At 51.1% G+C, this 55,874-nt stretch overlaps 3 protein-coding genes across 3 annotated transcripts; 2 read left to right on the top strand and 1 right to left on the bottom strand.

Moving 5' to 3' along the window:
• On the top strand, positions 1-5,870 carry PPP1R13L (protein phosphatase 1 regulatory subunit 13 like; the record flags this gene model as incomplete). The annotated part of the gene is given in 8 exon segments (XM_036742839.1): positions 1-93; positions 297-726; positions 1,238-1,734; positions 3,501-3,632; positions 3,729-3,862; positions 4,157-4,323; positions 4,619-4,818; positions 5,328-5,870. Coding segments are annotated over 8 exon segments (1,692 nt in total), but the record flags the coding sequence as incomplete, so codon positions are not given.
• Positions 5,871-8,247: 2,377 nt separating this feature from the next.
• On the top strand, positions 8,248-21,447 carry ERCC2 (ERCC excision repair 2, TFIIH core complex helicase subunit). The gene is made up of 23 exons (XM_036745473.1): positions 8,248-8,362; positions 9,725-9,824; positions 10,572-10,649; positions 10,793-10,855; positions 11,099-11,212; positions 11,939-12,055; positions 12,151-12,267; positions 12,717-12,840; positions 12,928-13,024; positions 13,555-13,688; positions 14,118-14,286; positions 14,643-14,761; positions 15,570-15,639; positions 15,720-15,789; positions 17,288-17,389; positions 17,689-17,752; positions 18,112-18,233; positions 18,383-18,475; positions 18,684-18,756; positions 19,029-19,099; positions 19,669-19,812; positions 19,910-20,053; positions 20,727-21,447. The coding sequence occupies exons 1-23, from the start codon at positions 8,358-8,360 to the stop codon at positions 20,817-20,819; spliced, it is 2,283 nt and encodes a 760-aa protein (XP_036601368.1). The 5' UTR covers positions 8,248-8,357; the 3' UTR covers positions 20,820-21,447.
• An 820-nt stretch (positions 21,448-22,267) lies between these two features.
• On the bottom strand, positions 22,268-32,462 carry KLC3 (kinesin light chain 3). The gene is made up of 12 exons (XM_036745474.1): positions 32,202-32,462; positions 30,804-31,052; positions 29,873-29,933; positions 29,269-29,488; positions 28,798-28,885; positions 28,278-28,379; positions 27,496-27,669; positions 27,003-27,093; positions 26,878-26,918; positions 26,512-26,609; positions 22,884-22,947; positions 22,268-22,506 (listed from the first exon to the last, which is right to left on the bottom strand). The coding sequence occupies exons 1-12, from the start codon at positions 32,460-32,462 to the stop codon at positions 22,426-22,428; spliced, it is 1,530 nt and encodes a 509-aa protein (XP_036601369.1). The 3' UTR covers positions 22,268-22,425.
• Between the last annotated feature and the right edge of the window lie 23,412 nt (positions 32,463-55,874).

Here is a 55,874-nt window from a genome sequence, read left to right on the forward strand (position 1 = left end):
GATGTTTTTGGGGGCCTTCGTCCATCCTCCCCATCCTTGCAGCTGTTACCTTGGCGGGAGAGCAGTTTAGATGGCCTGGGTGGTCCAGGCAAGGTGAGGGGCTGAGTCTGGGTGCCAGGATTTCTAGGCCAGGGCCTCCCATACGTAAAGAGCCTAGGACCCAAACACATGGAGCTAGAAGGGATCTTGATGCTCAACCCTCATCAGTGTACAAGTGAGGAAACTGAGACCCAGAGGGGAAAATTGAGAGTAATAGGAAGTCATCACCTTGTCTCTGCCCTGCCCCACCCTTTCAGGATGGCCTCACCAGCTCCACTCTGCCCCGGAATTACAAAGTCTCTCCACTGGCCAGCGACCGGCGGACAGAGGTTGGGGGATATCGTCGCTCCTTGGGCCCAGGGGTCCCTGGCACCCTTCCTCGAAGCTGGCAGCCAGCCAGCCGCATCGCCATGCCACCAACCAGCCCCCAGGCCAGGGGGGCCCCCCGCCAGCGCCCTATCCCGCTCTCCATGATATTCAAGTTGCAAAATGCCTTCTGGGAGTATGGGGCAGGCAAGGCAGGGCCTCCGGGCTCACCCATTATCACACGGGCCCCCATACCTAAGTTGACCCCCCAGGTCCCAGCCCCAGCCCCAGCTCCTCAGAGCCCGGTCCCAGCCCCACAGAGCCCAGCCCAGCCTCCAGCCACCCAGCTTGTACCACCTGCGCGGCCTCCAGGAGGTGAAGGTGAGGACAAAATTCGGGTTCCCAGGGTTGGGGGGGAGGACATTGAATCAGCCTCCTACTCCAGGATAAAGTTGTGGGTGGAGGTCATCATCTCTGTCAAGTGTCTGAGCCAGGTCACCTCCTGCCCCCCCTTTCATGGAAAATGAAATCATGCCCCATTTCCTAGTCCCTTTGTACAGCCTTCAGCAGCAGCAGCAAGCTTTTCCATGTTCTCCATAGTCCCCATTTCTCGAGCTTCAAATTCAAAGTGCCTTATAGATGCAGAGGAGGTGGGGATGGGCATTGAAGGGTCTCTGGTTAGAGCACAGACTCCAGGATTTCAGGGCAGGTGGGTCTCAGCGTTAGGACAGGGGAGAAGGACAGAAGAGACTCGTGGAATGAGAGGCCTATGGGATATTAGCTTTATAAAGTCAGGATTGTTGAATGTTCAAACTAGGAATGAACTGGATAATGGGGGATTTTGAGGAAGGAGTCCCTGCGTCATGCTTGGTGGCTTCTACCCTTTTCCTAGGTTCTGCAAAGCCCCCTGAAGAACCAGAGCCAGAACCAGAGCTGGAGGGGCTGTTGGCCCCAACGCTGGAGGTCGTGGAGACTGAGGAAGGGGCTGTACCTCGGCCCCTGAGCCCCACGCGGCTACAACCGGCGCTACCCCCAGAAGCCCAGACGGTGCCCGAGCTGGAGGAGGTGGCCCGGGTGCTGGCAGAGATACCACGGCCCCTGAAACGCCGAGGCTCGATGGAACAGAGCCCCGGCCCAGCCCTGCCCCCCACGCACAAGAAGCAGTACCAGCAAATCATTAACCGCCTGTTCCATCGGCATGGGGGCAGTGGTGGTGGTGGCGGCGGTGGTGGCCCTCCCCGTGATGGTGGTGGTGGACCTGGTGGGCCTGAACCTGAGCTGCCCCCCATTACTGAGGGCTCTGACACAAGGGCAGGGCCCCCTGCCCCAGCCCCCCCAGCTCCTACCCTAGCCCCCAGCCTGCCTGATCCACCGCCACCCCAGAGCACAGTGAGTAATGGGGGTTATCTGTCCCACTTCTTTCTTCCTTCTCCCAGGTCACTCCTCTGCTCTCAGTACCCTCCTTCTAACTGAACCATAGTCTTACAACCATCATGGAATCTAAAACCCCAGAATCTTAGAGACAGCATAGAATATAAGAACCATAGAACCACAGGACTTCCATAGCATCTACAAGCAAAGACTCTTAGAACCACAAAACTCTTAAATCATGATAGGATTTTAGAACTCCCATGGAATCTAGAACCACAGAATTCTAAATCTAGTAGATTCTTAGAACATAATAGCATTTTAAAAGAATGCTAGAATCTAGAACCATAGACTCTTAGAGCTTTCAGGATGCTTAGAATTGTCATTGAATCTTAGTGCTACCAAAACAACATAATATAGAACCAGTGAATTGTATGGCCATCATGGACTCTTAGAACTACCATAGAACCTTAGCATTACCATAGTGTCTAGAACCACAGATTTGGAAAGCTAACGTGTTCTTAGAATAATCATAGAATCTTAGAACTAACACAAAATCTAAAACCATAGAATTATAGAGCTATCAAAGATACCTTTTAGATTCATCACAGAATCTAGAACCATAGACTCCCAGATACCATAGATTTTTACAACCATAATACCATTTTAGAAGGATAATAGATTCTGGAACCATAAGGTCTTAGAATTAGCATAGAATACAACAACCATAAAACCATAGGATTTTCATAGTATCTAGAACTGAAGAATCTCAGAGCCACGAGACACTCTCAGACTCTTGATAGAATCTTAGAACTATCCTAGAATCTAGAACCATAGAACCACCAGTCTAGTAGCTTGTTAGAAGGAGAGTAGAATTTCAGAAAGCTGATAGAATCTAGAACCATACATCTTAAAGCCATCAAAGATTTTTAGAATCCTCATAGAATCTTAGCACTACCATAGCATCTAGACCATTAGAATCTAGAACCAATGAATATGAGAGTGGTCATGGACTCAGAACTAGCATGTTGTCTAGCACTTAGAACATAAACTCTTAGAACCAACATAATGTCTAGAACCACAGAATCCTGAACCATAGATTCTTTAAGCCAACACAGACTTTTAGAACCATCATAGAATCATATCATCTTCGAATTATCCTCAAATGTTGGAACCAAGATAGATTTTGGGAACCATCATAGAAACCTAGCCATATCTGAGACTTTTGGAAACATAAGATCTCGATGCTATATAATCTTAGAACCATCACTGAATCTAGGAGTCATGGAATCTTGAAATCACCATAGAATTTTGGTGCCCTAACTCTTTACAACCACAGATTCTTGGAATCATGTAAGACTCTTGGGACTGCCCTAGAATCTTGGAGTCTTAGAACTTTGAACCATTATACAGTTGGAGGACATTGCAACCATTGTTGAACCTTAGAACTGTAGACTCCTGGGATCTTAGGTTCTCAGAGCTAGGAGGACCCTCAGAAACAGCCTAGTTGTTTTACAAGTAGGGAAACTCTGGGAGGGGAAGGTCACATGGTGAGTTAAAATCCAGGCCTCTATTTCTGGGTCACTATACTCTTGCTCCCAAACCGAGGTAGGCCTTCTCCCTGGTCTTTTCTACTTTTGTCCTCTTGTTGAGGTTCTGCCTAATTACCCGTATCTGTCCATTGTCTTCTTTGGCACCTGAAGGGGGTGAGGGAGGGGATTTGTCCCAGAGGACAGAGAAGAGGGGGCAGCCAGCCTTCCTGATGCGGCCTTCCTCTCCCACCCCAGGAAATGCGCTCAGTGCTTCGGAAGGGGGGCTCCCCTCGCAAGGCCCGTCGGGCCCGCCTTAACCCCCTGGTGTTACTGCTGGATGCGGCACTGACTGGGGAGCTGGATGTGGTGCAGCAGGCAGTGAAGGAGGTGAGAGGCAGTGGGCTGGAGGGGAAGAGAGCATTCTGCCCCCTTCATCTTCTCCTCAAGGCTGACTGGACTCATCTCTCCCACCTTACCCTCCAGATAAATGACCCCAGCCAACCCAATGAGGAGGGCATCACGGCCCTGCACAATGCCATCTGTGGTGCTAACTACGCCATTGTGGACTTCCTCATTGGTACTGGTGCCAATGTTAACTCCCCGGACAGCCATGGCTGGTGAGACAGGGTGGGAAGATTGGTCAAGGAATCTCTAAGCCCCAACTCCATTCACTTTACTCCCAGTCATCTGCCTATAACTCCTCCTCACCACTCCTAGGGGGCCACAGAGCACTGAGGGGTATTTGCCCTGGCCCCCAGTCCACTGGGATGGGTTTTATATAAGACCCAGCGTAGGATGATGTGGTGGCCAGCCCTCAGTGGATGGGCTTGGGTGGCGGGGGAAGTGCTTCATGTTATCAATGGCACCTTAGTGGTCCTAATTGCCATGGTCACCTCTCTATTCTGCCCCAGGACGCCCTTACACTGTGCAGCCTCTTGCAATGACACAGCCATCTGTACAGCCCTGGTGCAGCATGGGGCCGCCATCTTTGCCACAACCCTGAGTGATGGGGCCATGGCCATCGAGAAGTGCGACCCTTACCGGGAGGGCTATGCAGACTGTGCCACTTACCTGGCAGGTGAGGCATGGGATATGACCAGAGGGAGGGGCAGGGGCAGTCGTGGTGGAAAAGGGCCTGAGGATCACACCTTTCATCTGATGATCTGACCCATGTATGTGAGCCCATGTCCTTGGTGCATACTGATGTGTAGTGAGTAAATAAACAGTTATTAGGGTCAGATTATGTGCCAGACCCTGGTACAGTGAGAACAGTGAATAGTTGTGTGGCTTTAGGCCTCAGCCTCCTCCTGGGAAAGACCAGGTGACTGCTGAGGTACTTTCCAGGCCAGACTCTCTGTGGTCCTGTGTCTTAGAGGCCGAGCAGAGCATGGGCCACTTGCATGGAGGGGCAGTCTATGCACTCTGGGACTACAGCGCCGAGTTTGGGGACGAGCTGTCCTTCCGTGAGGGCGAACCTGTGACTGTCCTGCGCCGAGATGGCCCCGAGGAGACTGACTGGTGGTGGGCAGCCCTGCGGGGCCAGGAGGGATATGTGCCCAGAAACTACTTTGGGGTGAGCACCCTACTGGGCGTGGTATCAGGTAGACATTAGCAGTTCCATTACATTGGGAGGGGGGATCAATGGTTCCACTAGGGGATGGCTTCATTGTTGGGTGGAGGAATGGGGGGGCTCCATTACACTGTGAGGGGGCAGACAAGGGAGGTTCTGGGTGGGGAGGAGAAAGGAAGAGCTGTCCCTGGGAGGTTTTTTTTTTTAATTTTTTTTGGAGGGGGGAAGGCAGGGCAATTGAGGTTAAATGACTTGCCCAAGGTCACACAGCTAGTAAGTGTGTCAAGTGTCTGAGGCCAGATTTGAACTCAGGTCCTCCTGATGCCAGGGCCAGTGCTCTACTCACTGCACCATCTAGCTGCCCTGGAGTTTTCATCATGCAGACAAGGGTAAAGAATGGGATGTTCCATTACAATCTGGCATGTGAGATAAAGAGGCAGAGAAGGAGCTCAAGGCTTATTAGGACTAGCCCCCCACCCATCCCAATCTCACAATGGCCTATGTCTTCTCAGCTGTTCCCCAGGGTGAAACCTCAGCGTGGCAAGGTGTAGGACCCCAGACCAAGTGCCAGGAGGAGCCAATGCCAAGATGAGGAACAAGGGGGCATTTCTCCCCCTCACTCCTGCTAATGGAGGTGGGGAGGGGGGATGAGCTTGGATCCTGTCTTTGAGAGGGGAAGGGGTGCGCTGAATCCAGTCCCTATTACAACTACCCCTCTCAGCCTCCAGCCACATGTCCAGAGCACCAGCACCAGAATGGAGTGGATAGGGCTGAGCCAGATCAATCAGCTCCACCCAAACACCCCCGCCCAAAAACCCAACCCCAACCAGCCCCCCACGATTCCAGAAAATATAAGGTTCCCCCACCCAACGCACACAGCACCAGCCTCAAATGAACTCTGACCTATGCTGTCCTCTGCTCTCCCCACCAGCAGCCTTGGGGGTTGGGGGCGTAGTAACCTCTCCCTTCTCCCCCCAAACCAAGTGCCTCAAGTCTTGTCTGGTCTCTGTTTGTAATTAAATAGGAAAAATAAAAATACTTTCTAATTAAAGCTATCCTTCAGCCCTGATTACTATTGACCATCTCCCATATCTCCCCTACTAGCTCCTGCAGAAATTCCTTCCACCGGTCCACCCCGATCTTTCCCCACTGGGCCATCCAGATCTGTCCCCACTGGTCTCCACCCAGATCTGTCCTCACTGGGCCATCCAGATCTTTCCCCGCTGGGCCACCTAGATCTTTCCCCACCAGGCCCCCCAGATCTCTCCTCACTGGGCCACCTAGATCTTTCCCCACTGGTCCACCCAGATCTTTCCCCACTGGGCCACCCAGATCTTTCCCCACTGGTCTCCACCCAGATCTTTCCCCACTGGTTTCCACCCAGATCTTTCCCCACTGGTCCACCTAGATCTTTCCCCACTGGTCTCCACTCAGATCTTTCCCCTTTGGGCCACCCAGATCTTTCCCCACTGGGCCACCCAGATCTTTCCCCACTGGGCCACCCAGATCTTTCCCCACTGGTCTACCCAGATCTGTCCCCACTGGTCTACCCAGATCTGTCCCCACTGGTCTCCACCCAGATCTTTCCCCTCTGGGCCACCCAGATCTTTCCCCACTGGTCCACCCAGATCTTTCCCCTCTGGGCCACCCAGATCTGTCCCCACTGTCTCCACCCAGATCTTTCCCCTCTGGGCCACCCAGATCTTTCCCCACTGGTCCACCTAGATCTTTCCCCACTGGTCCACCCAGATCTTTCCCCTCTGGTCCACCTAGATCTTTCCCCTCTGGGTCACCCAGATCTTTCTCTGCTGGTCCACCCAGTTCTCCATCAATCTCAGCAGTGGGAATGCCTTTGAGGAAATGGAACTGGAGGTGGGTATTGAAGGATTTCTCATGTGCCAGAGGAGATGTGTAGCAAAGAAGGAGCTTAAAGGAGCCAGGGCTGGCAGGCTCTTGCGACCAGGGAAGGGGAAGCCCAGAGATGGAAATGACTTTTCTAGAATTCAGCCAAGCAGCATTTACTGTGTTCTACCAATGTGCCTGCAAACACCAGTCCCTGCTTCAAGGAACTCATGGTTCAGTGGGAGAGACAAGCAACAACCTCTAAGAGCGTAGCCCTGGCCCGTGGGGCAGAGCTGGGGCTCAAAGCTGCCTGGTTTTGTTGTGAAGGGAGGCTTCACCGCCCTCCTGATGTTCTCTGTCTGAAATTCCTTCCTCACTCTGGCCTTTTATGCACTAAGGCTACTCTGAGGCTGAAAAGTCTGTGATCTAATGTCCCTAACTGGAGATGGAAGAGACCCTAGACCCCATCTAGTCGAACTCCTCTCCTTTTGGGACCCTGAGACATTAAGTGGCTTGCCCCAAGCCACACAGATCAGAGGTAGTGATTCGAATCCAGGTCCTGGGTTCCACAGCCAATGTTCTCTGCACTGTGCTGGCCTCAGAGCCAGGAAAACCTGGGTTCAAGGCCCAGCTCTGATACATGCCCTTCTCAGAAATTCTTTTCCTGTCCTAGAGAAACTTCCATCCTGGGGGGCCCTCACTGCCCTTTCCTTCTACCTTTTTCCTCCCCTTTCCTCCAGTTTTGGAACCACAGTGATCAGATGAATTCTGCCATTGTTCCTGGATGGGATGTATCAATCTGCTCCCCACTTGCTGTCCCAGGACCTCTCTGGGCCAAAGTGTCCTTCCCCCACCACCACTCCTCTTTGGGGTTTGGCTTCTCCATGGAATGTAAGCTTCTTGAGGGCAGGGACTGTCTTTGCCTTTTGTATTTGTATCCCGACCACTTGGCACATAGTAGTATCTAATAAATGCTTTTTCATTGATCGATTGATTGCATTGATTGATTGATACTACAAATTGCAGAGAAGATGCCTGCAGGCATTAATTGAGGGAGGTGGCTGGGAGCTTCTGACACTAATGAATTCATGGGTCCAGTCCCTACCTCTAAGGTGCTTGACATTACTGACATTCCCTGTTCTAAGGCCTCTCCCAGCCCTGACATTCCCTGTTCTAAGGGCCCTCCCAGCCCTGACATTCCCTGTTCTAAGGCTCCTCCCAGCCCTGACATTCCCGTTCTAATGGCTCTCCCACCTCTGACATTCTCTGTTCTGAGGGCTCTCTTAACTCTTCACATTCCAGGTTCTGCCATTCTCTGTCCTGAGGTTTCCCCCCACTCCCACCCCAGCTCAGACAATCCAGGATCCTTTAAGTTCTAGGATTCTATCTTTTGCAAGAATGAATGGCGATCGATTCACTCGGCTTTCTCCATTCCCGTCGCGCCTGCGCTGCTGCAGCCGGGGAGTGATTAAGAATGACTGTCGTCGGTCCAAACTAGTCCCCACTTCTCTCCTCCCCAACCCACCCCCATGCGCATGCGCGCTCTTCGCTCCTCCCCGGTCAGAGCCCCGCCTCCACAGAGTCCTCCGCGAGCTTAGCCAATGAGCTGAGAGAGTCCCCGATGATTCTTGGGCTTAGTTCCTTTTCTGCATATTCATGAGGGGGCGGGTTCGAGACTTCGGAACATTGTGGACCCCGCCATGAAGTAAGAGGGGGAGGCGCGCGTGGGGGCTCAGTGGAGGGTGCTGGGGGGGAGGGGTGAGCAGCAGGGAGGGGGCGCCGGACCTGCACTCAGGAAAGGCCTGGGTTCACGTGGGACTTCGCAAGCTGAGGGGCCGGTTGACCCTTCGCGGGTCGTGGTCGTCTGTTGGCCTCAGTTTCCTCCTCCGCACAATGGACCTATTGGTTTCCAGGGGCTCCGTGGCTCCTTCAGGCTGGAGCCCCGGGGGGCGGGGCGGAGGGACGGGCGAGAGAGTGGCTGGAGGAGTCACTGTGGCCTGTGAGCATTTATGGAGCACCTACTGTGTGCTCCAAAGAGAGGCAAAAGAGGGCGCTCCCAGCAGAGCAAGCTGTGCCAAGCCCCTCTAGACAGCGTCGGTGGGAAGTCATTATGGGGGAAGCAAGGAGGAGGGACAGCCGGCCCGCGCCCCTTCGGGTTCAGTTTCCTGTTTCTGACCTGGGGTCTGTGACCTTGCTTTTAAGGGGGGAGGCGGCAGGGCACGAAGGGCCTTGAACGCCAAGCCTAGAGAGGCGATGAGTCAGCGGGGTCCCTTTGGTGGCAGAATGAGGCTGGACAGGAGTGTGGGGGGGCCTGGGGCTGGCAGACAACCCCCCAGCAGCCACTGTGGTGGTCCAGGTGGGGGGGCAGGGTCCAGGAGAGGTGTGGCCAAGACCACATTGACAGGTGTAGGGGGGTGTAAGGGTGGGGGTCACGCTGCCCATTAAGCCCTCTGCAGCCATTGGGGAGGGGGCATCTATTGTGGACATGTTGGGTCCAAGACGTACACAGGACCCCCAGCAGTCATGGGGAGGGGGCATCCAGTGAGGATGCGTTGGGTCCCAGCAGTCATGGGGAGGGGGCATCCAGTGAGGATGCGTTGGGTCCCAGCAGTCATGGGGAGGGGGCGTCCAGTGTGGACGTGTTGGGTCCCAGACGCCCGCAGGACCCCAGCTCATGGTGTGTGGACTGGAGGTGAGCAGAGGCTGGGGCAGGAGAGGCGGGCTTGGGTGAGAATCAGACCCGGTGAAGTCTCACAGACTGAGAAGGAGCAGATGCTTGTAGAGACATAGTCTGTAGTCTCACAGAGAGGAGAAGAGGGCCAGCTCAGAGCCCTGGGGTTCCCAAGGGTCCAGGGCCAGCTCTAGAGGAGGATCCACCTAGACAGGAGAGACTATTGAGGAGCAGGAGTGACCCATGGCGTCCAAGCTGCAGAGAGGGCCGACTGTGGGACGGGAGGCCGGGCTGGTGGTGGTGGCCTGGAGCAGCTGCTTACGGGTGCGTAGATGCTGATTTAAGCCCCCAGGCGGAGGACCTTGGTCACTGATGCCCACCTTTCCCTGGCCCCAGGCTGAATGTCGATGGGCTCCTGGTCCACTTCCCCTATGACTACATCTACCCCGAGCAGTTCTCGTACATGTTGGAGCTCAAGCGCACCCTGGATGCCAAGGTATTGTCCCTCCTTTATGCCTTTAAACACATTGCTCTGAGAACGGGTCAGTAGGCTCCCTCAGCTGGCCCGGGAGTCCAGACACAAGCCAGAATAAGGACCCCTGGGTTAGATGCTCCCTTATGCACAGTGGTAAGAGTCAGGAAAGACCTGAGTTCAAATCCAGCCTCAGACACTTAACTAGCAGTGTGACTCTGGGCAAGTCACTTAGCCTGCCTCAGTTTCCTCACCTGTAAAATAGGAAGGGAAGGGGGTATAAGCAATTTATATGGTGCCTGCTATGTGCCAGTCACTGTATCATCTCATTTGATTACCACAAATGCTCTTCAAGGAAGGTGCTGTTATGAACCTGTTTATAGGTGGAGAAACTGAGGCCAGCAAAGGCCAAGTGACATGCCCAGAGTCATACTGCTAGTTAAGTGTCAGGCTGGATTTGAACCTGGGTCTTTCCTGACTCCAGGCCCAGCAGTGTGCCTGGCAGTGCTCCTTAGCCTCCTGGGGATTGTGACAGCATCGACCTCCCAGGTTGTAAATGCCAGAGGGAAAGCATATTTGTACAGTGCTTAGCCAAGCGTGGGGAACAGTAGGTGCTTAATAAATGCATTTTTCCTCCGAAGGGCCTTTCCAGCTGTAACATTCTGTGATTCTGAGGTTGTGATTCGTAAACTTGTGCTATTTCATCGTGCTCAGATTCAAACACTGTTTTTGTAAGATAATAATGTTTCTTGGTGGGGGGGCCACACACAGGGTCATGGGGTCCTCGAGATGCCCTCGGGCACTGGGAAGACCATCTCGCTCCTGGCTTTGATCGTGGCATACCAGCGGGTGAGGCGGTACTTGGGCCTGAGGTGGGGGGGGGGTAGGAACTGGGGGTGGGGGTGGGAATTGGAGTGGTAGGTCTACACGGGAGCGTGGTTCAATCCTGACCCTGGGGCTCGCCCTTCCCCCGCTCCCTGATATGTGAGCAGGTTCACCCCCTGGAAGTGACCAAGCTCATCTACTGCTCCAGGACCGTCCCTGAGATTGAGAAGGTGGGTCTCTGGCTGAAGGCAGGGGTCATGTCTTTAGTCTGGGGCCATTCCCTTGACCTTGAGCAGTTTCCTGGGCCCAGGGAGCGGGGATGATGTGGTGCGGCCCATCTCTGCTGCTGGGAGGCAGGCCAGGGACTGCTGGGCTGGGCAGTGGAGACAGAGAGGACCCAGTCCTGGCTGGGAGGGAGCCAGGAAGGGAAGACTTCAGCCGCTGTCTCCTCCCCTTCTCCTTCCCTGAGCCAGGTGATTGAGGAGCTCAGGAAGCTCATGGACTCCTTTGAGAAGCAGGAGGGTGAGAAGGTGCCATTCCTGGCCCTGGCCTTGAGCTCCCGGAAGAACCTGTGCATTCACCCAGAGGTGAGGGACCTTGAGCCCTGGGGTGGGAAGGGGAGGAGGGGCCAAGAGTGGGGGATTCCACTTCCACTGGAGCACCTTGTGGTCTCTGGCAAGTTGGCTCCCCACACTGGGCCTCAGTTACCCCATCTGTAAAATCGAAAGAAAGGATATAGACAATTTCTGAGGACTCCTCTGAGTCTGATCTGGCTTCTAGGGTTCTGTCCAATTGGAGCATTCCCTGTTCTAAGGTTACAGCTCTGGCCTTCTCTGTTCTAAGAGCCCAGCTCCTCCCAGCTCTGACATCCCTGTTCTAAGGCACCCCCCAACTCTGACATTCTCTGTTCTAAGGCCCACCCCCAGCTCTGACATTCTCTGTTCTAAGGGCCCTCCCAACTCTGACATCCCCTGTTCTAAGAGCCTTCCAAGTTCTGATGTTCCGTGTTCTAGGATCACTCCCAATTCTGGCCTTCTCTGTTCTAAGGTGTCTCCCAGCTCCTACATTCTCAGATCTAAGAACCGTTTCTTCTCTCTCTCCTCCTCCTTTTGTCTCTATCTCCGTACCCTGGTCACTGGAAGTTCAGGAAGGTCCCTGAGCAGGGGAGGGATGAGGTTCTAAGTCAGACTGTAGGAATATGAATCTGGAGACCAGAGTCCCTGGGGCTGTGGTGGAACAAACGAAGGGACTTCACGTCTAGAAGTGGGGTAAGCCCTGAGCCCTCGGGGCTCTCTCCCTGGGTCCCTTTGCAGGTTACCCCCTTGCGGTTTGGGAAGGATGTGGATGGGAAGTGTCACAGCCTGACAGCCTCTTATGTGCGGGCCCTGCACCAACAGGACGCCGGCGCTCCTCACTGTCACTTCTATGAGGTGCCTGGGGCCAGAGGGTGGGGGCAGCCCCCATCCCGGGGGTGGGGGGTTGGACGTCCAGCTCGGTACTCACAGAAGCCTTTCCCCACCCGCAGGAGTTTGATGCCCAAGGCCGCCAAGTGCCCATCCCCTGGGGCATCTACAACCTGGACGACCTGAAGGCCTTTGGACGACAGAAAGGCTGGTGCCCGTACTTCCTTGCTCGATACTCGGTGAGAGAGAGAGAGAGAGAGAGAGAGTGTGTGTGTGTGAGGTGGAAGTGTGAGAGAGAGAGTGTGTGTGTGTGTGAGGTGGAAGTAGGTGGGGTAGGGTTGAGGTATGAAGTGCTTGAATGTCAGGTAGGAGGGAGCCTGGTACATGGAATGTCAGTTGGAGGGGCTCTTACAATGTGGAATGTCAGAGATGGAAAGAACCTTAGAACACAGAATAGTGCTGGGAAGAACCTTAGAACAGGGAATGTCAGAGATGGAAAGAACCTTAGAACATCAGTGCTGGAAAGAACCTTAGAACAGGGAATGCCAGAGGTGGAAGGAACCTTAGAACATAGAACGTCAGTGCTGGGAAGGACCTTAGAACAGCGAACATCTGTGCTGGGAATGCCAGGGGAGAGAACCCTGCCTCTGTTGGATCTCCCCCCAAACTCCGCCTTCCGCTCCCCCAGATCCTTCATGCCAATGTGATCGTCTACAGCTACCACTACCTTCTAGACCCAAAGATCGCTGACCTTGTTTCCAAAGAGCTGGCTCGAAAGGCTGTTGTGGTTTTCGATGAGGCCCACAACATCGGTGAGCTGAGCAGGACAGTCAGGGACACTCCTCCCACCCCAAGCCCGTCTGAGCTGGGTACCCCCAATCGGCCCCTTTGTCTTTCAGACAACGTGTGCATCGACTCAATGAGTGTGAACCTGACCCGCCGGACCCTGGACCGATGTCAGACCAACCTGGAGACCCTGCAGCGCACGGTTCACAAGTGGGTGGGGGCCCATCCTAGACTCTGCCTCTGGCCCTGGCCAGGCACCGCATGTCCCACAATCCTGGCCCAGGAGCCAAGATCTGAGGGTCCCCTTGATTCAGAGAATGGAGATTGTCAGAGTGGTGGGAAGAGCCTTCGGAGTCAGAGACCCTGGGTTCAAATCCCACCTCAGCCCTTTACTGACTCAACCTTAAGCAAATCCCTTCACCTCTGTGGTCCTCAGTTTCTTCACCTGTTAAATGAAGGAGTCAGATTATAGCTAGGAGAGATCCCAGAACCCAGAATGTCAGAGGTGGGAGGGGCCTTAGAGGCCATTGACCTTCACCCTTCCATTTTACTGAGAGCGCTGGAGATACCAAGAGGGGGAATTGGGATATCCGGGGGGAAGGGCCTTGTCTGAGGTCTGACCAGAACCTCCTGGCTGGACAGCAGGAAGCTCACCCCAAACTGCTGGGTCCAAGGGCAGAGACTAGGCGTCAGCTCCTGCCCCAACCCCCCAATTCCTGTGGGCTCCCCCTCTCCCCCAGGATCAAGGAGACAGATGAGAAGCGCCTGCGGGAGGAATACCGCCGCCTGGTCGAGGGCCTTCGAGAGGCCAGCTTAGCCCGTGAGACTGACGCACACCTGGCCAATCCTGTCCTTCCTGATGAGGTGTTGCAGGGTGAGGAGGGGTTCTGGGGCGACCTGCCATCTCCATCCTGGACTCCGGACTCTCTCCTGGATGGAGAGAGGTGGGGAGGGGGCAAGAGGGAGGCCTGGCTCCCCCCACTCATGCATTGTGGGATGCACCTCAGTTTCCCTCTACCAAATGAGGTGGTTGACCTAGATGTCTCTAATGCCCTTTAAGCTCTGAGATTCTGTTCCTCTGCCCCCTAAATCGTTCCTAGTCCAGCAAACATGCAGTAATGAATCCACCCCTGGCCTAACCAGCAGTCCTCAAGTGGACCATGGTCCCCCGTGTAAAGGGAGGTTGGGTCTCTACGGTCCCTCTGGCTCTCCAGCTGTGGTCAGGAGCTGGCCTGGCCTGGGTCTGGGGCCTTCAGCAATGGGGATGTGCTGTCTCACGTCTCCCTCCCCCGCCAACCTGTAGAAGCAGTGCCCGGCTCCATCCGGACAGCAGAGCATTTCCTGGGCTTCCTTCGGCGCCTGCTGGAATATGTAAAGTGGCGCCTCCGGACACAGCACGTGGTCCAGGAGAGCCCACCAGCCTTCCTGGGGGGCCTGGCCCATCGTGTCTGCATCCAGCGCAAGCCCTTGCGGTGAGCCCTGTGGAGCCTGGCTCCAGACCTGGCCCCCCCCAGTGCCCCCTTGGTCCTTTGAGTCTCTTTGTAGAGGCACCCTGACCCCCCTCCCCTGGTCGCTTCCCTTCTCTGACCGTCAGTATCCTCCTCTGTGAAATGAGGGTTTTGGGCTAGCTGCCCTCTGACCGGTGGCCCTGGGGTCTGGGTCTTCCTTCCTCTGGCCCTCTGCCTGCCCTTGCCTCCACCTCCAGGCCAGTTTCATGCCACCCGCCTTCCCCTCTCCTATCTCCCCGCAAAGGTGACACGTCCAACATGGCTCCCAGTGACCCCGGCCTGATCTCCCCCCACCCCTGCCTCCCTCCTTCTCCCTGTAGGTTCTGCGCCGAGCGGCTGCGGTCCCTGCTCCACACCCTCGAGATTGCGGATCTGGCCGACTTTTCCCCCCTCACCCTCCTCTCCAACTTTGCCACGCTGGTCAGCACCTACTCCCGAGGTGAGCCTCCCTCTGCCAGCTCCGGCCTTCCCCTCCTCCCTCCTTGGAGGCCTACAGGCTTGATTGTCTCCCAGGCCCCTCCCAGCTCGGACATTTTGGGGATCAGAGTATGCCTCTGTCACACTCAAGGACCCCAGCTATTCTGAATCAGCAGGTGGGCAGCAGAGATTGTGGGGTGGATGACACATCCCCCTCCCCCAGTCCTGCTCCTGCTTGTCCGTCTCCTCCTCCCCCACCCTTCCAGGACATGGCTGCACATCACCCATCTGTTACCACTAATCCCTGGGGATTAACTCCAGGGAATCAGGGCAGGCCCGTGACAGTGTGCAAGGAGGGAAGGAAGGAGGGAGGGAGGGAAGGAAGGAAAAAGGGAGGGAAGGAGGAAGAGAAGGAAATAGGGAAGGAAGGAGGGAGGGGAGGGATGGAGAGAAGGAAGGAAGGATGGAGAGAAGGAAGGAGGGAGGGAAGGAAGGGAGGAGGGAGGGAAGGAGGGAGGAAGGGATGGAGAGAAGGAAGGAAGGGAGGGGTAGAGGGAAGGAAGGAAGGAGGGATAGAGGGATGGAAGGAGGGAGGGAGGGAAGGAGGGAGGGGAGGGATAGAGGGAAGGAGGGAGGGAAGGAAGGAAGGAAGGAGGGAGGGAGAGAAGGAAGGAAGGAAGTGGGGGAAGGATGAGTTTTGCCTTGTGCTGGGTGGGGCAGGGTGACCTCCCAGCCCCCTCCACTATGTTCCTCAGCTGGGTCCACCTTGGTTTGGGGGTGGGAGGGCTTCCTGGGCAAACTGGGGCCTCACACTTCCCTCTCTGGCCCAGGCTTCACCATTATCATTGAGCCCTTTGACGAGAGGACCCCAACCATTGCCAACCCAGTCCTGCATTTCAGGTGAGGCCCCTCACTCCCTGCCCCCTTTCCTCAGACCCCTGGCCGGCCCCCTGACCTCTCTCTTCCCAATTCCTCACCAGCTGCATGGACGCCTCCCTGGCCATCAAACCAGTGTTTGAGCGTTTTCAGTCTGTGATCATCACCTCAGGGGTAAGGCCCCCTGGCCCCTCTCCACCTACTGCAGGCTCGTCCTCATGTTGTCTTGTCACCCCATGTCCCTGTGAGAGCATCAGGACCCCAGGGGGCTCTCCTGGAACTGCTCTGGGTCTCAGTTCACATGTCACCGGTTGGTCATGAAGGTCAAAGGAGATAACAGACTTTTCTGAACAGGAAGCTCCTGCTCCCCTGTTCTTTCTGACTCTGGGTCCCTCCCTCTGTTCTGTGCTTGGTCACTCAGTCCCCTGGTCCTCTAGCTCTGCCTCAGTTTACCCTGTCTGAGCTCCCACATCTGACCCTTGCCCTTCTGTCCTCTGCTCACCTGCCAGCATTTCCCCACTGCCTTCAAGCCTTTTCTTTGGTCCTTTTCTGTTCTTCCTGGGACCTCCAAGACTCCTCCCTGGTCCTGAGGGTCCCTGCAGCCCCCAGTTCTGCCCTGTTTCTTCCTGACCTCCCTCAGCCATCTCCATTACACAAGCCTCCAAGTCCCCTGAGCACCCATCAGCCCCCAGGTCAGTGTCCTGTCTCCCCCCAGGCCTTTCCTGACATCCCCTTGTTGCCCCTAAGACCTGTGAGGGAATGAATATTCCTGGTGAGCCTCTCCATAGGCACTTGTGTCCCCTGGCCAAGTCAGGTGAACAGGCATTTATTAAGGGGGCCCATGATGTGCCAGGCACTGTGCCAAGCCATGGGGATATAAGAGGCAAAAATCATCCCTACCCCCTTCCCCTCAGTCCCGTGGTTGGTCTTCTGGTCCTCCCAGACCCCCTGCCCCAGCCCCTGACTCTCTTCCCTGCTCCCTTGTCTCTCTCTGTGCTCGTGTCCTTGTCCCACAAACCAGTTCCCCCTCCAAGCTTGTCCCCTGGACAGTTCCCCCCACTGCCAAATGTGCCCCGTCACCCTGCGGCCTGTGGGAGGAGATAGCCCTGCTCAGCCCATCTGCCCATCCCTGTAGTCCAGGACTATTGTAGTAGCCCCCGGCCCCAGGTTCCCCCAGATGCCAGTGACATTCCTGAAAGGCAGGTCTGACTATGTCCCTCCCCTGCTCCCTGTCCCCTCTGGGATCAGACCTTCCAGTCTTAGTGCACTTGATCCGCCTTCTGCATTGGGATTCAGCCTGGTGCCATTTACACTGGCCGTGCCCCATGCCTGGAATGCCTGCCCTCCCTCCCTCCTGTCACATCTGCCAGATATCCGGCCCTGGCCCCTCAGTGTCTCTGCCTGAGACGTTCATTCCCTGGTCCCCCACCCTGCTGTGGCAGCCCAGTACCAGACACCTGCTTGTGATTGATTCTGCAAACCCATCCCTAGTTCCAATCGAATCCCACAGCCTCCATGGCCCCAGGTTCTCCCCTGCCCCCCGATGTTCCTTCACTGTCTTCCTCAGTAGTCCCCTGGGTCTCCTTGTCTTCTGCAGTCCTTTGGCCTCCCCAGAGCCCCCTCCGCTTGTGCATCTCTGAAGCCCATCCCCTTCTGTCTCCTCTCAACCTAGACCCTGTCCCCTTTGGATATCTACCCCAAAATATTGGACTTCCACCCTGTCACCATGGCGACCTTTACCATGACCCTAGCCCGGGTCTGCCTCTGCCCCATGGTGAGTGTGGGGGCCGGGAGGTCCCTGAGGGGCAGGAGGAGGGGGAGGATCTGTTCTTCTCAGGGAAGCTGGTGGCTGCGGGATGGGGGGATGGGGAGACGCTACTTCCTCCTCCTTCTGTCTGCTTTCAGCCCAGGCTTGCGGCAAGCAGTCGGTCTCAAGGCCCAGCCCTGAGCCTGAGCGAGCCCTGCCTGCCCACTGGTCAGAGGGGCAGGGGAGGGTTGCTCTCAGAGGCAGGAAGACCCTTACTAGCTGGCCTCCATCTATGGTCTCATAATGCTCTCTCTTGGTCTTTCCAGATTGTTGGCCGAGGCAATGACCAGGTGGCCATCAGCTCCAAGTTTGAGACCCGGGAGGATATTGGTGAGTAGCCATAGAGAGAGGCCTGGGCAGGGAGGAGTGGGGAGGGGGCGGGAAACTCACTGGATGTCTTGGGTGGGAGGCTGGCTGTGGCTGGGAGCAGGCCCAGCTCTGACCCTCCACACTAGGGCTGATGCTTTGGATGGGTGGAGGAAGGACAATCAACCAGGGTAAAAAGGGGTTTGGGGGCTGGGTAGGGGTTCCCTGGCTCTCTGGGTGGGTGGGGCTGGTCAGGTCTCTTGGGATGGGAGAGAGATGGTCACTGAGCCCCGGGATCAGGAGAGGGGCCGTCCACAGGGCCAGGATGTGAGGGGAGGGAAGAGGGCTGTTTCTGACTCGCTGCATGGGCTGGCTCTCCACAGCTGTAATCCGGAATTATGGGAACTTACTCCTGGAGATGTCCGCTGTGGTCCCCGATGGTATTGTCGCCTTTTTTACCAGCTACCAGTACATGGAGAGCACCGTGGCTGCTTGGTATGAGCAGGTGAGCCCCCTTGCCCACCCCGGGCCCCCAGACCTTGGCCTGGGGCTCCTCAGGGGCCTCCCCTTGCCCCCTCTTCCTTCCCTCAAGTCCCAGCCTCCCCAGCTCTTAGGCCTTGAGCCTTCCCCCCACTGTCCCTTCCCACTGCCCAGGGCATCCTAGAAAACATTCAGAGGAACAAGCTCCTGTTCATTGAGACCCAGGATGGAGCAGAGACAAGCGTGGCCCTGGAGAAGTACCAGGAGGTAAGAGATGACGGCCTAGCCCCAGGCACTAGGGAGGGATGACCTTAGATAAGTCACTTCTCCCTGAACCTCGGTCTGTAAGAGAAGGGGGTTGGCCATGATGACCTCTAAGGTAACTCTGGCTTGAAACCACCACCAGTGGTTGGGGGTCCGTCATTGACCCATCTCCCAGAGCTGCCAGGGGGAGTCTGACCTCCATCCTCCACAGGCATGTGAGAACGGCCGAGGGGCCATCCTGCTCTCCGTGGCCAGGGGCAAGGTGTCCGAGGGCATTGACTTTGGTGAGTGCCCTTGTCCCCCCAGCTCCTGGGGTCAGGGTGGGGCCTGGGAACAGGGAATGATGTGCCCCACCCACCCCGCCCTCCTTGGGCACAGTCAGGGCAGGACCTGGGAGAGCCACACAGCTTCTCCTTCTTCTCTGCCTTACCCGAGTCATCCAGTTTGGCTGTGTGAGGCTGGGCCCAGGGCCCAGTTTCTCTACCTCATCCTGCCCTCCAACCACAAATACTCTTCTCTCCCTGGGCCTGTCACACCCCACCATCACCCCCCACAGTCCACCACTATGGCCGGGCCGTCATCATGTTTGGTGTCCCCTACGTCTACACTCAAAGCCGAATTCTCAAGGTGAGTAGGAGGCTGGAGGGAGGGGAAGGAATTTGAATCTTAAGCCACAGAATGTCCGAGCATATAGCAGAAATTGAATGTTAGGAGGATCCTTAGAATAGGGAATGTCCTCAAAACATGGAAGGTCATAGCTGGGAGAGGTCCTAGAACATGGAAGGTCAGCACTAGGAGAGGATCTAGAACATGGAATGTCAGAGCTGGGAGAGCCCTTAGAACATGGAAGGTCAGAGCTGGGGGGAGGACATAGAACATGGAATGTCAGAGCTGGTAGGGCCCTTAGAACATGGAAGGTCAGAGCTGGGGGAAGGACCTAGAACATGGAAGGTCAGAGCTGAGAAGCTCTTAGAACATGGAAGGTCAGAGCTGGGAGGGCCCTTCCCAGAGTTCTAGGCTGAGCCCCCTCGACCCAGGCCTCCTAATTCTGAGGCTATCTTTCTGATGATCAGATGTGTCCAGTTCAGCTGAGGGCAGGGAGTGTGGGGCCCAGGCCCGCGAGGTGGTCATTTTTAGGAGGTGCCCTGCGATGGGGGTAGTTCCTGACCAGATAGCCCCTGCCTCCCCATGCACAGGCCCGCCTGGAGTTCCTTCGTGATCAGTTCCAGATCCGAGAGAATGACTTCCTGACCTTCGATGCCATGCGACACGCAGCCCAGTGTGTGGGCCGCGCCATCCGGGGCAAGACTGACTATGGGCTCATGATCTTTGCTGACAAGGTGGGCAGCTGGCCGGGTCAAGCTGGGTGGGGACCAGGGTCCTGCGGGTGCACCCCACCATGAAGGCCAGGAACCTGAGCCCCATCCTCGCCCTCAGCGCTTCGCCCGGGCCGATAAGCGCGGGAAGCTCCCTCGCTGGATTCAGGAGCACCTGACGGACGCCAACCTCAACCTGACGGTGGACGAGGGCGTCCAGGTGGCCAAGTACTTCCTGAGGCAGATGGCCCAGCCCTTCCACAGGGTGAGCCATCCCCCACAGCGAGCCCCAGCTTGGAATCCCCTTCTTCCTTCTCAGGTTCTGCCTGGATCCTTTGCTCCACCCCTCCCTCACCTCCTCCAGGGAGTCCCTGGTGATTACTCCTCTTTCTGAACTCCCCCCAGAAGCTCTTTCCTTCCGACCCTAAACTTCTCCCCCCTCCCCAGATCACGAGGGGCTGGGTGGGGCTATCTGGTCCCTGGCTAAGGTGGGGATGACGTAGAGAGCCTCAGGAAGGCCCAGGCCGCCTGGCTTCCAGGAAGACCACAGCTCGGCCTCGGGCTCTTGCCCTTCCTGGTCTCCCTGTCCCGATTCTGTCTCTTTCCCGGCAGCCACCCTCGTTTCTGCTTCCTCCAGGACCCAAGCTCTTCTCCCCATTATTCTCTGTCCCCCAGCGCCAGGCCCATGGCCATGGGCTCAGGCTCGGGGTGACAAGGGTGAGGCAGGCCCCACTTGTCCACCAGGGCCCATTCTAGAAGGCAGCAGCTGGACCCATGCTGTACAGATGGGTAAACTGAGGCCCTGAGAGGGGTCGGTCCATGGATGGTCCAAGGGAACCTAGGTCACCGGGGTGCTCCATCACCCGTGGGAGGCAGGAGAAAGGAGTCCTGAAAGAGGCTGCCTCTGTCTGACCTTGCCCCTCAAATCTGCCCCCCAGGAGGACCAGCTGGGACTATCTCTACTCAGCTTGGAGCAGCTTCAGTCTGAGGAGACCCTTCGCAGGATAGAGCAGATCGCCCAGCAGCTGTGAATGGCCAGCCCTGAATGGGGGAGGGGAGCAACCTGGGGGCAGGGATAATAAAGACTTTGGGGTTTTTTTAAAGGCTTTCCTCTCTTCTTGGGAGAGACTATACACCTGGGCCCCTGGGGGCCGTAGTGGCCTAGCAAGGAATCAGCAAGGTCTGAATTCAAATGCTGTCCCAGATTCTTAACTATCTGTGTGACCCTGGGCAAGTCACTTGTCTTGGCCTCAATTTTCTTCATCTATAAAATGGAGGCAATACCAGCGCCTCCCCGAGGGTCAAGCGCTTTGTGTACCATGAAGCCTTATGTAAAACCTGGGAAGAAAGAATGTGAGCAGGCCAGGGGACGGCCTCGCCTTGCAGTAGAAGCGGCCACAGCGCGCTTTGAATGGATTGGCCCCAAATCCTCATTCACAACCAGCCAGGAGAAGGGAAAACAAGAGCGTTCCCCTACCAGGCTCGCTCAAGATGACGCGGGCACTTCATCTTGGAGGCCCACAGAGAGGAAGTCCTGCCCGGATCTTAGGCCAGAGATCTGGAGGGACGGGACGCAAGGGCTGACGGTCCAAACTGAGACAGGCCCAGGATCCCCCACCAGGAATCATCTGTGGCCATTAAAAGGGTTTGAGACACGGAGTTTCTGGGTAGTTTAATCATTTTATTAATAAAGCCAGCGGGTTATTAACAAAAGGATGGTCTTTTGGCCTCTGTCTTAGGCCAAAGACCCCTCGTGGCAGTGGGCTCAGAGCTTTGTGCCCTTGGAAGAGCGGGTGGCAATCTACTCTGATTGGTTAACACAATAGGGTGGGCTGTATTACAATGAGGCTTTCGGGGTATGGGACCTGTGTCACCCAAATCTCTTGTCAGAGACATCAATTCCTGGATCACCTGTCTGACAAAACGGAGGATCCACGTTTTCCCAGACCAGCACAAGGAGCAGGAATGGACCCCTGGGCCTAAAAGTAGAATTTCTTTTCCTATCTGATTAGGTCTTGGCCTGGGTAACTGGCTGATTCAGTGGTCAGTTATTAAATATGAGATATCATTAATTTCTCACACATCCAAGGCAGGATTTGAACTCAGGTCTTTTCCACATACAGTGTGGTAGGGTGGGAATTCACAGCCCAGGCCTTTCATTTACAGCCCCAAGCGCTCCATCTCCCTCCCACCCTTCCCTCCTCTGGCCTTTGCTTTCTGGATGAGTTCTAGAGTTCGTTCTTGGTGTAGATCTTGGGGTCCTAGAACTCTTCTCCTGACAGATGCAGTCATAGGGCCATTACAGAGGACTATAGATGTAGGAGTAAAGGGACCCTCCAGACCCCGAGGCCCTGGGGAGTGGTGATTTCTCCAAAGGTTTGTGTATTGTGGGGGAGGCTTTTGATACCTCCCAAGAATGTGCAAACAGCCAGGGAGGGGTGGGTTGGTTGGTTTTATCTCCAATGCTTCAGCCCTAGGGTGAGGATGCCTCTAGGTGCGTATAAACATAATAAATATAGACAGAGGAGGGGCCAGAAGAAACTGGAGCAGGGTGGAAGGGGAGAGGATGACGCCAGATCTGTGATGCCCCATCCCACTGCCATATTCCTGAGAAGCTTCTGTGGCCAGGCCTGGCCTCTAATGCTGGTCCAGAGGGAGGCCCAGTTCTTGGGTGCTGGTGCTCAGCGGTCGCATCAGGCTCAGCTGGCTGCCCGACACCTGGGTGCAAGACAGCTCTTGGATCATGACATTCCCCCACCATGCCCTGCACCCAACTCTTCGCCACCCTAGAGGTCCGTCCTCAGGTTAGAGCAGAAAGCTCAGTGACAGATTTAGGGTGGAAGAGGCCTTAGGCGTCACTGAGTCCAAGCTACTCACATCTGCAGATGAGGAAACTGAGACCCAGAGAAGCGAACCCCTGCTTGGGCCAACTCCCCCATCCCCCTGCCAGCCCTCTGACCTCCCCAGCAGGCAGCGACTGTCATCTCCAGAACCTCCCCTAAACCCCCACCCTTGCTCCTCCAGTGCATCATAGAACTAGCTGGGCCTTCTGTCTTAGCCATCCCCCTTCTCCTCGAGACCCACAGTCCCCTTACCTGCATCCTGCTGGCCCTGGGGTCCTCAGTGTTGAGCACGCTGAGGGACATAGCCCGCTTCATCCTGTAGGGAGAGGTCAGACATTCAGGGGTGGGGGGAGGGTGGTGAGTGTATCTCTCATCTCTCATCTTTCTGTCTGTCTCTGTCTGTCTCTCTCCCTCTGTCTCCCTCTGTTTCTCTCTTTGTTTCTCCTTTTTCTCTTCCTTTCTCTTTCCCTCTTGTCTCTCCCTGTCTCTCCTCTCTTTTTCTCTTCCTTTCACTCTCTTTTTCTCTGTCTCTGTTTCTCTCTCATCTCTCTCTTCCTCCTCTCCTCTCTCTGTCTCTTCCTCTCCTTCCTCCATCGCTCTTTCTCTCTCTCTCTCTCTCCCCCCATCTCTTCCTCCCTCTTTCCTCTCTGTTTTCCTCCCCTTCCTCCATCTCTCTGTCTCTCTCTCTGTCTCTGTCTGTCTCTCTCCCTCCATCTCTTCCTCCCTCTCTCCTCTCTCTGTCTCTTCCTTCCCTCCCTCCATCTCTCTGTCTCTGTCTCCTGGGATGGCTTCATCCTAACCCATCGTTCCTTTACTCCCACCAGGGCTCCTATGGGCATACGTGATCTGCATACAGTCCGCCCCACATGATTCCTGCTGCTCCAGAGATCTCATTCTCCTTAAATGACAAGCTCACAGCTGGAGGGAGGCTCGGAGGGGCCCTTGGTGCTTGTGGCCTTGCCCAAGCCCTGCCTGACCCATAAGCGCCTGGCACACAGTAGGTGCTTTTACTGGTTGACAGATGAGATGAGGTGAGTCAAGTGCTTGACAAACTTTAGGTGTTGTTGAAATGGGGGCTGGTATTTTAAATGTTGGTCCCAGCTCTGCTGAGAGATCACTACCTGCCTGGCGGCTCCAGCTTGTTTCTGAGCTCTTAGCTGTCTGTCACTCCCCTCCCCCAACGGAGTGTAAATCGAATCCTCTTTAAAGAGCCTGGGTCCCTGCAGCCCCCCAAACGTGGCCTCAGGACCCCTCTTCTCTCCCACCAACTGCCCTGAGGAGCTAGGTAAAGGGGAGGGGGAGCACCCCTACACCAAAGATCCACCCTCCTCCCTTTGGCTCCTCCCTGCTCCCTAAATCGGATTTTCCCAAAGGTTCAGAGGCACGGTACAGAAGTGGAGGGTCCTGAGGCAGTAGGTCTGGGTTCAAATTTCACCTTGGAGCCTTACATACACCTTCACCTGGGCTTTCAGTTTCTTTGTCTAGAATCGTCATCATCTTCTATGACTTGTGAGCCTAAGGGCCTTGACCAGGTCATTTAACCTTCTTTGGCCTCGGTCTCCCCCGTGGTAATATGAGAGTATTAGACCAGAAGGGCTCTGAGGTCCCCATCCCAGGGAGAGTGAATGTCTCCTTTCCTGTTACCCTAATCCTATCCTTCCCTCATTTAGGGTTCTCTCCTTTTACCTCCATCAAAGGACCCCAGCCCAGCACTAGGCACTCCCAATTCCATCAGCCCCCTCCCCTCTTACCCCTCTCCTTAGACACAGCAGCCTGTCACGGGATCATGTTCTTCACGCCGCCCCCCCTCCCCCGCCCAAGATGGGCAGTACATGGCTTATCTGCCCCTTTCCGGCTTGGGAGGTCCTGAGCGCTTCCCACTCAGCTCAGCCTGGGGGTGGCATCACTTATGTGACCGGGAGCTCCTTCTTCCCTCTGCTCCCAAGGCTGCCACCCTAAATGCACTGGCTCTGTCCTCTGGGCCAGGCCAGTCCTTCCGTCTTGACAAAGCCCTTCAGGAACTAGAAATGGGCTACCCTGCCTCCCCCCATGCTGTCTCTGTCCCCAGTGCCTTCACCGGCTTTTCCCTTCCCTGGAAGGACTTCTACTCTGCACACGCTTCTCATCCTCTAAAGTGTCTTATCAATGCCCAGGGCTGTGACATCCTCTGGCTCACCCTGGCTCGAAACCTTAGGGTCATTCTTGACTTCTCCCTCACTCGCACCCCTCCTTTTCAATCTGAGGCCGAATCTTGTCCAGACCCCTTCTACAATGCCTTATACATAGTGGGTGCTCAATAAATGCTCAAGGACTGATTTCACTCCCACGCCTGCCCCCATGGGGCATTCCTGGCCCAGTGTAGCAGCCTTCAAACTGGTGTCCTGGGCTCAAGGCTCTCCCAGCACCAACACATCCTCCACCCAAATACCAAAGCAATTCTCCAAAAGCACAGGCCTGATCACATCACCCCCTCACCCCCGGAGCAGGATGCCATGAGATCTAGTGGCTTCCTCTTACCTCTAGGATCCCAGAGGAACTCCTAAAGCTCCTTCTTTCCCAATGCATTATTAGGCATTACCACACCACTTCGCGCACTCCACAGTCCTATCAAACCAGCTTCTGTTCCTCGAACTCAATACATCATCTCCAGCCTCCAAGCTTTTGCTACAGACACCCTGAGGGACAGTGCCTGAAGTGCACATGCTCCTCACCTTCAGGCGTTCGAATCCTAGTAAAGTCGGCCTTCACCATGAAGCCTTCCTTGATTGCTGCTCCCCTCCCCTCTCCCCACCCGCATTACTTTGTATTAAGGTGTCCATATCTATGTGATGCTGCCTGGGGGCCGGGGTCTGTCTGACCCGAACAGAAGACAGCAGTCTCACAGCCTTTGCCACCTGAGATCTCATCCTTGTTTTTGACAACTACAGGGCCCTCTCACATCTCTGTCCAGAGCATCTAACCAATTGCAGATTGACGGCCCCAAGGGTCCAGCACCTTTACTTTACATGTGAAGAAACTGAGGCTCACAAAGTCACAAAGGAGTAAGTGGCAGGGACTGGATCTGAACCTAGACCTTCTGACTTCAGAGACAGTCTCTTTCCACTGTGGGATGATAACGACCATGACACCTTTTTTAAACCTTTTAAACCTGTAGAGACATTGTCTCTTATCATAATACCCCACCGTTGCCTTTTAGACTCTCAGAGGCCGGCCAGCTAGTCCAGCCTGTAGCTGGACAAGGATCCCCCCAAAACGAGCTGCCATCCAGCCAATGCTTGAATACTCCAGGGGTGGGGAACTCACTCCCTCCTTCCTGGGGCAGCCCTTTCCCCTAGGCCACGCCCAGCCCCAAGGAAATCCCATTCTGGTCGGAGAGGCAGGGCTCTTCTCAGGACATGACCCCCTTTCTTTGCCTCCCACTCCCTGACCATGAACACATTCAGGGTCCAGTGAAGGGGGCCCAGAGGGTCCAGGGAAGGAAGCTCAGGTGGGGTAGAGACACCAAGGAGGCCACATAAAGCGCTTTGGGGGATTGTTTCATAGAGAAGAGGGGACTCTGAGCTGGGCTATGAAGGAGCAGAGAGCCACTAGAGTGGGGGGGGGGTAGTCAGGGAGGGCTTCCTGTAGGAGTGTCCAGGAGGAACAGTAACCCAACCTGGGTTCTGAATCCAAAGGTCTCAGAGACAGGGGTGGAAGGTTTTCTACCACTGAAAAGGAAGAGTCTGAGAGTGTAATCTGGGACAAGGCAGGAAGGGGAGGCTAAGGCAGGAAGACAGAGGCCTTGAATGCCAGCTCAGGTCCCTCTTGACGGTGGTGGCAGGACCCCAATTAGGGGAGGCACAGAGTCCAGGTCTGGTGTCAGGATGCACTGGGGACTCACCCGGAGGATCCCTCGCCCCGCAGGCGGGATACCAGCTTCTCACTCCCTCGTCGGATTGACTCTCGGAGCTTGGAAAAGGAGGTACTCCGTCGCAGGACCTAAACACAGGGCAGAGGGTGACCTCGACAGCCCAAGCCTCCGTGCCCCGGAGCCTGTGGACTTCAGAGCTGACATGGACCTCAGAGGCCATGTCTTGCCCATCCCTGTCATTTTACAGAGGGGGAACCAGGCTCAGAGACTTGCCCAGGGTCACACAGGTTGTGAAGATCAGAGTCAGGATTTGAACCAAGGCCCTCTGACTCCTGATGTAGGAGTGTTACTACTGTACCACACAGCCTCCTATCTGACCCCAGGTGAGCTTCTTACCTGGTGTTCCTTGTCCCCTGAGGCTCCAATGACAGGGTTCCCTGGGGGAAAGAAAGCAGAGGCTCAGAAGGGAACTGGAGGGGCCCAGAACCAAAGCTTGGGGCTGACGGGGTTGGAAGGCTCACCCAGGGGGGCAGGGAGGTCCTGCCTGCTGAGAATCTCCTTGTACAATTCTTCAGCCTGTTCATACTTGTTCTGTTTCAGGTAAGCTGAGGCCTGAGGAGTATGAAGGAGGAAGGAGATGTGGATCAGGCCCAGCCCCCAAGAGCTCCCAGAGCCTGGGCTGCCTGGGGCCCCAGGAGTCGGGGAACAAGGAGGCAGAACCCAGAGGGGAGAGAGTCCTGGAATGTCTCTTCTAAAGGGAGGCCATTAGAATGTGGGATGTCAGAGCTGGGAGAGGCCTTAGAATGTGGGATGTCAGGGCTGGGAGGGGCCTTAGAATGTGGGATGTCAGGGCTGGGAGGGGCCTGAGAACAAGGGATGTCAGGGCTGGGAGGGACCTGAGAACAAGGGATGTCAGGGCTGGAAGGGGCCTTTGCGAAGAGAATAGCAGGGCTGGGGATTGGGACATGCATGGATGAAGCTCCCAAGCCCCAGGGCCTCTGACCAGACCCTCACCAGATTGTTCTTGGTCTTGGCCACGTTAGGGTCGTCGGGGCCCCCCAAGGCTTCGTAGATGGCCAGTGCCCGCCCATAATGCTTCTCCACCTCCTCAAACTTGCCCTGGTTCTGACACAACAAGGCCAGGTTGTTCAGCTGTTTGGCTACATCTGGGTGGTCAGCGCCCAAGACCTGTGAAGGGACCAGAGATCAGTCTGAAGAGTTGGGGGCCACAGTCAGAGTGTGCATGGGGCTCCCCAGGGATTAGGGAGCAAGGTGTCAGAGCAGGAGGCTGCCCAGAGGATGAGGGTTGTAGGGCCAGGACAGGAAGGTCCTGAGGCGTCCAGAATTGGGGGGGAGGTCAGAGGTCACAGTAATAGCAGGGGGTCCTGAGGAGTTGGAGGTCATAGGGTCAGAACAAAATGGTCTCTAGCAGTTAAAGGGTCAGAAGAGAAGCCCCCAAGCGGTTGACATCCTCAGGGTCAGCATAATGAATCCCTGGGGTGGGCGGCGGGGGGACGGGACCCAGAGGTCTAGGATCCCAGGGTCTGAACAAGGGCTTGGAGGTCACAGGTAATAGTGAGGCATTTAGGGGTCATGGGGGGTCCTGAAGCATTAGGTGTCATTGTGAACCTGTGGGTGAGGAGGTCCCCCAGGAGGTCCCCAGGGGTCCCACCATGGGATTGAGATATTCCCAGAGAGCAGAGATGGGGGGATCAGAGGAAAGGACCCCAAGAGGACAGAGTCAGGAGGCAGTGACAGAGAGTGACCCCTGAGGCAGGGCTGGGCACAAAACCCACCTTCTCACGGATCTCCAGGGCCCTCTGGCAAAGGGGCTCTGCCTCGCGATAGCGACCCCGTTTCCCATACAACACAGCTAGGTTGTTCAGGGTGGCCGCCACCTGTGGGGAGGAAGGGAAGGGAAGGCTTCAACAAAGTGTGGAGCTGGAATGACCTCAACCTGCTTATTTTACATCTGGGGAAGCCAAGGCCCAGAGAGTAAGGGAACTGACCAGGCCCAGAGGTGGCAAGCGGTAAGCCTGGGATTCCAATGTAGGTGTTTGAGGAAGCGGAATACAGTGGAGACACAAGTCAGAGGACTTCGGTTCTAATGCTGCCTACACTCATTGACTGTATGACTAGGGGACAAGTTATCTGACCTCTCTAAGCCTTGGTTTCCTCATCTGTAAATTGAAGGGTTTGCATTGGATGGTGTCTTGAGGTCCCTTCCAGCTTACGCTCTATGCTCCTCTATTTTCCACATCCAGAAGGGGAGGGGGCTGGGGTCAGGGGTCCTAGCCCAGCCCAGCCCCTACTCACTGCTGGGTGCTCGGGCCCCAGTGTCTGTTCCCGGATCTGCAGGGCATCCTGGAGAAGTTCTGTGGCCTCTTTGTACTTGTTCTGGTCCCTGGGAGGTCATGGGGGAAGGACAGGGGGGGCAGGGAAGAGCCTCAGTGGGGGTAACTTGCAGGAGGAGGGGCGGCATGGGAGGGGAGAGGGGGGACCTGAGATAGAAGGGGTCAGACCAAAGGTGCCTGGGTTGAATGGCCAGAGTGGAGGGATGAGGATGTCCAGAATAGGGGATGAAGGCACCTAGCGGGGGGGGGGGGGCAGGGACGTAGATGAGATGGGAGGAGGGTGAGGACATGTGGGGCATGCTTTGAGATTGGCTGGGGGACATCATGGAGCATGCCATGACATGATGGGCTGAGGACACACAGGGAATGCCGTGAGATCATCTGGGTGAGGCATGAACGTGAGTAGGGGGAGACTCAGGGTGGGGCCCCTCACCGGTACACCAGGGCCAGGATGTTCAGCATGGTGGCCACGTCCGGGTGGCAGTGACCAGAGGTGTGCTCCAGGTCCTCCAGAGCCTGGCGGCACAAGGGTACGGCCACTTCATAACGTCCCTGCCCTGCATACTGGATAACAAGGTTGTGTAATGTCCTCAGGCGGGCCGGGATCTCATAGCCACCTTGCTGGGCAGCTGCCGCACCAAATGCCTCGTGACCTGGGGTGGGGGAGCGAGGCAGACTCCTGTCATCTTCCATCTTTCCCCACACCCCTCACCTGAGGACTAGTCCCCTCCTTGGGCTTTGGCCTTGGCCTCTTGCCCTGGCTGCCCCTGCCCCGGAGTCCCCACAGATGAAGAGTCAGAAGGGACCCCAGAAGCCACTGAATCAACAGAAGAGGGAGCTGAGGCCAAGGCTAAGTGATCTGTCCAAGGTCACCCAGTCACCTGACTCCAAATTCCATGCCCTTCCCCTAGCACTACTCCTAAGACCCCCTTTCTCTCCTGTGCAGGAAACCCCTGTTTCCTTCCCCAAGATCTCATCCCTGCTGCAGCCCACCCCCACCCCCATTCCCTTGACCGGTCCAGGGCCCAGACACTGACTTTTCTTGTCTTCACTGGGGAACAGAGAGGTAAGGCTGTCTCGACGTTCTTCTGTCTTCTCCTGGCAAGGACAGAGAATGAGGGGAGATGAATGGCCTCGAATGACCTTTCGGGGAGAGGTTCTTCTCTGAGGATCTGAAGGCCCTGGGGGGCCACCTGAGGGTTGGGGAGGTGGTGGTGGTGTCCTATTTAAGCATCATGAAGGGTTAGGTGCTGAGTGTATGATCCTGGAATTATAGATTCAGAACTAGAAGGGCCCTAGAGGTCACTGAGCCCAAGGCCTTCATTTTACAGAAAAAGAAAACGAGGCCCAGAGAGATGAAGTGATTCGTTCAGTTTATTAAGGGCCTGAGGTAGGATTTGAATCCAGGTCCTCCTGTCTCCGAGTCTAGAGTTCCATCTATTATACCACATTGTCTCTAAATGAAGCAGGGGGCTGGGGTGGGGGGAAGGTGCATAGGAGAACCTCAGGACAAAGGTGGAATTAGGTAGTCTGGTACCTAGAGGAAATCTGGGAACGGGAGAAAGAATGTTCCCCCCCCAACAGAATACAGTTGACGGGGGTAGTCTGTCCCCTAGAGATATTGACCTAAACCTACCCCCCCCAATAAAACCACCCTGGAAGGAATCAAAGTGGAGGTGATGGCAGGCAGGGCACACAGTGCATGACTGCCTAGCAGTGGATGACGAAGGCGTGAGGATGTCAAACTGGAGGTAAAGAAACATGCCCCCCAATACTCTCAGGGCCCTGGAGCAATGCCCCTGTCTCCCTACCCTAGTTACAAGTCTGCCTAGGGATGAGGTTATATACGAGTGTCCCCAAAGTCGGGCTTGTAATTGAAGGTCTGAGAGACTCTTGATGAACAGCAGCATATGAGAATAGTGGGGGGAGAGATCTGCAGGTCCAGCAGACCCTAGATGAGGCTTCTACCTTGGTGCCTTCCTGGTGGCTCTCATCGTCCAAGGTATCATAGCGCCTCAGCTGGCCCAAGAACTCGAGGTGACTCTTCTCCTCCTCGAGCTGGGCCACAGTCTCTTCACTGGCCTGCAGCCTCTTCCTTGTCTCCTCCAGCTCTTCCTGAAGCCAGGCATTCTCCTGGGCCAGGCGCCGAGCTTGGGCTCGAAGCCGCTGCTTCTCAGCCTCCAGAGCCCCGACATGTGTGGACAGTGCTAGCAGCACCTGCCAGGATACAGGTCAGGATGGGGAGTAGGGACTGATTGCCAGCCAAGACTTCAGGGAGCCTTGGGCACATGAGCACATGCAAATACACATGGGTCCTCATTTGCATGGTGCCCCTCCTTTCTCTTTTCTGTCTCCCTCCTCTTTGTCTCTCTTCTCCTTCCTTTCTGTCTCTCCTCCCTCATATCCTCTCCTCTCCCCTCCCTTCCCCTCTTCTTCCCTTCCTTCTCTGATCTCCCCACTCTTCTCTTCTCTTCTCTTCTCTTCTCTTCTATTCTCTTCTCTTCTCTTCTCTTCTCTTCTCTTCTCTTCTCTTCTCTTCTCTTCTCTGTCTCTCTGTCTCTGTCTCTCTCTCTCTCCTTCTCTCTCTGTCTCACCGCCCCCATCTCTGATCTCCCACCTCCTCTTTCTGTCTCTTTCCCAGTATTCCCTTAAAGCTCATTATAACTCAAACCCCTCCACATCTATAGTCCCATAACCACCCTTCGCATTCCCTATGACCTCATATCCCTCAGTGTCTTTGGCATCTCTAAGGACCCTCCCACACTGAACAAACCTTTCCTGTCCCTCTGAGGCCTCCACATCTCTCCTTTGGCCCTTAGGACTCTCCTGTGATTGTCTCACCTTCCCTCCTCCATGCCATCACCTATCGAATATTCTTTGACCCTCCGTGATTCACTGACAGGCCCCTGGTCCACAGTAATTCCCTTCATATCCCCTATGATCCCTCTGCATTTCCCACATATCTCCTGTCTTCATCACCCTCCCAAGTCCTTTAGAGATTCCAAGACACCTGAGTGATGCCACTTTTCCCCTACTTTCCCCAATACTACCACATCTTTCAGGGTCCCTTCAGGGGGACCTCATGGCCATTCCACATGCCCCAGACTCTTCTGAGCTTTCAAGGCATCCACCATAGTCAATGGAGACTCCACACCTCCCAGCAATCTCTTCATATAAACTCCAGGGCCATGATTGCCATGTCCCCAACAACCTTCTAACCTCTTTGCTTATCTTCATAGCCATGGCCCAGAACAATGTTTCAGAAGCTCCCCGTGCTCTCCAATGAATCCCATAGCCCACAGTGACACTGAACACCGCCCCCCATGACCCTCTGATCCCTTTCTACTGACCAGGGAAACCTCATACCTGAGCCTCTCCCAGACCTAGCTCAATGGCCTCCAGGGACTGGCTAAGAGCATGGTGTTTCTCCTTCAGCAGATCCAGACCTGGGAAGGTCCCTTCCCCTGAACTGGCCCCGGCCTCAGTCAGGGCTTCCTGCAGTCGCCCGGCCAAGCCACGATGCTCCAATCTCAAGGCTTCCAGCCCTTGGACAACTTGCCGTGTCTGGCTCACCAGATCCTCAGGACTCATCCGTGCTGGCCCCAAGGGATCTACAGGCAGTGACATGGCTGTACCTGTGGGGAGCAGGAGAGGAAAGAGGGGTTGGGATCTAGGTGGGATGCCCCCCACTTCCCTTGAAGTGTTGGGGTCCCATTCATGTTTCACTGGACAGAATGTAATCTAGTGGCAGTGGCAGACTTCAGTCATCCAAACAGCTGCTGGAGCTCTCTCTCTCTCTCTCTCTCTTTCTCTCTCTCTCTCTCTCTCTCTCTCTCTCTCTCTCTCTCTCTCCTCCCTCTCTCCCTCTCCTCCTCATTTCTTCTTTTTTTCTTCCTTTTCTCTCTCCCTCTCTTCCCTCTTTCCCTCCTCCTCCTCCTTCTTCCTTCTCTCTCTCATCTCTCTTCTTTCTCTCTCACCTTTCCTTTCCCCTCTTTCTCTTTGTCTGTCTCTCTTTTTCTTGGTCTCTGTCTTTCTCTATATCTATGTCTGTCTTTGTCTTTGGCAAAAGCAGGGCAGCTGATAACTTCCCGACTTGACCTAATGCTGGGGATTCTGGGCATTGTTGTGGCCAGGACCCCTTGGGCAGTCAGGCTGAAGAAGCCCAGGACCCCCTTCTCAGAATCATGTTTTAAAATACACAAAATTAAAAAATAGAGTAACAAAATAATTAATAGTTAAATGTAATATGTAATAATAATTACAAAATAATTATTTTTAAATAGTTATCAAGATAATTTTTAAAAGCCAAGTTCATGGATCATGGCAAAGTTCATGGTCAAGAATCTCAGCGTTAGTGATCATTTCAACCACTTAAAAAATAGAAGATAGTCTGTTCTAGATCTGATTCTCACCAGTAGTAAGAAATTGCCAGCATAGAACCTGATATAAAATAGGGGAGAAGGGAGGGGGAATGGTAGAAGCATTTATTAAGCACCTACTGTGTGTCAGGCACTCCAAGCACCTTACAGTTTTTATCTCTCTCGATCCTCACATCAGTTCTATAAGATAGATCCTGTTTTTATCCCCACTTTATAGATGACAAAACTGAAGCAGGCAGCAGGTAAGTGATCAAGGATCACATAGCTATTAAGGGTCTGAGATTGTATTTGAGCTTGGGTCTTCCTGATTCTAGGTCCGGTGCTCTAGACCCAATAATTACCTGCTTTCTTGACCAGTTGACCACTGGTGTGGAAATGATGGAAACCGTAGAGGGAAGGGAGCCCTCTCTCTTAAGAGTTTGTGATAGGGAAGGAGAAGCATTTAGGGCATAGTCCAACATGTCCCCTAGATTTGGGAAGAGTGGATTTCAAAGGTTTTATGGAAAGGGGAAGATCCCATGAATTAAAATTCCATAGGGGATGGAAGACCAGGAGGGAGGGGTAGCTCTTAAGAATGAAATTCTGAAGATACAAGGGGAAACATGAGAACTCCCTGCAGCATCTCAGGGAACATACCAAGCGACTTGGATCAGAAAAAGGTATCGCAGAAGAGAGAAACAAGGGAGGGTAGCAGGACGTCTATAAAAGTTTGAGGCAGGCTAGTTTGAGGACCACCAAGGCTCAGAATGAGCCGACAAGCCAAGGACCACAAGGGATGCTTGGGTTGGGTTTAGCCACATTAGAGAAGAGAGGACTTCAAAGAAATATGGCACCATGCTAAGGGGGATGGGACGCTGATAACAGAGAAGCCTCGGTTGCTTAGATCATACTTTGCTTGTTTTCTCTACATTCTCTAAGAACGAGCCTTTGGACTGGGAAGGACAGAGTTGAAAGGGCTCACTGGGAGCTGATACCCAGGGTAAACAAGGAGATAGTGAGAAAATACCTCACTGCCTTCCATGAATTCAAGCCACCTGGCACAAATTAACTACATTCTCAAGCACCTGAAAACCCACCAGATGAGATCGTGAGCCTTTAGCAATTCTCTCTGAAAGATGGCGGAGAATAAGAGACAATCTGCAGGGCTGGAGAAGAGCAAATGGCCTCATTTTCCAAAAAGGAAATAGAACAGAACCTGCGTATTGTAAGTTGATGGACTTGACTTCCATTCCTGGAAAAATTCTGGGATATGTTATGAAAGAAATGTTAAGGAACAGCTCTGGGAGGCAAAAGATCTGGAGTCAAGTTCAAATCCAGCCTCAGATGCTTACTGGCTTTGTGACTCTGGGCAAATCATTGAACCTGCCTGCCTGAGTTTCTTCATCTGTAAAATGGGTCTAAAAAACAGTCTGACTGTGTCACCCCACCCCACCCCCATTCAAGAAAATCCCATCATTTCCAGTATCAAATATAAATACCTCCCAGAGTTATTGTGAGAATAAAATGAGGTGCTATGTGGAACACTTTAATAATCTTAAATTAATTAATTTAATTAAATTAATTAATCATCATCATCATCATCTAGAAAAGAAAACAAATGTCACAAAGTACTAACATTGGTTTGCCAACTGCTGCCAGCCTATTTCCTTTCTTCCCACAGGTTCTAAGCTGCTAAAGCAGGGGAATGCATTAGCTAGAAGCCGTCTAGATTGGAGCAAAGCTTTCACTAAAACGTCTCATGCTATTTCTTGTGGGAAAGTGCTAGGGCAGAGCCCAATTTAGCTGGGTTTGGAAATGATTCAATGGCCAGACTCAAAGAAAAGTCACTAATGGTTTGATGTCAACTTGGAAAGAGGTCTCTAGTGGAGTGCCCCAGGGGTCTCCGCCTGGTTCTGTGCACCTTAATTTTATCTGTGACCTGGGTATTATTGTTGTTGTGTTTGTCCTTCGTTTTTGAAGAGGACCGTGGCATCAGGGAGATGATGACATGACTAGAAGTTGACTTTGCTTTGAGTGAGGGAGGGCTGTGCAAGGTCACCAGTCTCACTTTCTCCTCCAGAGCCATCTGGATCTGGTGACCAGATATTCATCAGGATGACTGGAGATGGCCCAGGGAGACCTAGCCCTTTCAGGCTAAGGCCTTTTCATGTACTCACTTAAGAATGGGGTAACGCCCATTCAGTGAATAGGCCTCTTTAAGAAGTGAGTCAAGGGATGGCCTCTTTAATTAGAAAAAAGAAAAAAATCAAGCTGGGAGGGGAAGACCTTCAGGATCAGCAGGACTGGGTTCAAGAATAAAGGCATAGATGAAGTACTTATGAAATTTGCAGATAGAACAAAGCTGGGAGGAAAAGCTTGAATGAACTCCTTAACCAGCTCTAGAGCAGTTAGGTAGCACCATAGCACATGGAGCACTTCAGAAGACATCTTCCTGAGTTCAAATCTGGCCTCAGAGACTTACTAGCTGTGTGACCCTGGGCAAGTCACTTAACCCTGTTTGCCTCAGTTTCCTCATCTGTAAAATAAACTGGAGAAGGAAATGCCAAGCCACTCCAGCATCTTTGCCAAGAAAACCCCAAATGGGGTCACAACTGAACAACTAAAATCCAGCCCTAACATCTCTCTTAACCTCCAGACTCACATCTCCAACTGCCTTTTAGACATCTCAAACTGGATGTGCCGTAGATAACTTCAACTCAGCAATTTCCAAAGCTGAACTCATTATCTTTCCCTCCGAGTCCTCTCCCACTCTGGACTTCTCTATTACTGTGGAGGGCACCATCATTCTCCCAGTCGGCCAGTCAGTCAATAAATACTTGCTAAGCACCTACTATGTGCCAAACACCGTGATGAGTTCTGGAGATACAAAGAAAGGCAAAAGACAGTCCCTGCTCTCACACTATCAGATCTGTGCTTTAGGAAGGTGGCTTTGATCTTCCTGAAGCAACGTAGGAGTTATCTTTGACTCCCCACTCTTACCCTGCCCCCCATCTCATCTTCTACCAAGTCCTGCCAGTTTCTCCTTCCTATTATCTCCTGTATATGCTCCCTCCTCTCCTCTGACACTGCCACCTGCACCTTGGTGCATGCCCTCACCACCTCATGGCCAGATTATTTGTAATAACTGTTGGTGGCTCTGCCTGCCTCGGGTCTCTCCCTATGCTGATCCAACCTCCAACTCAGCCACCAAAGTGACCGCTAGGTCTGACCATGTCACTTCCCTCTCCCCCCATTCAAGAAGCTCAATGGCTCCCTATCACCTCCAGGGTCAAATAGAAAATGCTCAGTTTAGTGTTCAAAGCCCTTTGCAATTGCCCCCACTTCACCTTTCAAGTGTTCTTCCACCCCACCCACACCCACACACTTTTGCTCTTTGAACAAGATATTCCACTCTGCAACTCCAGGTATTTTCTCTGGCTGTCCCCCATGCCTAGAACACACTCTCTCTTCATTTCCACCTCCACATGGCTTCCTTCAAGTCCTAACTAAAATCCCCCTCATATAGGAAGCTTTTCCCAATCCCTCTTAATTCTAGTGCCTTCCTTCTTATTTGCTTCCAATTTATCCTCTATAGAGAGCCTATTTGTGCAGAGTTATTTGCCTATTGTCCCTTCTATTAGACTGTAAGCTCTTTGAGAGCAGGGTCTGATCTTTTGACTTTCTTTATATCCCCAGTGCTTAGCACAGTGCCAGGCACATAGTAGGTACTTAATAAATGCTTTCTGACTGACTAAAATGGATGACCTAGCCAGGATCCAAAAGAAAAAATCTTAGACTGGAACATCCATTGGGCTGAATGTAAGATAAGGAGATGTGGTAGAAATAAATGTAAAAGTCTTCCGCTTGGTTACAAAAAATCGATCTCATAAATACAGGATGGAGGAGTCCCTGGTTAGAGGTCTGGGGCTTTTAGAGGCCTACATATTCAATATGAGTCAATAGTGTGATATGGTAGCCAAAACAAAAAAAAAAAAAAGGATTTCAGAATGCTTTAGGGAGGAATCATACCTTCTAGGCCCTCGTTGGATAACACATCATATTGGGTTCAGTACCAGGCAACACATTTCACAAAGGAGAGAGTCCAGAGGAGGGTAACCAGCACAGCGAATGGTCTCAAGATTCCATGTCATATAAGGGTCAGTTGAAAGAACTGCGCACATTTAGTGTGGGGAAGAGAAGGCTGAGGGAGGATATGCTAGTTGGCTTCAAGCATCTAAAGGTCTGTCAAGTGAAGGAGAGGTTTGATCTGTTCTTTTTGGCCCAAGAGGAAAGATCTTGGAGAAAAGAGCAAGGGTTGCAAGAGAGACTGATTTAGGATGGATGTCAGGGAAACAAAAACTCAACTTGCAAATAATTAGAGCTTTCAAAATTGGAATGGGCTGCTTCCTCCTCTTCTGAGGTCTTCAAGCAGAGGCTAGTGGGGATTCTTAACTCACTGTGGGTTTGGATTGGATGGCCTCTGAGGCACCATCTGTCTCTAAGATCTTGGGATTCCCTAATTCTGCCAAAGGAGGTGAAAGTCATCCCTTCTTTACTTGTCATCCCTTCTTTTACCCCTCCACCTCTGATGGGGGCTCATCAAAGTCAACACCATTGTGTCCTACCCTCAGATGAGGCACTTCTAGGGAAAGGCTGCATGCCTTTCTCCCACTGTCTTTCCCTACTACTCAGGGAATAGAGAGGATACGCTGAGCGACTGCAGTGGAGACCAAAGAAGAATGGACCCTGGTTTATACCACAGTCCTTGGTTAGCCAACAATCCCCTGAAGCTTCAGATCCCCAAGACCCAGAATCTCAGAGCTCAACTTCAGCTCCAGTTTGGGTCAACAAGCATTTATTTTTTTTTTCCTTAGGACAAGTTTAATAGAGCTACAAAACATCAAATGGCTTGAGCCCAAAGGGTTGACTATGGTACAAACATTTCAACAAGCATTTATTAAGCACTTACTATATGCCAGGCATACAAAGAAAGTCAAAACAATTTCCCTTTACAAACTTCCTGACAAGTCTTTGTTCACACATCTCCAGGGTTAGGAAACTCACTACCTAGTCAGCCTGCCTGCTCTTGGAAGACTCCCACTGTGAAGTTTTTCCTTACAAAATCCTCATATGTGTTTCTTCTCTGGGATTCCTCTACCCTGTCCCCACAATAAGTTTAGGAAGCAACCAAGATATGTGAACATCAAAGGTGAGGAAAGGAAATTCAGGCTCGAATCCAGGTCCTGACCACTTTCCCAAACTGGACCAAATCGGGGGTGAGAGGTGGGGTCCGTGTTGCACAGCCCAGGGTTAATCTGTGTGTGTGTGTGTGTGTGTGTGTGTATGCTGGAAAAGATCTTGGGGATTGTATAGCTCCAATTCCACAAAGGTGGGAAGAGGGAAGTGACATGTCCAGGGTAACATACTGAGTCCATGGGACGAGATCCCCAGAGCATTTTGTATCTTTCCATTGTCAGGGCTTAACATAATGTCTTTGTGTACAGGAGGTGTTAAATGAATGCTTGTTTTTCCTTTCCTTCCCCTCCTAAGGTGCTTAATAGATTTTTGGTGAATGGAAATGATTGCTGACCAGCTCTGCATTGTTGCTACTGGAAAGAGGGTTGCTTGGGTGAGTGTGTCTGTTGGGGTGGGGTTGGGGGTGTGTGTCTGGTGAAGCTTCTTCCCCATGACCTCATCCCTGCCGCCTTCTTGTGCTGGGAACCAGTCTGACAGCTGCCTCGGCAAGGGTGGGGAAGACCAGAGCAGAGAGATCTGTGGTGCCTGGTGGGAGTTTAAGAGAAACTCGAAGAAACCCACTTCATCACTTAGGAGTTATCCCAGTGGTCTAGGGGAAGGAGGACAAGATTGCTCCCGTGGGGACAGCTGTCCTCATGTGTCTTCCCCAGTCACTCACCAGCCAGGACATGGGCAGACACCACCTAGCTTCTTAGGCCAGGCAGGATGGCTCTGGGCATGTAGAGACAGACACATGGATGTCCATATCAGGCGTGGCCTCATATGTTGGATGGGTGCACAGGTGGTCGGCCACTTCACCAAAGGTGACCCCTACTGTAGCTGAGTTCATCTCAGCTCACAGATTATCTGGGTTCTAGTCCTAACTCACCAAATAACCTTCTTTATGGTTCTCAGTGTCCTTATCTGTAAAATTAGAGGGTTGAACCTGGCTCCTCTCTAGATTGCTTTCCATAGCCCATAGACTGCCATCTTTGTAAAGAGCTGTAGAACATAGGATGTCATTGCTAAAAGAGACCTTAAAACACAGAATGCCGGAGCCAGGAGGGCCCTTAGAAAAACTGATTCAGAACTTGGAGGGACCTTAGAATATGGGGTGAGAACAAGAGACCTTAGGACAGGATGTTCTAAGCTGGGAAAGGCCTTAGAACCAAGTCAATGCCAGACTGGGAGGGACCACAAACAGATGATGTCTGAGTTTTGCACAGATACAGTTTTCTTTCCCAGAACACTTAATCTCCCAGGGTCACAAACTGCCTCCATGCTTTCCACACACAGAGCTCACCTCTCCAACATGGACCCTGCCTGCCTGCGTGCCCCCTTTCACAAAGCTCTGTATACACTCTTCCACACTAGTCCAGCTACATATGGCCCTACTCCTAGACCCCTGACTCTCACACAGCACCCGGCAGAATTTAGGATTTCAGGACTGGGCAGGGGGACTTTTAGTCATGCACTAACATACTCCCCAAGCCCGACCCCCGATTTTTAATTTTTTTACAACGGATGAAAGGAACCGAGAGAAGGGATAGGACAGGCCAGGAGCACCCAGGTCAGTGCGACTCCGGCCAGGATGGGCACCAGGTTCTGCGGGCTCCGCGTCAGACCCACGTTGTTGTCTGTCACCCAAACCGTCCCTCCTCTTGGGCGGGCCCACAATCACAGCTATACTCACATAGAGGCTCATGGTCCCCAGCCTGCATCCCCCCAACCCCTGCCAGTCGCTTGGTCAACTCACTCGGGGCCTCCTTCCTATCCCACCTGAAAGCACAGGCCCCGCCCCGCCCCGCCCCGCCCTGGCTTCTGTTTACCTGTGCGGAGAGGGAGGGCTGGGGACCGTATGTGTGTGAGGTGGAGGGAGTAGGGGGAGGTCTGAGTTTGGAGTCCTGGGTGGGGGGCGGGACTAGGGCAGCCAGGGACACCCTTGTGGTGAAGGCAGCAGGATTGGGGAGGAGATGAACGGAGAGTGGGATGGATGGACCATGGGATCAGTGGGGGTGATGGAGGGAGGAGGACGGAGGAAGAGAAAGAGGGGGATAGAGGGAAGGAAAGGGAGGGGTAATGTAGGGAGGGGGACAGGGGAGGCAACGCGGAGGAGGAAGACAGAGGAAGGGGAAGAGGGGCAACAGAGGAAGGGGGACAGAAAGATGGAACAAGGGAGAGGGGGATAGAGGGAAGGAAAGAGGGGTTATGGAAGGAAGGGGATAGAGAGAGTCAGAGGCGGCCCTGGAGGGAGGGGGACGGAGGGAGGCGAGGTGGCTTGGTGGGGGCCCTGGAGGGAGAGGGACGGAGGGAGGCAAGGAGGGTGGAGGGGGCCCTGGAGGGACGAGGGGAAGCGGGGGGGGGGGGTTGGGTGAGGCCCTGGAGGGAGGGGGACGGAGGGAGGCGGGGGCGGGGTGGAGGGGGCCCTGGAGGAGGGCAAGGAGGTGGGGTGCCGGAGCCGGGGGCGCCCTGGGCCCCCAGCCGCTGGCCCGCTTCGCTACCTGTCTGCTGTCCGCTCCCCCCGGGGCTCTCGGTTCCACTCCCGCTCCAGTCCGCGCTGTCGCTGTCGCTGTCGCTCGTTCTCGGGCTCGCTCCGCAGCCGCTGCCGCCGCCTCCCCTGCCTTCTCGGGGGAGCCTCCCGGAGGGCTCGGAGGAGGCTCCAGGCGGAGGCGGGGCCGAACCCAGCATTAGGGAGGGGAGAGGACGCCCTGCCCCCTGCAGGTGAGGTTCAATCCCTGGTGCTAGGTCCGCGCAGTAGGGGGTGGGGAACCCGGAGCAGGTGGAGCCTTGACGTCAGAGGCGCTTAAGGCTCTTACTTCACAGTCGCAGAGCTGCGGACCGCTCTTGGGTCTGGGTCGTCCTGCGGGGGCAGTCTGAATGGGGAAGGCCCAGAGGCAGCCCCACTCCCCATTTGGACAGTTCTCATTGATAAAAAAAATAAAATTAAAAAAAAAAGGCTTTGCTGACGTCTGTTTACTTGTGCCCCTGAGCAACCAAAAGGCAGGCAGGCTCGGGCTCGATGTCCCAAGCTTCCCACCAAGGAGAGTCGTCCCCTAGGGCAGTGGGCTGCCCCTACTCGGGGGACTCTTCAAGCCGAAACGATAGGACCCCTTCTCGAGATTAAGCAAAGGTTCCTTCTGGATGGAGGCTGAACTGGATGGTCGCCGAAGTCTCTTCCATCTCTCAAGTTTTGTGATTCTATGAACTTTCTCCCACCCCCTGCTTCTTGTTCTGCCCCCATGGGACCAAGCAGAGCAAGGCTAATCTCTTGGCCGTAGAACAGCGCTTTAGATTCTTGGGGAAAGCTACCAGGTGACCCCCTGAGTCTCCTCTTCCCCAGTTCCTTCGACCCCTCTCTATATAGTGTGAACTCAAGACTCTCGGCAGTTCTCGTGGCCCTCCTCTGGATGTTGTTGTTCAGTCTTGTTTGACTCTCCGTGACTCTAACTGGGATTTTCTTGGCACAGATACTGGTGTGGTTTGCCATTTCCTTCTCTAGCTCATTTGACAGGTGAGGAAACCGAGGCAAACAGGGTGAAGTGACTTGCCCAGGGTCACCCAACTAGGAAGTGTCTGAGGATGGATTTGAACTCAGGAAGCTGAATCTTCCTGATTCCAAGCTTGGCACTCTACCTGCTGTGCCACTTAATTGTCCCTCACCTCTGGATACTCTCCATCTAATCAATACCTTTCCTAAAATGTGGTACCCAGAACCGAACACAATATTCCAGGTGTGGATCGGACCAGGGCCTGACTACAGTCACCTCCCTAATCCTGTACACTTTTAAAAATTTTACCTTTTAAAAAATCTCATTGGTGAAGGGACCTCCTAGTTCTGGAATTCTTTCTCTGCCAGTTAATATGAATCAGCAGCTGCTCTGCAATTTCTAATTCTGAAGAGTCATCTAGGGCACTAAGAAGGTTCATACAATCCATGTGTGTCAGAGGCAAGACTTGAACTCAGGTCTTTCTGACTGGGGTTGGCTCTCCAAGAAATGAAACTTCCTCTCTAGCTCACAAATAGAAAGTCCACAGTACACTATGATTGTCTTAAAGGAACCTAAGACTGTCTTAGCTTTCCTTGCTGCTGCTTCACATTGTTTACTCTTAGGGGTCTTAAGTCCACTAAGACCCAAGCCTCTTTTTCAGAACGGCTAACTAGACACATCTCCCATCTTGTACTTGGGAAGCTGATTGTTTAGAACCCAAGTGGTGACTTTTTTTAATCTCTATCGAATTTCCCTTCACAATATCCTCAGCCCTTAGAACTTTAGAGTTATAGAATCTTAGTAGAATTCATCAAATAATAATTTTTAAGCACCTGTTATATGATGTTAAATGGTGCTGGGGCTATAAAGATAAAAAATTTTTAAAAGTCCCTGCCTTCAAAGAACTCACATTCTACTGGAAGATGAAACAGCATCAAAAATAAATAATAATGATAGTAATATTTATATAGCATCTTATACACATTCTTTCATTTGTCTCATAACAACACTGTAAGGTAAGCAAATATAAGAAGAATTAATACTGACCCTCCCTCCATTTTATTTTCCTTTTTATATATGTAGAAGCTGAGACTTAGTTAAGAAGGTGACTTTTTCATAGTGACATAGTTGGTAAACGTCAGGGGCAGGATTTGAACTCAGATCTTCCTGTCTCCAAGTTCAGTACCATACACACTAGAATATTCTAGCCTACCTCCCTGGAAGCAGATAACTTGAAGGGGGAGAAAATACTAGCAAATAGGAATATCGGGAAAGGCTTTGAGTAGAGGATGGTATCTGAACTATATGGTGAGGAGGGAGTACATTTCAGGCAATCAGAAGGGCTTATGCAAAGGTGTGGAGGTGGGAAATGGAATACCCAGTTCAGGAAACAACAATTAGGCCAATTTGGCTAGAAATCTAAACGTGTGAAGGGATGTGAAATGAAATAAGTCTGGAAAGGTAGATGGAGGCAGACTGCAAAGGGCCAGAGGAAATTGTATTTTATCTCAGAAGGAATAAAAAGCTTGAGGAGGGGAGTGGTATGGTCAGGCTTCTGTTGTAGGAATATCAGTTTGGCAGCTGTGTGGAGCACAATTGCAAAGAGGAGAGACTACAGGCAGGGAAACCAAGAAGGCTATAGTTGGAATCCATGAGAGGTGATAAGAACTCAAAACTGGGTGGTGGTCATGGGACTGAAGAGAAAGGGATAGATGTAAGAGATATTGTCAAGAGAGAGATGACAAAACTTGGTAATCAGTAGATAAATTAATCAATTAACATTTATTAAGTGCCTACTAAGTGCCAAGCACTGTGCTAAATGCTGGGGATACAAAAAGAGGCAAAAGACAGTCCTTGCCCTCAAGGAACTTGCAATATAGATTAAATATAGGGGGATGAGGGAAAGAAAAGCCTCAAAGATGACTCCAAGGTTTTGACATTCTTCTTACATTATTCCCTGCACGATGGTATTCAAGAGTGTTTGATCTCTCATGTTCTTCTGGGAGATTTTTGATCCTTAAGTTATCGCTGTGCAGCTTATCTTCAAAGTCAGTCATTTTGGCTTGTATAGAGTTCATATGTTCTTATAACATTATTGCTTTTTGCTTCTTTTCTGTGGAATTTCCTTCCACCTAATGTATTTTTTTTATGTTTCAAATTCTTACTCTTTATCATGTATTCAATTTTTCTTACTCTATTTGTGTTTTTTAGTTCTGCATTGGGAGCTTTGAGTTCTGACCTGAATTCATTCATAATTTCCTCTTTTAAAAGTTGTATTTTTCTTTTGAACCATTCTGGAGTTTCATGCTATTATCTCATGATTTCTGGAGAGAATCTCTTTCATCAGGTGACATTGGTCCATTTACCTTTATGTTATAATATTTGTTCTAAGAATTTTGGTTTCTTTTTTGAGGTTTTACTCCTTCCATCTATATATATAGTCTTCTCTTGTAGTTTATCTGCTTGGAGGCTGGGATTTTTTTCGGTCTTTCTCAGTTATTCTTTGGGTATTTCAGCTGTCCTCTTTTCCACTTTCCTTTGGGAATCTAAACCACTTTGCTTCTCATCTTTGCATAGATAGACCTCCCAAGGTATCTCCTTGAGCTAGAAGATGTGGGAGTCAGCAGGGCCAGGGTCCCCGCCATGAGTGAAGTCTAGAAGAAGACTGGTCCTGCCTGGATTTCTGTTCCTCCCAAAGGGCTATTCTCCTCAAGTCTGTGACTCTGATCCTCACGGCTTGGTTTTGACCTTGGTTGTGTTTTACGTTCCATCAACTTTCCTTCAAGTGGCTGGGTGGGATCAGTGTCTGCTATTTTTTTGTGAGGCTAGTGGAATTTGGGTAAAGTTACTGCTGTCTAAGCTTCTATTAACAGGACCCTGAATCGCAAGTCTGAGACCTTGTTTGTACCTACTTTGATAGGTGCATGGAGTTCCATGTGATTAAGCATAGGAAATGAAAGTTTTGCGTTAACACTTTCTGTTAATTCATGACATTTTTACCTTACCTATGGAGGTTCTGTATTCTTATCTTTAGGACAGAAATTAAAGCTCTTGATGCAGAACTAAATCTCCTTCAACACTAAGCTGTATTTACTCATTTCTTGGGCAGAGTGCCTCTCTTTTGAGGTTCTCAGGTTGGAAGAGTTTGTAGATTGCAACTATCCAGTCATCTTGTTGGTCCCATTCTAAGATTTTGAACCTGAGTGACAGGAGTTGATGGTATTTTCCCTATAGAAATAAGGGTGTTGAGGAGTGAGTTTGAGGTAGAAAATAATTAATTTGGAGGAGGGGGATATTCTGAATTTTACATATAGGTAGGGATGTCCAGAAGAAGATTGGTGATGTGAGGCTGATGTTCAGTGGGAAGATGAAGTCTGAGTATAGAGTCATTGGGAGTCATTTCCATTAGGAATTTCCAAACTAGACCCCTTGGCTTTCAGTAAACCTTGTATACTCTAATGCAATATGAAAGGAAATAAATTCTGGAGTTTATCACACATATGCACATATTTTTTAAAAAGTATTCATTGATTTTTCATAATAGCAGCCATACTCTCCCAATCTGGAGGCTTATAGCAATTATTTTCCCTCACTTGCCACCAGGGAGACATGAGAGCTCATGAAATCACAGTCAAGAGAGAGATGTGCGGAGAGAGAGAAGAGGGCCTAGGACAGAACCCCAGCATACACCCACAGCCAGGGGGCAGGACGTGAATGACGATCCAGAAGAATGAGGCTAAGGACTTGTCTGACAGGTGGGAGGAGGAGAAGCAAGAGAGAGCAATGTCACAGAAGTGGAGGGCAAGAGAGGGTATCCAGGATACTGGGGGAATCAACAGTGTCAAAACACCACAGGGGAGCATTACAGGGAGATCAAGGGAGATGAACACAGAGGAGAGGCAGGCCCGACTCAGGAATGATGATGGCTGGGCCCCTTGGAGAAAGCTGTTTTAGTTGAGCCGGGGCGGTGGGAAACCAGATTGCCAAGGATTGAGAGTTGAGTGGGAGGTGAGGAAGTGGAGTTGCTTGTCTGTGAAAGGGAAGAGAAATGTAGGGTGATAGGCAGGATTGAGTGAAGGCTTTTTAAGGATAGAGGATACCTCAGCATGATTGCAGGCATGCAGAACCAGTGGATGGGAGGAGAAAAAACACCCGCTGTGGAGCCTGGGGCCCTGGGTTCAAATCTCATTAATATCTGCCGACCTTGGGCACATCACTCATTTTCCTGAGCCTCAAATATTTCAGTGAAGGAGTTGGATTAAAAGGCCTCTGAGAGCTCTCCTGGCTAGATCTATGATTCCAAAGACCCAGCATCCATTTCCTGGGCTATAGTCTTTCCAGCGAGAGCCACCATGGGAGACTAGATAGAAAGCATGTCTTAGGGTCTGGGTTCAAGTCTCACCTCTGACATGTCTTGGCTGTGATCCTAGGCAAATCACTTCATGCTGATGCCTTCCCTCTTTTGACTGTCTCTAATTTATCCTCTCAGTAGCTTGTTGGCTTTAATATACTTGTTGGCGTGTTATCTCCCGATTAGAGTATGAGTTCTGTGAGACAAGAGGCTCCCTTGCCTTTATCTGTACCCCCAGCTTTTAGTGCAGTGTCCCACACATAATAGGTGCTTAATAAATGCTTATTGACTGACTGACTTAACTTCTTGGTGCCATAGATAACTTCAACAATAAGGAACAAGAGTAGCAGGTCTGGGGAAGGAAGGGAAGGTTGCCTCCATATGTACCCAAGCCAGAGTCCATCTTCCTGCTGACGGCCATGGCTCTTGCTGGTGGAGCCCAAGTATGGGTCATCCTCCCTTGCTCCACAGAGATCCTGCCCCTGCCTAGGGTGTGGAGAGAAGTATTTAATGTCCTTCATAAAACAGCTGGAATCCAGTGGTCATTTGGGGCCTGCTATCCATCAGGGTAGGATAGGCCACGTCTTCAGTCTACTGTCCCTGCTGAATGATGGCCAAATCCTCAGGAGAGGTTGTGGGCAGGAAGGAAATCCTTTGGGACTTGGTGGACCACCATCCCTGATTCCATCTGGTTCCAGGTACTGATCGATGTCCCTCCAGTACCTGGGAGACTAGAGGTAAATTTTCCTCTTAAGTACACCCAGCATGCCTCACATTTGGCACTTGGACACCAGGGTTCAAGAATGATGTTGATAAGCTGGAGAGCGTCCAAAGAGGGACAACCATGATGGCAAAGGGCCCTTGAGTCCACGTCATATAAGCACCAGGTGAAAGAATTGGAGAAATTTAGCTGGAAGAAGACTCAGGGCAAGAGGGGAAGGAATTATAGTGGTCCAATATTCAAAGGACTGTCACACAGAGGAGGGACTAGACCTGGAAGCAATAGATGAACATTGGAAAGAAGCTGATCTAGACTTTGTGTTGGGAAAAATCTCCTAAGGATTAGGGTGGTACAAAGGGGAACTGACCTGCCCACCGTGAGGGTGGCAAGTTCTCCCTCCCTTGAGGGCTTCAGGAAAGTGCTAGATGACCATTTGTTGGGTAAGTTATAGTAGGACTCCTTTCGTGTACAGGTTGGGCTAGATGCCCTCTGGAGTTAGTCTTTTCCAGCTCTCACCTTCTGTGTTGTTATGTATCTATTTGTCCACTCAACAGAAACAGCATGGTTGGGTGGATAGAGAACCTGCCTGGAAGTCAGGAGGATCTGCGTTCAAGTCTTAACTCTGACGAATGCTGCCTCTGTGGTCCTGGCAAAGCCTTTCAATCCCTTAGTGCCACCAGGCAACCATGAAGATGGGGGACACAGGTATGCACCATCTGCATTGGGAGATCCACTTCCTTACCTGGAGTTCCCTAAACTGATGAAATCATCGTCCTGGTTAAAAAATTTTAAAAGCCTTGGCAAATTCCTTCATCTCCTTGGCCTTTACTTCATTGGTTAAAAACAACAAAAAAAAAAAACCAACAAACCTCAGCCTTCTTGGGGCCCTCTGCTGGTGCTATTCTTACAGTGACTGCCTTTACCTCTATCCCCAAGACCCCTTTGCCCTCACGTATTCAGTCACATAGAGCACAGTCACGCAGGGTACTCTTCCATGTTCCAGCAAGCTTTATCTGAACACCCTTATTAGGACCTGCTTAAAATGAAGTGTCCTCTCTTTCCGTCTTGGCAGACCACTTCTGAGATGCTCCGGAGGCAAATGTGGATGGGTTTGTTTGTTTCTTCTGTCTGTCTCTGTCTCTATCCCTCTGTCTCTGTCTCTCTGTCTGTCTTTGTCTTTGTCTCTCTCTCTCTCTTTCTGTCTCTCTGTCTCTATCTCTGTCTCTCTCTGTCTCTGTCTCTTTCCCCTCTCATTGTTACATCAGTGACAAGTACCTCCATATGCTTTCATCAAATACCGACCCTTTGGTCCCTGAAAAAGACCATAAGTATCCATCCTGGCCTCCTTTTAATAGTGCCGAAAGGTCACCTGTCCTCTACGACTAAATATGGCCAGGGGGTCACAGGTTGCTTACACCAGGTCACTCTTCTTGAGCTTGGCGTTGTCCCTGAGTCATGAGCCGCCCATGATGGCTTTCATCCTCCATCAATCTTTCTCTCACCTAGGAGGGTTCTGAATGTTCTCATCACATCTTAGTCAGCAAGAGGCAACTGAATCACTAGCTCCCAAACAGCTCTCCCAAGGTGTCACACCATGGTGTCAAGCCTTCCCATATCACCATTATCATCAGAGTCAACAGGTTGGTACTGGAGAAAGATCAAGACTTACTCCTATGTCCTGGCTCTCCAAAGCAGTGACAGCCACTTAGCCCAGCATTGAAGAATGTAATGTACTCAAACAATTTAACAGTGTCACTTCAGCAATAAATGACAAGAATTTCAGCACAAAAGAGAGGAACAATCACTTAAATCGCCTGGCCTGCCAAGTGAGAGTTTCACTGAAAAGTATGGCTGTCAAATTACAGCTGGAAAGATTTTTTTTAAACCAGAAGGGAAAAAAAAATCTTTAATGGGTCCAATCCTTCTGATGCTGGAGCAGGCTTAATCAAATAATAATATTAGTAAAATTTAAATGAGCCCCCACTAACATAATACCCTATCACCACTGGTACCTCTCTGAGCTATATCCATATTCATGGTACTCTTGGGTCATCATATTTAAATTCAAAGCTTCCAAGAAATGATGACTATGAAAAATTTAGAAAATATTGGAAGGTTTATGTAAACTGATGCAGAGAAAAATAAGCAGAACCTAGAGAACAATATGTATAATAACCAAAATAATATGGACAAAAGGAACAGTCAAATATAATTAAATTCTGAATAATTTTACTAACCAAACATGGTCCCAGAGAAGGGGCATTGAAGCACTTCCCTCCTTCAGTAGAGGGATGGACAGGAGTCATTGTGACATATAATTTTGCTTTACTCTTTTTGTTACAAAAAAGGGTTCATTTGGTGGTGGTAGTAGTAGTGGTGAGTATATCTGGGAATGATTATGCTTTAAAAATAAAAAGCATTTATAAATATTTTTTGTAAAAAGATAGCTGTATTAAATGAGTCTGAACCAGACCCAAAAAGATGATTAATGAAATCAGAGTAAAACAGCTATTAAACATAATGGACACCAATTTGCAAATGGTCCCTCCTCTCCAGTGTCTCTCTGGAGTCCTCATAGATAGGTCCAATTAACGACTGTCTCACCAGCACAGCAGGAGAGAGACACATTAGTTCACTTACAGAGGGGTGTTAGAGACTAGCACACTAAGCAGATCCCACCTGATCCCATCCCTTCTCATCTTGGCATAGCAGTGTTCTTGAGAGTGCTGGCCACTCAGCTTGTGCTAACACACTTGGAAATCTAGAACTAAACCAATCTAAATACTATGCACTTACTTTATTGAACTAGATAAAATAAAAATGACATTATTTGGATGAATGAAAGGTTCAGAAATCTTGAGGAAAATGATGACAAACTGTAGGAAGAAAGAGGACCCAGCATTACCAGATCTCCAACTATAAGGCTATAATCATTAAAACTATTTCAGTACTTGGTTAAAAGTCTTTTAGTTCCTTTGGAATGTGGTTAAAAATAGAAAAGTAAATCAAAATAACAGATAGGTAAGCAATACCCACAAACAAGCAAACATGGAATCTCAATGTTTAATAAACTTAAGGAAACAAACTACTCAGGGAAGGCCTCTCTATTTAACAAATAACTGGTTGGAAAATGGTTTTGTAAAAAATAGGTTTAGACTGGCATCATATAGTATATGCAAGAAGCTCTTAAAAAGGGATCTAAATATGAAGGAATGCACCACCAAAAATTTAGAGGATAATGGCAGGAAACATGTTTAAAATCTATGGGGCAGAATTCACAACTAAACAAAAAGATAGAGGAGATAATAAAAGACAAAACAGGAAACTTTGACTACATGTAATGTAAAAGCTTTTGCAAAACAAAATCAATGCGACTAAAATAAAAGAGAAACTGTCGAGTGGGAAAATTATTTACATTAAATGTCTCTGGCAAAAGTTTGCCATCCAAGGTATGTAAGGGGTTGACATAAATAGTATAACCAAGAGTCATTCCCTGACATAGCTAAGTAGCCAAAAGACATTAACAATTCTCAAAAGAAGAATCTTATATGATCAACAACCAGGGAGGGGGCAAATGTTCAAAATAAGGAATAATAAAAGAAATGAAAATTGAAAGAACTCAAATGTTTCACCTCACTCCCATCAAAGTGGTGAAGATGATAAAAGATGGACCTAATTAATAGTAGAGGGTCTGTGGGGATATAGTTACACTGATACTCTGTCAGTGTGCTGGTATACTCATACACTGTTGCTATAGTTGCAGGTTAGTCCAACTGTTTAGAAAATAATTTGGAATTATGTCCCCCCCCAAGCCCCTCGCTAAAATGTTTATACTCTGACACAATGACCCCACTAGTAGGTATATACTCCAAGAAGGTCAAAGACAGAAAGAGAGATCATGTATATGCCAAAATATGTGTAGCACACTTTTGTGGTTATAAAAAAATGGACAAAAGGTGAATGAACTCCTGTTAATTGGGGAATAAGTAGCACAAATTGTGGTACAAATTAGCAAATGTGAGGAGTTCAGGGGATCACAGAGAGACTTGTATGAACTGATGCAAGGCAAAGACATCACCCCAAGGAGACCAATAGACACAGTGTCTACAGTAATGTCAAGCAATACTAATGGCAGCTCACATTTCTGGGGTTGAAATAAAGGCTGTCCTATATCCGTCATCATGACTTGGGTGCTGTTCAGGAACCAGGACCCTTTTGCCTCTTTCTCTGGACACCTAGACACAAGTTATAATCTGAGGGTCAAGCAGACAGTTGGAGCCGGAGAGTTGTGATTTTGGTGCAGCTCCAAAGATTGAACCCGATCAGCCAGCCTAAATTCAGTGGTTAGGGCTCTGGCTGTGATTATGCCTGACTGGTCTCTAACTCACACTGCCCTCTGCTGGATGAAGCGTCTCTGAGTCCAAAGGCAAGTCTGGGATGGGATGAAAGCAAAGGAGGAGGAAATGGGGGAATGGTGGAAGAGGAGTCTGAGATGCGGAGTAGAGGGGAAAGGGAATTCTCAAGGAATGATCTATATTTCCTCAATAAAGTAGGAGCTGAGGTCATCTGCTGAGAGGGAGGGGAGAGGTTAGGAGAAGGTATGGAATAGCCATGTTTGAGAATGTGATAGTCAACCAAGGAGAATCTGTGAGCTATAATGAATACCAACTGAGATTAGAGAAGAAAAATCCACAACGGGCCCAGTTGACCCAGTTCCATTCTCTAGGAGCTTTCAGTAGCACCTGAGTAGGAACGGAGGCTTTAGATGATGGGAGTATCCTCAGGTTGGAGCTTGGTAAGATGTCACTGGCAAAAGCACAAGGAGACAAGGGGTTCAAACTAATGCCATATGGTTGGACTGGTCAATTATAGGATCAAGCCCGATAAGAGTCATCAATTGTCCTTCAACAAGTGCTAATCTTGTTCTAGTCACTGTGCTGAGTGCTGAAGTTATAAAGAAAGGCAAAAACAGGCTCTACCCTCCAGAAGCTAAAAGTCTAATGGTGAAGAGAATATGACCATTGATAGGTAGGTCCATGTCAGGTATGTCCTAGATAGAAGGTAACCTCAAAGGGAAAGTGATAGCACTAGTGGGGAATTGTAACCCGGAGGTAGTGAGGAATGCAACAGGGTAGGGGTAGTGCCAGAGGAGAGAAGGAGGTATATGTCAAGGATGACACCTAGGTTGTGAACTGAAGACTGGGAGGATGGTGATGCCCTCAAAAGTAATACACCAGCCCCAGAGTCAGGAGGACCTGAGTTCAAATCTGACCTTAGACACTTGACACTTACTAGCTATGTGACCTTGGGCAGGTCACTTAAACCCTGATTGCTTTGCCAAAAAAAAAAGAAAGTAATAGGGAAAGGGGCAACTACATGGTACAGTGTACACTGACCCTGGAGTCAGGAGGACCTGAGTTCAAATCCATCCTCAGATACTTAGCTGTGTGACCCTGGGCAAGTCACCTATCTCCTATTGCCTCAAAAAAAAAGTAATATGAAGTTAGGAAGAAGGGAGGGTTTGTGGGGCAAAAGAATGAGTTCTGTTTTGATGTGCTGAGTTTGAGATGTATACAGGCTATACAGTTCAACATGTCCAAGGGGTGGGCAGGAATGTAAAACTTTGGGTCAGGAGAAAGATTGGGGCTGAATATATAGAACTTGGAATTATGTGTGTAGAAATGAAGTGGGAAGATGAAGACTCAGGACACAGCCTTGAGGGACACCTGTGGTTAATGACCATGACCCAGGGATGAGGATCCAGCAAAAGAGATGGAGCAGGAGCGGTCTGCCAGGTAGGAGAAGAACCAGGAGACAGTAGTGTCCCAGAAGCTTAGAGAGAGAAGAGAATGATCAGTGTCAAAGTCTTCAGAGAGGCCAAGAAGGATGAAAAGGCCTTCCAATTCGGCAATTAGGAGATCATTGGCAATTTTGGAGAGGGCAGTTGCCATCCAATGATGACGCTGTAAGCCAGACTGCAGAGTGTGCAATGATTGTAGGCAGCTTTCCCCAAGTGTAGCCACAGAGAGGGGAAGAGATTAGGAGGACAGCCAGAGTGGGGCTGAGAAAGTGAAGGTATCAAGGAACTGGATGGCACAGTGAAGATCAACTTAGAAGAGGTTAGAAGGGGTAGACTTTGAAGGAGAGGAAGGTAGGGTTGAAAAGACGTACAGTGCCTGCCCTTTCTTTCTCCTTCCATCCCCCCCAGAGAGGGCAGGCACCCCTCTCAGCCACCAGGAGGGACCTTTGGGAGGCCTCGCTCATCTGCTGAGAGCTGCTGAGATAGAAGAGAAGGAACCCAGGGACCTTATTAAAAAAGAAGAAGGTGAGAACTTAAGTTCAAATCTGACCTCAGAAACTTATTAGCTGTGTGACCCTAGGCAAGTCACTTAATTCCGATTGCCTCCAAAAACTAACTAAATAAATAAAAATAAAAATTACAAAGAGGACACAGTTTCCAGGTAGGCTTTTACGGACAGCTGTTGACACAATGAAATAAAACCCCTATGAGACATGGGGAGAGATGGATAGTGCCCCCTCCTAGGGTGATGGCAAATCTCACCCCCAAGGCTTCTGGACAGAAGGATTTAACCAGATGACTTTGCACCCCGGCTGCTGCCCTTGTCTCCCTCCTTGTGATTGCTCTCCTGTAGCAGGTCTGCAGTTGAGGGCTGAGGGGTGGGTAGGCAGGGGCTGTGATGAGAGTTGGCAGTTGCTGTAACAGAAGCACATTTGGTGTTTCCACTGCCAAGGACAGCCTTGGCATTGAACAAAGGCCACCAAAAAAAACTGAGCTGTGCTGCTTAATCAGGGCAATGCCCATTGCTGAGGTTAAATATAAAGTAACTAATGAGCAGCCTATTTCTCCATCCTCAAATCAGGCTTGAATATTAGCTTCCCAAATGTCTGTGTGCCAATCCACTCTCCATTCAGTTGCCAAAGTGATTTTGCTAAAGCGCAGGTGGGGCTACGTCAGCTCTTCACCTCTTGCCTACTCAGTAAACTCCAGAGGCTTCCTATTACTTCCAGGATCAAATATAAAATCCTTTGTTTGGCTTTTAAAGCTCTTCTGGATCCTCCCCACCTCTCCAGTCTTCTTACACTTTACTCCCTTCCAAGTACTTTGTGATCCAGCTTCAGTCACCTTCCTGCTGTCCCTTAACACGATGCTCGCTTCCCATCTCTTGGCCTCTCACCTTTTCTTTCCCACACCCAGAATACTCTCCTCTCTTTACCTTTGCCTCCTGTTTTTTGCAGGCTTCTTTAAGACTTATTTCAAATCCCACCTTCTGTAAGAGCGCTTTCCAAGCTTCCTTCTCTAACCCCCTTGCCATGACTTCCTTCCCTCTGATATTATTTTTCTTTTTAAAAATTTTTTCTCAAAAAAGGAAGGAAACAAGTATTTATAAAAGCACCTACTATAAATGGGATACTACTGTGCTATAAGAAATGATGAGCAGGCAGATTTTGGAAAAACCTGGAAAGACTTACATGAACTGATGCAAAGTGAAGTAAGCAGGATCAGGAGAACATTGCATACAGTAACAACAACATTGTGAGATGACCACCTGTGATAGACTTAGCTCTTCTCAGCAATACAGTGATCCAAGATAATTCCAAAACACCCATGATGGAAAATGGTATCCACACCCAGAAAAAGACCTATGGCGTCTGAATGTAGATTGAAGCATATTATTTTCATTTTTTTTCTTTTTCGTGGTTTCCCCCTTTTCTTCTCATTCTTCTTTCACAACATGACTAATGTGGAAATGTGTTTAATATGATTGTACATATATCAGATTGTATACTCTCTTGGGGAGGAAGGAGAGGGGGGAAGGGGAAAAACATTTGGATCTTAAAATTTTACAAAAATGAATGTTGAAAACTATCTTTATGTGTAATTGGGGAAAAAGTAAAATGCTATTAAGCAAAAAATAAAAATAAGGACCTACTATAGTCAAGGCATTGTGTTGAACACTTTACAAATATTATGTCATTTGAACCCCCAAAAACTCTACAAGAAAGATACTATTATTATCCCCATTTCCAGTTAGAGAAACTGAGGCAGAGTTTAAGTGACTTGTGCAGAATCACGCAATCCACTGTGCCACCTAGCAGCAAGTATTTTAAAAATTAACTTACTCCTTCTACTACCTCCCCAACACAGCAAATTAAAGAAACCAAACAAAATGAAACATATCCCCCAATGCATAGCTACAGAGTTCAGCAAAACAAATACCTACATTAGGTATTTGTAAGCCATGTAGGTCTTAAAATAAGTGTCTCTACATTTTAAATTCATTAATTCTCTGTCAGGAGGCTAGTGGAGTGCTTCCTTTTTATTCTCTTGTTTTATCATTACATTGATCACAGTTCTAAAATCTTGCAAAGTTGGTTTTTTTTTTCCTATAATGCTGTTGTCATATAAATTGTTTCCCTAGTTTTGCTCACCTCTTTCTGTATCAGTCCATAAAGGTCTTCCCATTTTGCTCTGAAATTGTACATTTTATCATTTCTTTAGGCACAATAAAATCCCACTACATTTTATACCACCATTTCTCCAGTAGGAGCACACTCCCTTTCATTTCTAATTTTTGGCTATTCCGAAAGGAGCTACTATAAATATTTTCTGTATGTATAGATCCTTTTCCTATGATTTCGTTGGGGTTTAGGCTAGCAGTAGCACAGATGTCTCAAGGGGCATACACTAGTCAGTGAATTTGGTAGGCATAGTTCCAAATTGCTCTCCAGAATGGCTAGATCAGCTCCTCTTAATTCTAGTGCCTTCCCTCTGTTAATTACTTCCAACCGATCCTGCATATAGCTTGTTTGTACATAGTTATTGCATGTTGTCCCCCACCCCACTCCGTTATAATGTAAGCTCCT

The sequence above is a fragment of the Trichosurus vulpecula genome, chromosome 2, assembly GCF_011100635.1.
Source record: "Trichosurus vulpecula isolate mTriVul1 chromosome 2, mTriVul1.pri, whole genome shotgun sequence".
NCBI lineage: Eukaryota > Metazoa > Chordata > Mammalia > Diprotodontia > Phalangeridae > Trichosurus > Trichosurus vulpecula.

What these genes read in the sequence shown, in the direction of transcription:
- ERCC2 (XM_036745473.1), top strand. An exon ending in TGATCGTGGCATACCAGCGG is followed by an intron (nt 10,650 to 10,792) that starts GTGAGGCGGTAC and finishes ATATGTGAGCAG; the next exon opens with GTTCACCCCCTGGAAGTGAC. An exon ending in TCATGATCTTTGCTGACAAG is followed by an intron (nt 19,813 to 19,909) that starts GTGGGCAGCTGG and finishes CCTCGCCCTCAG; the next exon opens with CGCTTCGCCCGGGCCGATAA.
- KLC3 (XM_036745474.1), bottom strand. Translation starts at nt 32,462, where the DNA reads ATGTCACTGCCTGTAGATCCCTTGGGGCCAGCACGGATGAGTCCTGAG. An exon ending in CCCCAGTGAAGACAAGAAAA is followed by an intron (nt 29,489 to 29,872) that starts GTCAGTGTCTGG and finishes CCCCCACCCCAG; the next exon opens with GTCACGAGGCATTTGGTGCG. An exon ending in ATCCTGGCCCTGGTGTACCG is followed by an intron (nt 28,886 to 29,268) that starts GTGAGGGGCCCC and finishes ATGACCTCCCAG; the next exon opens with GGACCAGAACAAGTACAAAG.